Consider the following 72,089-nt stretch of genomic DNA (forward strand, 5'->3'; position numbering starts at 1 on the left):
TGTAGTAACTATAAAACTGAGAAGCACCATGTGGCATTCCCACTGCCATAACTGAGTAACATTATATCAAAGCAATAGTAATGAAAAATTTGGTATGTTTCCAAATTAAAGTACAGAATACAAAATACAAAAATGTGTACGTCTTAACTGATATTAGTTAATAAGCATATGAATAGAATAATAACTTTAAAATTAGTGAATCAGAATAATATTTGTTAACAAATTAAGAAGGTTTCCAGTTCACTCATTTTGGTGTAGTAACTATAAAACTGAGAAGCACCATGTGGCAATCCCACTGCCATAACTGAGTAACATTATATAATAATGAAAAACTTGGTTTGGTTTCCAAAGTAAAATACAAAAATGTGTACGTCTTAACTGATATCATTTAATAAGCATATGAATAGAATAATATTGCATTAATTTGAATAGCGGCTTAATTTCCACGACACGCATCACTCAATTATACGAAGTTGGTGTAGATTTTGTATAGCGGCTTAATTCAGAGAGTATTCAATTCTGAACTAGGTCCCGGGATTTTTCTGCACTTGCAGTTTTCTTCGTTAACAAAATCTTGCTGTGTGGTTTACTTTTGTTTTCCGCAATTATATTTGTTTATATAATTTAAAGTAAATTGTACTTTACGTTAACTCCGATATACTTGATAGTGATCCTATAGAGTTTGGTCTGAACCTATTATCAAGTATCACACTTTGGTAGTCGTATTGTCTCAATCTCGTGTCCATAGACAATCACACAAAGTGTGAATACCGAAGGTGTTGTATTGTCTCGAATTTATCCATAGACGATCACACTCGGTAAGAGGACTTATAGGTTGGAACAAAAAGATTGTGGTGTATTTGGGTACCCTCGTCTTTTTAGGTTCAACCGAGCATTCACTCTAATAATTTTCCCTTTTGTCAATTTTAGTGACAAAACATAAAAATACATGTGGAAGTTTATAGATATGACTTTCAGCACAATCTCCATAATGTTTTCTTGATTTCTCGAATCTTCAATGTTCTTCCACGGTTCTGCATGTGTTGAATGAGTGCCCGCAATTGAAAGAGATAGAAAAAACTCTTCCTGTATAGTTTGCGAGGATGATACAAAATTCTTGCCTAGTTATTATCGCGATGAGTAGTATCTTTATTCACTTTTATACAAAAAAATATCTTTGCAAAACAAAAAGTGATACTACTTCAAATTGTGATATGAACTCCCCTTTGATCATTACTTCTCTCTTTTATGCTAGATTTTTCAAAGAACGAATGATTGAATTTACTCCCCCTTAGACATTACTTTGAAAGGCCATATATAATCAGTAGTAGACTACTAATATTTCTCCATGTTTTTGTTACAAAGTTGACAAAGGGGATGAGAATAGGGTTTAACATGAATTACGTTAATAAGAGGATAAATAATACTAAAGAAAAAACGATACCAGCAACGATGATTTCAACTAGCAACTTTTTCAAGAAACCTAGTGTTTATGGGTGAAAACTATTTCTGCTGGTTTTGGTAATTTGGGGTGTGTGGACGAGAAATGAATCTAAACCCTAAACAAATGCACTTCACGGGAGTGCTTTTGATTCGAGAGATCAATCTGTACAATTCTGGCCTAAACCAAGAAATGGTCGTTCCAGACTTGCTTCGGTCACAAAGTGAAGGAGATGGGGTTGATCTTAGGGAGGGAAGCGAGGAAGCTGTTGAGATCGTGAAGGTGTTGGTTGTTTTTGACTTGTATCAGAATACCGAACTGGCTTGCAATAATGTAAGCAAAGCTCTGTGTGTTTGAATACGTTGTATCAACACTTGGTTTCTGTCTTGTCTGATTTTTGGAAATAGGTAGGAGAACCTATTTATACAAGTCATTGAGCCTAACCCTCATCTCTCGTGGGAAGTGGAGTAGTGGAGTCGTGTTAGTGTCACACGATCAGTCTTTGCCCACTTCTCCCATCATTATTGACCGTCCATGTCTTCCTGACACGTTCTTGTGATGGCGTGTTGCACGCTGTAAACCGCCAGACCAATACCCCAGTATGTATCCCCCAGTTTGTGACATGCTTGATGTCTCGAATGTGTGGATCGTGGGACCCATAGAAGGTAGCATACGGTGCTAGGTTAAATACCTAAGTTATTTGGGAAACCGATATTTATGAAATATCGTGTGTATTCTATGCATGTAATGCATCTAATATATTCAATATGCATGAAGCATCGCTGTTTTTAAAGCTTATCGGAGTAAGCCGCAGATTGAGCGTCTCAAAATAGCTGCACGCATAGCTACCTTTAAGTGATCGTTTGGAGGCTGCGTAGGAAAGCCTTCCCTTGGCCGATCACATGATGTGGTAGAGTGATGGATGGTGATCACCACGACACCTTATTGGCCAACTAACTCCTAGCCTGGGCTGCCTAACCAAGCTGGTAGAGTTGGACGAAAGAGATGATATATGACGCTCATCTGCGACCGTTGATGAAGTTTTAGGGTTTTGAAGAGGTGCACAAGCATCACTCTTCAGCTTGGTTGAATCCAAGCATGGGAGACGTTTTTGGCAGGACCGATCGGGCATGCGTGTAGACGGCTTGCCGGTGTACACGTTTGTACCTCACTGTCCCATGAAGATGTGATCTAAGCCACTCAATTTGTCCGGCAAAGTTGAGTGGTTGAGATCGGTTTGCGGCAGAAATCTGTTGCCGCAAAGGAGTTGGAAGCCGCGCGACATTCCTACTTTGGGAGCGCGTTTCGAGATGTTCAACCATGATTGGCCTTGGTCGATCGGTCATGCATGTAGATGGGCCCACGGTGATCATGTTGACATTCTCTGGACCTTTTAAGTCTACATCTACACCCTCCATCCATGCTTGCGAAGATGGACGCTCGTGATCAATTAGCGACACATGTAACAAGCCGCAAACCCTAATTAGGGTTTTGGATCGGTCATGTGTACACGACTTCAACCTAACGGTTTGGAAAGCTATGCTCCTCCTTTGAGGAGGCCGACCATGTGGTACCCACATTGAGCCGGTGGTGAGCATGTGTGTACTTGTCCCACGGTCATAGGCTTGATCTAATCCATCCAAACATGCCGGTGAAGTTGGATGGTTGTGATCAATTTAAGACACTAGTGGACTTTCCTGTGACCCTTAAAGTATAACGTCGGTCGAACTTCGAGCAAGCGTTTACTCCTCCCTGTCTAGGTCGTGAGAAGGTCGGTCAAGTAAGTAAAAAGGGGGGCCGCCGTTGTGCAGGACAACGCTTGTCCAACCGGTCATGGGACGATCTATGCCGTCCAACCATGCAGGCGAAGTTGGACGGCCGCGATCTGTTTTGAGACCGACATTGACAGTCTTGTGCATACAAGCTTTTCCAAGCTGCTCCACACCAGCCCAACCATCCTACTTTAGGCTGGCGTTCGGTGGTTGTTTGGGAGGCGTGGTATGTATTCGACCGACCAGGGCAAAACGGGCCCGCTGGTGGTCATTAAGGTGGTAGCCTGTTCCTGTTGAGGATCGTCTAGGATGGTTAAATCATGCGGCGAACTTGCGTGGTCGTGATTGTTTCTGAGACTGACATGGACAGCCCAGATGCTCAATCGGACTAGTGTAACACACCGAAAGATGTAGCCTGTATGGGTATTTCGTGCATGCCTCATTATCGATACTTGGAGATTCGTGTCACTCTGCTGAGAGCGACATTCAGTCGTCATGCCGCACCAATAATGAGGGTTCTGCGGGGACAACACAAGAAATACAAGGCTAATCGCGCATCAATTAATAATGCTATAAATTCACAGGGTATATGGGGTTGTTGCTACATGCTCCAACCTGGATGAATTTTGTGTATTTAATTCACAGAATACTGGGATTGTTGCCACATGCTCCATTCTAGGTGAATTAGTGAAGTGAAGAAGTATTCATCACTTATCAGTGGCTTTATCCTTTGCAGGATGTCAACGCATAAATTTGGTTTTACAATTTTATCCCTGAACTAAAATCCACCATCAACACCACCATCAACACCTAGATACTTTCACCATGGAGAGATTAAATGTATTTTTCTTTCTTAGATTCCACAATCCCACTCCCCACAAAGATATATCAATTAAGCACAAGTTCAATTAAGGACTCTCCCCAATTTGGTGTCATTCTCAATAGAACAACATTAGGCTCACCTTTTTAAGGTAAGGATTTTCTGAGTTTTAGCAAAATTCACAAGGATTTTTGAACTAAAAATTGTTCAAAAATTTCAACTCGAAGTCGATTTAATTAAATTAAAAAGAGTTAAGAAAATATCTTTAATTATCATGAGATTGACCACAAAAGAAAAATGGTATAATTTTACAGTCTCATGAAAAGCAAAACACAAAAAATTAATCATGAAGATTAAGTATTGCAATTATCATCACAAAATAGAACTTTAAATAAATTCTAAAGATGATAATAAAATGGTAGCTAATGCAAAAATAAAAACATATTACTATTTCAAAGAAGCATAAAATCACTCTTAATCAACAATATGAATGAATTCTTACTAGGAGTTAAATTAAAAAACCGTTGATGAAGTCATCCATATCATCCCCACTTTCATTACTAGAAACGGGTAACAAAACATAAGGTTTATGGAACTTTCCCTTATTTATGCTTTCAAGAAGAATCCCGTGCTGCTTGATAATTTCTTTTCGAACCTTAAGAGTTCTAAGCGAAATCGTCTTAGAGAACTGACCTAATTCTCGGTTGCCTGATATTCAATAATAATGTAAGGAATTCTTTGATTTTCAGGAGTTAATTCAGTCTTCTTCATATTCATTTTTTTGGTCAAAATAAGGGTTTCTCTCCTTTAAGTTTTGAGAATGCATCAAATCCATTTCTGTGGTTTCAATAATCATTGGAAAAATGTTCTCAGATGCATGCTCGAAAGTTGAACACCCTTTAGCTTGGTCTATGAAATCCTTTCTTGAAGGTAGACGTATGAAACATCTTCATGGAGCTTTAGATATAAAAAGTTATTAGATAATTTTGAACCGTTTCAAGGAACAACAAAACTATTTCCAAAAAAAATGAGTAAAAAAAGAAAACCTTGGTTGATTGATATTCATAATAATAATGTAAGGAATTCTTTGATTTTTGGGAGTTAATTCGGTCTTCTTCATTATTTTTAGTATTTTTTATTTTGCTAGAATAAGAGTTTTTATCCTTTAAGTTTTGAGAATGAAAACACTGGGGGTACCAAAATACACCACCAACGTTTTCTCAGGCAATCTGCATGGACAAACTTAAATACAATTTCGAGAGTTCAACTTAATGAATCTGCAAGGAATAACATTCAGAGTTATATCTCTTTCTCTCGCAATCAGAAAGTTTACAGAGATAAGTCTGTGGACCTGATTTGCGTGTGAGAGTACTTGGATGATTCCGTAGATCAATTTCTCAGTATCAATCAAGTCGTATCCAACAAATTAGGATGGATGTATCTACTTTGATTGATTAATGTACAACCTGTGATATTTCAATTATAAAGATAAACAATATAATGCGGAAAAAGAAATAATACAGACACCAGAAGTTTGGTTAACGAGGAAATCGCAGATGCAAAAAACTCTGGGACCTAGTCCAGATTGAACACCAAATTGTATTAAGCCGCTACAAACATTATCCTACTACCAATTAACTTCGGTCTGGAATGTAGCTGAGACCGAATTAAACCTTCACAACAATTCAGCCACAGTTGCGCTCTTTACGTCTCTTGAATCCCAGTAGGACTCCGCGCACATGATTCCCTTAGCTGACGTCCTTTACAACATAAGAGTTGCTTCAACTCAATTGAAGACTTTAAACCAATCTGCTCCCACAAATAAGCTTATATCTGTGATTTCCTTTTTTTATCGTAGATCAAGGTGAGGTTGGAAATCGATAGCAATAAACAAAGTCTAGCTAACCTCAAAATTCGGACCTATGCTACCCAAAGTGCAGCCTTGATTATATTCACCTCACAAGTATTAAACTTGTGGAATCAACAAAGTCTGAGACGAAAAGAACTTTGATGATTTCTATATATCTTGATTGATGGAGCAAGCTCAACAATCGATCAAGATCAGGATACTCGAGATATCAAGATAAACAATAGATGGACCTGGTTTCACGAATCCCTATGAAGTCTTTGTAGTCGCTAAACTCTAGAAGGTTTTCTGGAGAGGATGACTCTAGTTTACAACTAGGACACACAAAAAGTAGTGTCGGGATTCAAAGATCCTAGTTGCTCGAGGTTCTCCTTTATAGACATTCAAAGCATATGTTGTTGTAGGTTTAAGAGCTAAGATATCTTTGGAACCAAGCAATCAGTAACCACCGTTAGATGAATCTTTGAATCTGATTAACATAAAAATATATACATCGTGGTTAGGATGAACCGTAACTGAACCGTGTACAAAGACCACGCTCATGAATGATTAGTCGAAACTAGCCAACTGAACTATAAGCTTGAGCATTTTCATATAACACTTAAGACTTAACCTTGAGTCACAATCATGTGATCAGATATGTCTATAGTGTCTTTAAATATTTTTCAAATTCTAATTATCTCGGAGAAATAATTTTATGTGCATATGAATTTAATCGACATGGTAAGTAGGCGTACAAGGTACATATACTTAACCTGTTCGTGAACAGTTATGTCATGGTACGTGTATCGGTATGTAAACCTTAATACATAACCGAGTGTTTGTGGGTGAAAACTGTTTCTACTGGTTTTGGTAAATTTGGGTGTGTGTGAATGAGAAACGAATCTAAACCCTAAACAAATGCACTGCACGAGAGTGCTTTTTGATTCGAGAGATCAATCTATATAATTCTGGCCTAAACCAAGAAATGGTCATTCCAGACTTGCTTCGGTCACAAAGTGAAGGAGACGGGTTGATCTTAGGGAGGGAAGCGAAGAAGGTGTTGGCTGTTTATGATTTGTATCAGAATGATGAACTGTTTTGCACAATGAAAGCTATCAGTTCTGGGTGTTTTATGAATACTGATGACAACACTTGGTTTTTTCTATGTCTTGTGTTGGAAATAGGTGAAGGACCTATTTATACAAGTCATTGAGCGCAAACCTCATCTCGTAGGAAGTGGAGTGATAGAGTAGTGGGGTCGTGCAAGTGATTGTCACACGATCACGTCGTTGCCCACTTTTCCCATCATCGTTAACCATCCATGCATCCTGACACGTTCTTGTGATGGCGCGTTGCACGCTGCACGCAGTAAACCGCCAGACCAATACCCCAGTAAGTATCTCCCAGTTTGTGACATGCTTGATGTCTCGAATGAGTGGATCGTGGGTCCCGCAGGAAGTAGCATACGGTGCTAGATTAAATAACTGAGTTATTTAGAAATCGATATTCATGAAATATCGTGTATACTTTATGCATGTAATGCATCGAATACAATCAATATGTACGAAGCATCGCTGTTTTAAAGCTTAACGGAGTAAGTCGCGGATTAAGCGTCTTAAAATAGTTACATGCCCAACCATCTTCGAGTGATCGTTTGGAGGCCGTGTAGGCGGGCCATCCCTTGACCGATCACTCCTTGTGGTAGAGTGACGGACGATGATCACCAAGGTGCCTCATTGGCTGTTTAACTCTTAGCCTAGGCTGTCCGACCAAGCTGGCAAAGTTGGACGGACGAGATGATCTGCGGCACATGTTTGCGATCGTTGATGGATTTTAGGGTTTTAAAGAGGTGCGCAAGCATCACTCTTTAGCTTGACCGAAATCAAGCATGGACAAAGCTTCTGGTGGGACCGATCGGGCATGCGTGTAGACAGCTTGCCGGTGTACAAGTCCATGCCACTCTGCCTCGCGTAGGTGCGATCTAGGCCACTCAAGCCGACTGGCAAAGATGAGTGGTCGTGATCGATTTGCGATAGAAATCCTTTGCCGCAAAGGATTTGGGAATTGAGTGACATGCCTCCTTTGGGCGTGCGTTTCGAGGCGCTCGGCCATGGTTGGTCTAGGCCGATCGATCACACGTATAGGTGGGCCCACGGTGATTACGTTGATACTCTTGGTACCTCTTAAGTCTGCATCTATAACCTCCGTTTAGGCTGGAAAAGATGGATGGACGCGATCGAACTGTGATGAGTGCCAAATATTGTATATATTTATCCCTTTTTGTTGGCTTTTAACTCATCTTTTGATCATTAATTCTACATTTTATCCCATATTCTGTATTTTCATTGTTTTCAAGAATAAATATTTTTCTTACTTAATTTTGCATTTTTAGGTAATAAATAAAGTTCGGATGAGTCGCGGGGCAAAAAGAGCAGAAAAGTAGTGAAAAGCCGGGAGAAATTACGCAAGGAAGCCGCAAAGAATGGTGCGCACAACCTCATTTTCTACACACAAAAGCGCCTCCGTTCTCAGCCATCAGATCAGTTCTCAGAAGCATCCGACGGTCGCTCCTTCATAGATCATCAAAATCTGAAGTCTCTGCCGAGCACCACAGCGCTGAAATTCCAAGCCTTCAGATTAGACGGTAGTTGAATCCAACGGTCGCTCCCTTGCTGTTCATCAACGTTTGATATCTCCGCCTTACACTACACCACCTAACCCCATCTAGAGCCGTTAACTTCGTTGTATCAAAAAATCTGACGGTCGCTACAAGCTTCACTTCATCTCACCGTCCGATTGATCTTTCATCTCCCTATCCCACGGCTCAGCGTCGCAGATCATCAAACTCGATACACCCGATTAACACCCTAGCAACCGAACCTATACCAGCTAACCAAACACCCCTTCTACCCCAAACTCAGTCGAGCCACTCTCCCCCATTCCTCTCTGCAACTTCACCACCGTCTTCAACAGAACCGTACCACCACCTCTCCCTGCCACCTTCTGCCACCACCATACCATCACCATCACCACCCCATTCACTCGACAGCAACAAAGCCCGAAATCACTATCCCCCTAACCTAGTTGTTTTACCATCTCTCACCTTTCGAAACCTAGGTGAGGGCAGATAAAACACCTCGAGTTAGGGAATCAGTAGAGTTGTTGGAGCAGGAGGAAGAACAAGTACAGAGGAGTTATGGGTCGACAACAATTTCAGAGAATTAGGTGAGATTTCTCCAATTTCTAAAAGCCCTAATTTCTCAAATTTGGGGATTTTTATTGTAAACCCTAATTGTCTGTGGGTATATATATGGGTGTGAGTATGATGTAAAAACTATGTTTGGAGTAGCCAACATCCAGGACTTTCATGTCCTGTTAATTTTCAATTTCAGCTAAAATTTCATGTTCATGTTACTTGTGTCCTGTTATGATGTATCCTGTTAATGTGTTAGATGTTTGTGTGTGTTCATTGTTAATTTCAGTTGGTTATGTTCATAATGTTTGTGCAATGTCCTTTTAATTTCCTGTTAATGTTCTGTTTAGTTTCACTGCTTCTGTTATGTTGTCTCCTGTTGATGTTTGTTAATGTTCCTGTCATGTTTGTTTTGCTGTCACAATTGATGGAATGCTAGGCTAGGTATATGTGAAGCTTTGAACTAATTGTGCAATGGAAGAAATCAGTGCTCATAGCAAGCTGATTTTCTTGCCATTCTTGTTGTATGCTTAGGTTGCAGTGTTGATTGTGCATTGGGAGAAACTAGTGCTTATAGCAAGCTAGTTCTCTTCCCATTCTTTTAGTATACCTCCTGAATGCCTTAGCCTAGCCTTGCTTCATTTCAGTTTCATTATCATCCCTGCCCTTGGCCTCAGGCCTTGGTTCATCTTGTTTTGTTTTGTTTTGTTTTTGTTCACTGCTTTATTGCTGTTTAGTTTTTAATCTGTTTAGTTTTTGCCTCACTGCCTTGTCTGTTGCTTCTCTGTTTCCTTCTTCTTTGCCACTGTGTTGCTTTCCTTTCCATTGCTGCAACTCTGTTGCTTCTCTTATTCCACTGCCTTGTGCTGTTGTGCACTTGCCTCTGCCCTGCAGTACTGCTGCTGCTGGTGCCTGCTGCTGTGTTGCCTCTGCCAAGCTGTTGCTACTGCTTGCATCTGCTCTGCTGTGCACTCAAGCCCATAGCTCAATCCCATTGAGCCCAAAAGCCCAAAACAAAGTTTAAGACCTAAAGCCCATAGTCCACATTTCTGAGCCCAAGCTCAGTTCAGCCCAACAGTTCCAAAGGGTATTCAAAGCCCATTGATATTCAAGACCCCTTTGGTATTCAAAGCCCATTAGCAAATTTAGAACCCAAAATAGCTAGAAACTCCAAAACACACCCAGTCTCTGTGGATCGACCCGTACTTGCACATTTGCCACTTTCGACACCGTGCACTTGCGGTTATAATTTGTAGGACCTTTTAGAAGCCTACCAAACTGCGACAGTTATGCAGCGCCGCAAACCCTAATTAGGGTTTTAAAACGGTGACGCACGCGTGACTTTGGCCAATCGGTTTGGCAAGATATGTTTATCCTTTGGAGAGGTCGATTGTGTGGGGTCCACGTTGGGCGGACGGTGAACGTATGTGCACCTCCCTGATGGTCCTAGGCGCGATCTAAGCCATCCAAACATGCTAGCGAAGTTGGATGGTTGTGATTGATTTAACACGCTATTGGGATTTTCGCGACCCTTTAAGCATCATGTCAGCAACACTTCTAGCGAGTGTTCATTGCTCTAGGTCTAGGTCGAGAGAAAACCGATCAGGTGGATGAGGAGTGGGCCCGCTAATGTGTGCATTAGCGCTTCACTGATCAATTGTGGGATGATCTAATCCGTCCAACCAGGCTGGTGAAGTTGGACGTTCATGATGATTTTAAGACTGCTTTGAGCGGTCTTGCTCATTTGAGCCTTCCCCAAAGTAACGCGGCCATCCCTCTTTGGGGTCGGCATTTGACATGCGTTAGGGGTATAACGTGGTGTTCGACCGGCTAGGGCATAGGCGGACCCGCCGGTGAACATCACAGTGATTGCCTGCTCCTATTAGGGTTCGTCTAGGCTAGTTAAATTATGCGGCCAACTTGCGTGGCCGTGATCGTTTCTGAGACTGACATGGACAATCCAGATTTCCCTTAGGGAATTAAACATGCTCGATCGGGCTAATATAAGCGCACCGACACAGGGTTCTCTTTGGTTAGAGAACGATATGGCCTGCGGGTATTTCGTGCATACCTCACTATTGACACTTGGAGATTCGTGTTACTCTGCTGAGAGTAAACACTTAGTCGTCATGTCGCACCAATAATGAGATTCCTGCTGAGAACAGCACAGGAAATACAAGGCAACTCATGCATTAATTAATAATGCTAAAACTCACAAAATATTTGGGATTGTTTCTACATGCACCATTCTGGGTGAATTTTGTGTATTTATCGAATTGTTTCGAATAAATAAAGCGAAGAAGTATTCATTACTCATCAAACGGCTTCACCCTTTGCAGGATGCCAACAAATTAAAAATTGGTTTTACAAGTTTAGCCATGAACTAAAATCCACCATCAACACCGAGTTACGAAGTTCACAAAACTTTTCCGGTATGCGTACTGGTATGAATACCAATAAAACATGACTAAGTTATGGAGTTCACAAAAATTTTAAGGTATGCGTACCGGTATGAATACCAAACCGGTTCCGGGACCAACACTTCTTTTCTAGTATGCATACGGGTATGCGTACTGATCCGGGTTCACGAGTCCACTGACTTTTTAAGGTATGCATACTGGTATGCGTACCAAAATGTTGATGCCGACATATAGCTGCTATGATACGTGTACATAGTACATGTATTACGGCTTCAGACCTTAACAGTTTTCCTAGTTTATAAGACTGGTATGTGTATTGTCTTATATCTGAATTTACAATAGTTATATATTTCTCTCTAAATCAATTAGAAACATTCCCAAATAACATCAATGTCACATATTATTGTTCTAGGCTATTTTCAAATGATAGTCTTGAATCACGATTTAGATTACGAACAATAAATTGTCCTTAACCGAAATTCAGTAAGTATGAAAAAATGTTCATTAATCTTAATCATATATTTCGAGGATTTCCTTAACTTGGTAATTAGTCCTCGACTTGATATGCTTACGATAGTCTAATTAGTTATGCGACAATGTCTCATAGATAGAAAGATGAATATAACTTGAGATATAGGTGGTTCAGTCTTCACTTACCTTTTGTTGAAGAATTTCTTCAAAATCTTCGGTTGATCTTCGCCTTCAAACGGTAGAACGCAATGATGACTGCCGTGATGTCCGTTTCTCAACTACATCTTCTATCCTAATCCGAGACTTAACTAATTATAGACTAAAAATGAAGATATAGTTTTGACAACTAAATTTAACAACAAACTTGAGATAACAGCACTTGTGAGTTCGACCGAGCAATGCTCTAACAAAGAATGCATCAAATCCTTTTGATTTCCGTGGTTTCATTAATCATTGGAACAATGTTCTCAGATGCGTGCTTAAAAGTTTAGCTTGGTCCATGAAATCCTTTTAAAGGTGGATATCTGAAACATCTTCATGGAGCTTTTGATAAAAATAGTTCTTAGATAAAGGCCATTTCAGGGAACAAGAGAACTATTTCAAAAAAAAAGGGCATACAAAAAAAACCTTTTATTTGGATGCAATAAAAGGCAACAGAAACTGTTTTTTTTTTCTTTTCATAAATACCTTTCTAGAACCAATATTGCCTTAATATCAACAAAAATATAAGAGATGAAAAGAATAATGAATAGTGCACATGTTATGCCTTGATGAGTGATGTATCTCAAAATATTTATAAGAGAAATCCACATTGGATATCAATTCATTGTTCAGAAGCTTAAGTTTAAATATCAACTTCATTATAAGACAAATTATCTTAGTGCATGCCTCAATTTCGCCACCTTCACCACTTTGGCCTCTTTATAATATAATTAGCCGAACAGTTAAATTTACCATTGATATGCCTGGGTACTTTGAAGGGAAATTAGTAAGTTTCGTCATGCCATTAGTTTCGGATGTCCATGTATTACCTGTCAAAACAAATACAGTATTCATTTTTAGAATGGAGAAATATTATCCAGAAGGAGGACGTGGTTGGTAAAAAGCTGAAAATGGGATAACTACCTATGGGAACTCGTAATATACCCTCGATCTTTGGGTTGAATCACTCGCTTTACCTATAATTCTCTATATAATAACAGAGTTTTTTCGAGCGCTCTCAGTCTTTAAAGTGGTTGATTCTGGCCCCACCAAATTTTTTTTGGTAATGTTATGATATGTTTCCTCAAATTATATTTTTTTCCTAAAATAACTAAAACTAATAAAATCCAAAAATATTTCAAAAAATCGTCATTTTATTTCACTTAAAAAATTAAATAAAAATCACATCACGTCACTAAGATAAGTATTTATGATCATGATTTCATCAAAAAATTAAATAAATCACAAATAATAAGAAGAAAAATGTTCAATGTCCAATTACACTTTTTAATAATTAAAGTTATAAAATTAATCCTAATTACAATTCCAAACTATTGATAAATAAACTAACGCTAATTGCTACAATGAAATCTATCGATCAATATTTGTAAAGTCGTGAATCTTTACCTATAGATCAAAATGTGCCTCCTCTCCTATAAAAAATCGATTGTTAATCCTGCCCAATAGTCTAAATACAAAATTATTAATAAAAAATTGTAGAAGTATTAGATCCCGATTTAAGCAAAACATGTACCAGAGAACAAAAAACGTCGATGAAAAAGTGTAATATAAAAAGATGAATATGAGTTTCAATATTATTTTTCTTAATATTAGAATTGTTAATTTTGTCAAAGAAAATAAAGAAATAAAAACAGTTTCTATGTCTAGACATTCAAAAGATTTTTGATATCTTTTTGGAGTAAATAACTTAACAAATATATTTAGATATCCATAAATTCTAGTTTTTCCATTTTTATGGGTAAATTCGGCAAAATATTATTGTGTGGATTGATAAGGATACTTTAAGGTAAATTGACAAAATAATAATAAATAAAATAAGTCAACCCGTGATTTTGATAGCTTGAGCTTGCCAAAAATGATGCAATAGGTAAATACCGTTAGCCAAAATATAAATATCTCAGATATCTCTAGGTATTGGGTAATAGTATTTTCAAAACAAAATCTTTTTATTTATGGGAAAAGTCTCTTTATATAAATCATTCGAGCATAAACCAAGCCCCATCTTGGACGCCGTTTATCTCTTCTAATGGCGGGTTCATTTTTTTTTTCGATTTGTTATTTTTCGTTTGATCTGCGCTCTGTTGTTATTTTGCAGGTATTTTCAACATCTTTAACTCTGTGAACATTATTTAGTGAGATTTTTTAAATTTTCTATCTGATTTTCGCAACGAAGAAATTGGTAAATTTACATATCTTAATCTTGGTATATATATCTCTCTACTAATACATTTTCGCACGAAGAAATCGGTAAAATTTCCATTTCTTTAAAATGTTGGTATATTTTTCTATATTTTATCTCAAAATAAACGATTGCAGAAAGAGTAAGACTGCCATTCGTCAGTAGAATCGCAGAGGTATAGGAATTAATTTATTTGATAGATAAGATGGATGACAACTTTAACTTCATTGAGAAAAGCATTTGGCGCTCTCACATACCCTGTTATTGTTGGGTTTTTTTTTTTTTGAAGCATGAAAAAATATTAAAGCAACTAAATAGAAATTACACGGGGATATTTGATGCCCCTATAGTTGTCATCCATAGGGGATAACGAATTCAAGATTAGTTCTCAGACTTCATTCTTCTATTTTTAGTTTCCATTCTTTTTCTCAATCTTCCATATAGAAATCTAAATTTTCTGATTTTATTTTTTCTTTTGGATAAACTTAAAGATGTTATTTTACATTTGTCAAAGCAACAAACCACGTCGAATGCATACCAAAAGGAAGGACTAAAAAATCTTAGAAGTATGTGTTTGTATTTAGATTTATCAATTAAAGTTATTTTCATGAGAGGTTTTTTGATTCTTCTTAAATTGAATTTTGGATTTTTTTATGGGGTCCAGATGTCCAATAGTTTCTACTTTTGTTGTTTGGTGGTGTTGGAAGTGTTAGATGGACAAGCTTTCCTTATTGTTGGGTGGAAGTGGTAATTGAAGTTCAAAGTTGTGATTCATAGTCTAAGTATTGCATATAATAGGTTTTTAAATGGATTCATGTGTCTATGCAACTGTAACAGATGGACAAGCTTTCCTTCTTTTTCTAAGAGCAATTCAGATGGTTAGTCTCTCTTTTACTCTTTATATTGATTCATAGATAAATTTTTGTTCTACAAATTTTAATAACGAATATCAGCATTAAAAATATTTCTATGTGTAGTTAGTCCTAATGCCGTCAGCTATTTTTTTCCATTAACATGTGCAGATAAACTGTTCAGAGTACATTCAATCACTACCTCCTTCTAGCCAACTTTTCTCAATGAACGAGAGAATTTTTGTTTGATCTTGCACGAAATTTTTGCGCAGATATCTAAATCATCTAAGATCCTTTATAATGCTATCATGAACCTCAACAGATTCTGGTTCAGAAGTAGTACTTCTTTCCTTCTCGGCAATTGCATCTGCGAGAGGCCTATTAGCATTAGATGACAACATCTCATGTCCACCCAACAAGGGAAGACGTTGCTGCTCACCATGTCCAGAAAGTGTTGGACCCGATAGGGTTCTTAAATATTTTGATTTATATCAAATTTTGACCTTGTGGGGGATGTGGTTATTAGTTTTGATTATGGAAATCACCAGACTTTCTCAAATTCACCTACAAACCACAAAGCTGCCACCTCCTTAATCTGGTTGTGGTTTTACGCATTGGACATCTGATGTTCGGAGATTCGCTTTGGTATAATAAGATTATAAATCAAAACCAATCAAGCAAGTATGAACAAAGTTTTGAAGAAAAAAAACTTTAAACTTCACTCTACCGTGCATAGAAATAAAAGGAGAATAAATTTCATACCTTGGTCTCTGGTTTATTACTATCTTTTTCTTTTAATGATTCACTTTTATACTATAGGGAGACAAAAAGGTTATCACATTATAAGTGTGTTTAAGATCGATTGATTATTTTTTGTTTAAGGTCGACCCAAAGAGGAATATGTAAGTCCTTTGACGAAGATTCATTGTATTACTATGAAATTTTATGTGATGGACAGTTAATAATAAGAGCAAGTCTTATGGTGGAATCCAAACTATTCCAAGTGTGGAAAAACCATGGAATGTCAAGTCTAGTGGCTTCCAAGTCGGGGTCTTCCACAGAAAATCCAAGCAAGGTTCCACGATTTCGTGGAAGGGTTCGTGGAATCCATCTGAACGCCAATAAGAATAGCGCTAAACGCTAATAAGAATAGCGCTAAAAAAACGCCATTAAGAATTACGTTTTTTTTTATTCCGTAGATTTAAAATGAGTTGTTGAAATCTAACGGCTGAGAAAAAAGCTCCATTCTTAATAGCGTTTTTTTAGCTCCATTCTTAATTGCGTTTTTTTAGCTTCATTAAGAATAGCGTTTCTACTATTCCACCATTACACTTGCGCTTCCATCCACAGTTCCAAGTGCTGAGGTGGCGTGGAAGATGGAAGATGGATGGATTCCACCATAAGACTTGCTCTAAGTGCTAAAAACTTATTAGGCATAAAATTATACAAATGTTGACCGTATGTGCACAATAATCACTTATACTGTTAAAATGAAGATTCATATGTTTTTAATATCGATGCATTAGAACAATTGCTTATTGTTGAGTCCATGTTTTTATGTATTATTGTTTTGCACCCATATTTGGATATTGGTGAGTAACTTTGACTGAGTTCATGTGTCTAAAATTTTGTCATCTCTGCAGGATATGGATGTCATATAGTGGAGCTTGGAAATGGGGTTATACAATGGTTCAAGTTTGCAATGTACACGATGCTTGGGAAACCAAAGACATTGTCTGATGTGACTCTTTTATCTCCACGATACTTCCTAAGAAATGGATTCATGTCGTCAGTAAAGAGAATAAGGTCAAAGAGAAAGAAAAAGTCCCATGACAGGGTTGCAACCTGCAATATCTGCTTTATGCCTTCCGACACCATGTAGTAAATTAAATTGACGTTTTATTAAGTTTTCAGCTGCCATAAGAAACATGTTGCACCTATGCACTCAAACTTGATGATGTTGATGAATCTGTGTAGTTGAACCAACGACACTTAGAAATAACCTTCACATGGTCATACATTTGGAGAGCTATCAACATTCGAGTATGGGTATAATTATACAAAATTAAGATTGCCAGGACAAGTATTCGAGTGAACAGAGTTTTGTTCATTGATACTGTTTACATTGGAGTACTCTTGGTAGATATTGTTTACATTGGAGTACTCTTGGTAGAAATATAGATAAAGTTTAAAAAACGAAAGTCAGTTGATCTGCATGTTTAAAGGTGAAAGATGAAACCCCTATGCCCTAACCAGTATTCTTTTCGTATTGTTTATCTTTTAATATTGTTTTACTTTAGTTATTTTCCATTACAAACAAAATCCCTTTTTGTGTTACTCAAGTGATCTATAACGAATAACAAATCTCATTCCATGTGACATCGACCGTGACGAGCTATACTTTCGCAAGAATGTGCAAAGGTATAAGGAGTTAAAAAGTTGTCACACGATTATGGGAATAAAAACTATTTTATCAGACTGCGATTGAAGGAGAATTGTTTGTTGACTCCAAAAGATGATAACTATAAAGTATATTGACGTTGAGACATCTTAATCCACAAGATCAACAATTAATAAAAAATCAAGTTATTAAACGCTCAAAAACAGTTAGACTAACGTTAGGAGATTTGACGCCAACATGCTATCATCGAGATTCACAGCCTAAGTCCATGGCCGAGACGAATATCTCAACAACGGTGATACGAGATCTAGGTGAGACAACCAAGATCTCGATGAGACGACCGAGTTCTCACCGATGAGGGATAGGGAGTCGAATGCTCGTATTAAAACTCTATGATAAAAATAAATCAAAACTAGCCCTAAAAGTTTCGTTTGTACATATATATACATATTGTGCGAAACTATGAATCATATTTCGAGGGACGAAATTAAAATTAGTCCAAAATCCCCAATATCTTCATTAATTGCTTGATTAGGTGGTATGAAATTTGGAAATACATACTCTAAAATTTCACCAAAAATCTCACCGAGATAAAATTATTAAGATATATCGGTCCCTGCCGAAAATAGGCAGAGATGTGAGATTTACTGCATCACCCAACGCCAAGAGGGCTCATTTTGTAGCTACTACTAGGGGTGAGCATTCGGGATCGAACTGACCCATTTTTTTTTTTTACAGGTGGGTGTCCAGTCCGTACACTAATGGATTGGATGCGGGTGCGGAGTTAAAAATTCATTGGACATCCACATCCACCAAATTAATAGTAATTCTTTTTTTCGTACGAATATCTTCTTCATTAATATTGATATTAGTTGGTTAGTTGAAGTACTAGTATATAAATTTCTGACATTATTATATCATAATTAGATAAAATTAGAAATGTTATTATTAAATGAAATTGATGAGTTTCTTTACTAGTATTTGACGGGGAGTTAAGTTTCTTTACTAGTATTTGATGGTAAAGGAAACGTTGGTAAAAGTTGTGTGTATGTGAGCGAATATTAGAAATCATGACAATGGACCAACAAAAATGTGATCTTAAGTCAAAGAAGTAAGAACTCCCAATTTTACATATTTTATTATATTCCTCGGATAAGAACAACTCTTAGACCTAAATGGTCAGACTTAAACATTGATTGGATAATTTTTATTGATGCGAACTTTAAGAAATAAAACTCTTCCATGTGTTATGCCTTTATCCTTTACTCGGTGGATCAAGAGACTTTCATGCATATTTCAGCCGGGTCAGAGTGGACATCCTCGGCGTGTCATGCAGAAACAAAAAGTTTGTTAAAGGCATCTACTTGGTTAAGCGAAAACATCTTGTCAAGTGTCTCCATAGCAACAGATTGCAAAGCTCTGACATATTCAATCAACAAGGTAAGCACTGAAACTCCCTGGAATGCGGAAACCACCATGCAGGAAGCCACCACGATACTGGAAAAATTACCCCAAACTCAGAACAAATACATAAGCAAAAAACATAACACTGCAACGGACTACATAGCTAAAGAAGTAAGGATAAAGAATCTTCAGCATATGTCATCTCATATACAATAACAAGTTCTAAAATCAAGTATCTTTTCCAATATTTTTGATATATAAAAGAAATTTCATACTTATTGTACTACATTTTTTAGTCAATAAAATTTAACCTTTTCATAAAAAAAATATATTTTGTGGAATAATTACATCAATCAAGTATATCGTAATAAAAATACACACAAAAAAAATACAAATACAAAAACAAAATATTAAATACATGTATTCTTTTGAGGAAATCGATGATGTTAGAGGGATGGTGTGAAACTTCTGATTCCACCATATGACTTTTAGTTCTTCAATGAGAACAATTTTTTCTTCTTCTTGAGAGGTGTTCCATAAAGGATTAATTTGCACATAAATCGAAATTGCAATTACATCTAGTAGTCATGGATCTTCATGTGTATACAGATGCTTGAAACGATTGTATCAATCGACAGAGATGCCTTGAAGGCTATGTAAATTGGGATTATGTTTTATTCTAAATAATAATTATTACTATCTTTACAAATCCTAAATTCTTCCCATATCTTTAGATAAATTTAATGAAGACCGGGGCATAAACTAAACTGAATTAAAGATTAGATGCAAAGAAAGCTTGCTCTCTAGTTTCTGAAGAAAATTGGAAAAGAAGAAAAAACGGTTATGGGAGCAAAGTTGGAAGAGCCACCAAATCTATGAGACGTCGTTCATAAATAATTTCGAGTAGACACATGACTTGACTTGGTGCATGGTATACGCACATAAATTAAAAAAAATTAAAAATTAAAAAAATTAAAAATAAAGGATGTCTGTATCAATGAAAGAATCTTTGCAACTGCATTTTCTGTCGGTACAAAGGATGTGCTTTTGGCCCTGAAGAGTTTTCCCAAAGGTACCTCGTGTGGGAGGGATGACCTTAGGGCTCAACATTTACTGGATGCTATGAGTGGAGCTGGAGCTGACGTTGCTGATGAATTGCTTTTTTCCATGACAAGCGTCGTTAACCTGTGGCTGCAGGGAAATGTCCTCCCATTCTAAGTGATTTTGTGGCCAGTTCCCCCTTAACCCCACTGCTCAAACCAGGTTGAGGGTTAAGACCTATCGCGGTGGGAAATATATGGAGGAGACTCTGCTCCAAGCTGTCTGCTACATCAGTGTGCAAAGAAATGACATCCTATCTAGGCACTTACCAATTTGGTGTTGGCATACCCTGTGGTGGTGAGGGCATATTGCATTATGCCAATGATTGTTGGAGCTGAAGGGTGATGACACTTCACGGTTTATGCTGCTGACAGACTTTTCAAATGCATTCAATCTAGTTGACAGGTCCACCATCATAAGAGAGGTACGAGCTCACTGCCCAAGTATTTCTAATTGGGTTGAGTTTTTCCATGCAAAACCAGCTAGGTTTTATTATCAATATTCAATTCTCTCCTCGGCTCAAGGTGTTCAACAGGGTGACCCCCTTGGTCCCCTCTTATTTGCATTAACTCTTCATCCCCTTGTAGAGAAGATTGCTGCCCATTTCACCTTAGACCTCCATGATTGGTACTTGGACGATGGTACCATTGCAGGGGATACAATGGAAGTGTCTAAGGCACTGAAAATTATACAAGAGGTAGGTCCTAGCTATGGTATGCATTTGAATGTCTCGAATGTGGAAATCTTTTGGCCATCATATGATCCGAGAAGGGATATTGAGCTTATTTTTCCTCCCAATATTGGTAAGCCATTGAGTGGAGTTAAACTCCTTAGTGGGCCGGTCAGTTTAGATTCAGAGTTTTGCAGCAACATGGCGTTGAAAAGGGTAGATACAACTATTCAGCTTATGAGCAAGATACAAGAATTACAAGACCCTCAATGTGAATTACTGCTCTTGCGTAATTGCACATGCGTCTCTAGGTTGTATTTCACCCTTAGAACAACATGTCCCAAAGTTATTCATCCTGTTGTTGATCGTTTTGACAAGCATCTTATGCAGTATTTACGTCGTTTAGCAGTTGGTGATGGTGCCGATTTTGGCTTGGTTCAACAAAGGCTTGCCACTCTCCTTATTAAATACGGTGGACTTGGTGTGCTTACAATGACTGATTTAGGGACATATTGGTACTTAACCTCTCATGCTCAAACTCAACATCTGCAGAGCACGATCCTGAATTTGCCAGCTGTTTCAAATTCTTGCCTTAGCTATCAACACGCTTTATAGGTTTTTACTCAAACTTGTGGTCTCTCTTCTAGTTTCAATATAAATGATACTGCCCCCATTTTACGAAGTCTCTAGCAGTTATTCATTTTGGTGTTGTCAAAGAAAAGATACTCACTCGTTATTCTCTTTCAGCACATGAAGCAACCCTGTGACACTGCAATAAAACTGAACACTCTATGGATTTTCTTAAGGCCATTCCCATCCCTGGGCTTAATCAGGCAGTTGGACCTAGGCAGTTCAGCTCTGTCTTACAATATCGTTTGGGTATACCTTTCTTCGAGGAAAATAGTTTGTGTTCTTGTTGTAACAAATGCATGGATGTTTTTGGTGACCATGTTATTCACTGTGCTCGTGAGGTTGGGCATAAATTTCGACATGATTTCGTCGAAGACGTCTTGTCTGATATGTGCTACAAACTGGGGTTGCAACTAGGAAGGAAATTTCTTTGGGTTTCCTTTCAAACAATGAGAATGAGCTCATACCTGCTAATATTATGGTTTATAATTGGGAAAATGTCAAAGATGTTTGTATGGATGTTGCTGGTGTCTCACCTTTCACAAGTGCTAGGAAGCGTAACATTGCTCCGTGCGATGTTATCGCATCAACTATCATTCGTAAAAATAAAAATACTTGGATAAATGCTCTTTACATGGTTATGGGTTTGGTGTCTTGACCTTTTTTTTTCTTTACCTTAGGCGAGATTGGAGTAGATATTATATCTTTCCCGAAGAGACTGAGGAATTACATGGCTAGGCATGACGTCAATTTTAAGTTAGGCAACTCCCTTTTTCATAGACTAGTAATTGTCATTCAAAAAAATATTGGCGTTCAGCTTGTTGCTAGACTGCCCACCATTCTTTGTAACCCTGATCTCATTTCATAATTTCAATAAAAACTTTAGTGACATCTTTTAATAAGAAAATAAAAAAAATAAAAGAGAAAATAATAATAAAAGAAAAAAAAATCATTTTGGACCATACACATTTAATCTGTCAGGTATTTGATCGAATGCGAATGTAAAAATTGAAATTCTTCGTCCATTGGATTGGATGCGGATCTGGCGAAAACCGGACATGCTCACCCCTGTATTGTGACCCCTACTTTCTACGGCCTGAAGTAGAGGCCCAACAGCCATAGCCCATGAGTATATAAACTCTCACTATCGATTTGCCATCACAATACACAAAAATCGTATACCAGAAACTAAAGAGAGCGAGAGAGATAAAATCAAGCACCGCCGGTAGCAAAATTTCTTTGTGAAATCAACTTCAACTCTTCAAGGTTTATTATTATTACTACTATCCCTACCTTAATTATTGTCTTATAGGTTTAAATCGTCTTGAAGATTTTTTTTTAGGTTTTTTCTGATTTACTGTATTTTTTTTAGGGTTTTAATGATTTAGTGTAGGTTCTTATTGATGTATGCTTTGTTCTTATTGCTTCTCTTATGCTTATCGTTATTGAGTTACTAGATACCATTGGGATTTGGATTAAGAACACTGCATAAATTATCTGTAATCAATAATACAATTAGGGTTTGGATTGGTTTTTTAATCTTTGTTATGCTTGATACAGCTATGGCAGAAGAAGACCACGCTATGGTTGATTTGAAGGAGAAGGACGATGTCGCAGAGCTTGCGCCATTCGATCCCTCAAAGAAGAAGAAGAAGAAGAAGCCTGTTGCCTTATCTACAGACCTTGCAGATGATTCTTTAGATAAGTTGACAGAGAAAACCGATAATCTGTCTGGTATGTTATTCATTTGGCAAACTTAAATTATTTTATTTCTTTTTTACTTGTTTATTATCCATTTCCTTATCTGCTACAATGCTTTTGTTGAATTATTGTTTCCATTTTGCAGTTGCTGAAGGTGTTGAAAATGCCTTCGCGGGTCTTAAAAAGAAGAAGAAGAAGCCAGTAAGTGTGATGAATTTCCCCATCATGTCAATTATTGCAAATTCATTATCCTAAAATCAGGGATTCTTCCTGGTTATCCTTAATTTTAACTCTTTTGGTTGCTTGTTCCATGCTTTACACTGTTTCTTTTGTTAATACAGGTTGAGTCAGAATTTCTGAACGAGGATAATGGTGATGCAATAGAAGATTTAGATGGTAATAAGTTTTGGAAAGTCTTTGTCGTGTGTCTGTTGATGCATTTAACATTTTTGTGATGCCCTTTATCCTGATCATTAATACGGGAACTAAGAGTTATGTTTTGATCTTTCTCAGATCAAGTGAAAGAGGATGAGGAAGGAGAAGGAATTGTTCTGCAAACACGGTATCCCTGGGAAGGAACTGATAGGGATTATGAATATGAAGAGGTACCTTTTCCTGTTTAGTTATCCCCTCTTGTTACAGAAAGGTTCTTGTAAGTAATTGTTATCTTACAGACCTTAATTACAAATGCTTTGCAGCTCCTTGGTCGTGTGTTTAACATTCTCCGTGAGAATAATCCAGAGCTTGCAGGAGACAGGCGTAGGACTGTTATGAGGCCACCACAGGTTCTACGTGAAGGCACCAAAAAGACTGTGTTCGTGAACTTCATGGATCTCTGCAAGACGTATGAATATATTTTTAAAGTCTTGTATTCTACTTGGAATCTTGGATTATCAAATTTTTCAGTAGGCTTCATTTTTATCTGTCTTATTTGCTTGAAATTCAGTTGGTGCAGGATGCCTTCTGTTTGTTTTTTGCTTGAAAATTCAGTTGGTTATAGTTATTTTTATCAAATCTTGAATTGAAATAAATTGAAATAAATTTATACTGAGATTTCCGTGATTGCAATTTCCAGGATGCATAGGCAGCCAGAGCATGTGATGAATTTCTTACTTGCTGAGATGGGAACAAGCGGATCGTTGGATGGACAACAGAGGCTTGTTGTTAAAGGAAGGTTTGCTCCCAAGAATTTTGAGGGCATTTTACGAAGATATGTCAGTAAGTTCCTTTTCTCTTCTTATTTAGCCATCTAATATGCTAACTCGACTTGTTTGCTTTAGTCTTCTTCTTATTTTTATCTAGACTTCATCTGTTTTTGTTTGTAATGGGTACAATCTATGGTTTAGGAGTTTATGCATCATTGATGCATGAGTTATCGTATCACTGCTATCCTTTTCACCTCTCTTCTCATCTCTGGTTATAGTTATTTTCTCTCATACCTTGACTTTTTCTCTATTTTCTTGTGTCCGAACTGTTATCCAGGTGACACTTGTAGATGCACTGGTTGTTATGCTACAGATGCTACTCTTTTGCACTTGTCCCCTCTAAAAATTCTTTCTTGTGTTGTTACAGATGAATATGTTATATGCAATGGTTGCAAAAGTCCAGATACCATCTTATCAAAAGAGAACAGGCTGTTTTTTCTCCGATGCGAGCAGGTAGAATGAGCTACAGTAATTTGTATTCTGATTTGATGCATCTAGACTTATTTTTTGGCATAGATGGTGTGTACTGGGGTTGTTTTTTGACTAAACCCTAGAAATTGCATAGGTTGCTTTAATTTTTTCGCGGCTTCTTTTGTTGGAGTTGTTTGTATCTGTTGTTTAGGGGTGTTGCCTCTATTATTTCAACACGTTTTTCTTCCGAAGAGGCCTTTGATCCTGCAAACTTTTGTGTACATTGGCTGATTTATTTTCCCCATGATAATGCTTCTCCTTTTTTTCTGAGGCCTCTGTCAAGGAATTTATGCTTGTGGTAGGAGCTAGTGAAAATGGCTTTTGGTTTATAATGCTTTTTTTTTTTTGCATGTGTGCAGTGTGGTTCTGGCCGTTCTGTTGCTCCTATCAAAGCTGGTTTCGTGGCTCGTGTTGGTCGTCGAAAGGCTGGGACATAATCAGGATAAGTTTCATACATCGTTTGTGGCAGTTCAGGAAAAGCCAGTTCGCTCCTTAATTTCGCTTCAGTCTTTTCTTTACCAAGAGAGTTGGTAAGAGGTTGCCGAGTCTAGTTCTAGTTGGTACGAGAGGGGATTTACTTTAAACATTATTTTTCCTATGTATACCAGGAGTATGACTGCTAGAAATCGCATTTTATGGGAATTCTCTTTATTAGTTTTGACAAAACATAAACCATTGTGTTTTGTGTTAAATGGAGTTTTGATGTCATTACTTTCTATGTGACCCTTTCCATTGTTATGTTGGTCTTTGCCAACGGGTGGTCGTTGGTCGTTTATTTTTCTTCGTGCCAATGCATTCAACAGCCCAAGCATGTTGGTAGGCAATACATGATACCAAATTCATTACTACTGTTATAGGAGCTGCCTGGCTAACAAAATCTGACCCATGATCCATTTTTATTTTTATTTTTGAAACAGACTCCCCTAGTACTTCAGTCAGCTAACAGCACCTAACCGACAGACGCTGATACTCGTACACCTGATCAATTAAACGGTTAACCCAAAATCTACAGCGAGACCTAAGATAGACAAACTTTTCGTCTGAAGTGCATATATAACAATTAAAGTCAGAACTATACTACTGCTAGAAAGCCCACGATTGTTCGAGAGGAAGATTGAAATACCTGTTTCGAGAGGAAGATTGAAATACCTGAGAAACACTGAAGCTAATATTATTCTTGAAAGAAGTATTTTCAGTAGTGTTTAAGAGAGGATTATTACAGATATTTAAAGACAATCATTAGTTGTAATAATAAAAGTCAAGTCAATGTTGACTAGTTGACTTGACACACAGACTAATGACACACTTACAATACTGATACTCTAATACACCTCCCTCAAGCTGATACTATCTGAACAGAGTATCAGATTGACAAAATGAAAAATGCAAAACGTAGAAAAGAAAAGCAAAACACTAAGTAATATCTGTAATCTGGACTGAAGAAGGAACTGAAAAAGATATGGCAGAAGACCCCAGCAACTTGCACAAGAGTGTGGAAAAAGCTGGATAACATAAACCCTTTGTGAAGATATCTGCTAGTTGATCTGCTGAAGAGATATGCTGAAGCTGCAAGAATCCTTCCTCAACCAATTCTCTAACAGTATGATACTGAATTTCTATGTGCTTTGTCCTGGCATGAAAAACGGGATTAGATGCCAAGGCCAGAGCACTTGTATTATCACATAACAACAACACAGACTTAACTGCAACCTGTAAATCATTCAGTAAATATGTAAACCATTTCAATTCAGCAGAAGCAACAGAGAGACACATGTACTCGACTTCTGCAGAGGACTTGGAAACTGTAGGCTCCTTTTTAGATGACCAAGAAACCAAATTAGAACCTAGAAAAATAGCAAAACCAGAAGTGGATCTTCTGGTATCTGGACAACCTGCCCAATCTGAATCAGTATATGCCTTTAATGTAGTAACATCACTTTTCCTTAAAGTAAGTCCCAGACCAATTGTCCCTTTTAAGTATCTTAAGATTTTGTTAACAAGCTGTAAATGTAAATCAGATGGAGAATGCATAAATTGAGAAACATAATTCACTGCAAAACGTATATCTGGCCTAGTCACTGTTAAATATTATAAAGCACCCACCAAAGTCTTGTAATGACTAGGATTATCCAACTTGATACCATCATTGATAGAAAGTCTACTTGCCTTAACAACTGGAGTGTCACAAGGCTTACAGTCCAACAAATTTGCTTTTTCCAGCAGTTCTAAAGTATATTTCTTTTGAATTAATACTATAGAATCATTGTTCCTAATAGCTTCAATCCCAAGAAAAAATGCCAAATCCCCTAACTCTTTCATTGCAAATTCTTGCTTCAAAGAAGTAATAAGATCAGTAATAAGCATGGAAGAGCTACCAGTTAGCAGTATGTCATCAACATATAAAAGTAGAATAAGAATATCACTACCAGTTGACTTGACAAACATTGAATTGTCTGAAACAGATTTCTTAAAACCACATTGGACAAGAAAAGAACTGAACCTATAAAACCAGGCCTTGGGAGCCTGTTTAAACCCATACAAACTCTTTTTAAGTTTACACACATAATGAGAAGGATAATCTGGATGAAGAAACCCTTGTGGCTGTGACATATATACATCTTCATCTAAAAAACCATACAAGAATACATTACTAACATCCAATTGCTTGACTGGCCAATTATGAGTAAGTGCTAAGAAAAGAACAACTCCAACTGTAGGTGACTTAACAACTGGACTGAAAGTTTCATTAAAGTCAATACCATCTTGCTGATCATAACCTTTAGCTACTAGTCTAGACTTAAGCCTATCAATAGTACCATCTGATTTTCTCTTGACTCCGTAGACCCATCTAGAACCTAAAATGTTCATATGAGACTCAGGAGCAACATAACTCCAAGTATCATTATCCATTAATGCAGTATATTCATCCTTCATTGATACCTGCCAATCAGGATTTTTCATGGCCTCCTTAAAAGATTTTGGCTCAGTAAAAGTAGTCAATAAGGATGTATAATTTGAAGAAATGGGATGTTTAGTAGAAAGATAAGTAACATGATCTTTGAAAACTGTTGGCTTTGAAATACCTTTTTGAGATCTAGTTACAATGGTACTAGATGGAACAGGTTCACTAAAAGAGGAGGGATGAGAAACATTTTCAATGCAAGGAGTAGAAAGCAAAGAATTAGATGTAGGATGATAATAAAATTATGTTTCAGAAAAAGTAACATGTCTTGAAACATAAAGTCTTTTTGTGACTGGATTATAACAATTATAGCCTTTATGAAGAGGGCTATAACCAATAAAAATACATTTTGCTGATTTGGGAGACAACTTATCTACTCTTGAATGAGTAAGATTAGGATAGCAAATGGTGCCAAAAGTTCTTAAAAAACTAAAATCTGGAGAAATATCAAATAAAACTTCAAAAGGAGTTTTGAAATTTAAAACCTTAGTTGGAGTTCTATTAATAAGATAAGAAGCATGCATCATACCAAAATTCTTTTGGACAAGAAGAGTTAAAAAGTAGAGTGTTGCACATTTCTGTTATATGCCTATGCTTTCGTTCAGCCAAACCATTCTGCTGTGGTGTTTTTGGGCAAGAAATTCTAATTTTAATACCACTAGATTGTAACACAATTTGAAAATGTTCCTTAACAAGCTCAGCTGCACCATCAACTTGAAAAGCTAAAATTTTAGTACAAAACTGATTTTCAGTATGAGTTTCGAAATGTAGAAAACACTGAGAAGCATTAGACTTCGATTCCATTGGATAAATCCAATGAGACCTACTAAAATCATTAACAAATAAAATATAGTATCTATAACCTTTAAGAGATGGAATTGTAGGCCCCCATACATCACAATGCACTAAAGTCAAAGGTTTTTGCTCATGAGAAGTGGACAACTGAAAAGGGAGATTTTTACTTTTTGCAAGTTGACATGGATGACACAGAGTAGAAGGCAAAGCTGAATTTAAAACAATCTGTTTAGCAGAATGAAGTTTTTGAAGAATTAGATTAGATGGATGACCTAACCTAGCATGCCACACATGAGAAGGAGCAGATAAAGTGGCAGAGAAAGAAAAATGAGTATTATGATCATGAGGAATGGGATACAAGTTATTGACTACTTTTCCACAAGTAAGGAGAACATCTGAATATATGTCTCTAATTTCATACCCATCTGGATAAAACTTGAAATAACAACTGGCAACAAATTATGTCTCATGTCAGGGACTAACAAGACCTTATTTAGTCTAAAACTGGTTGCAGATGTATTAACAAGAGAATTACCAACTGAAGTGATAGCAAGAGACTTACCATTGCCAACTTGGACTTGATCCTTGCCTTTGTAAGAAGAAGAATGAAGTAAAGTTTCATCCCCAGTCATGTGTGCAGTAGCACCAGAATCAGAAATCCAATGAGTTGCAACTGAAGTAGAAGGAGCTTCATAATCATGATGTGTTGGAGTATTGGCTTCATTAAAAGTTGTAAAATCATGTTGAGTTGAAGTATGCTGAGACTCATTAGCAGGATGAGTAAAAGTTGGAGGATGGTAGTGAAAATAACTCCTGCTAGCATAATGTCATTTCTTTCTACAAATTTGACAATCTACTGATGAAAAATCTCTTCTACTTCCATTACTATTACTTTGTCCAGATGTACTGCCTTGACCTTGAGTATTGTTATTTCTTGAAGTAAAACCAGTATTAGGCTTGAAATTTCCATACCCATTATTCCTTGGCTTGTTTCTACCATTACCAGAGAAATTATTGTCACTATTCCCATTTTTACCATAAAGAGTAGTAGGATGTTGAGTATCAAAAAGAGTACTGGAATCCTGATGTTGTTCAAGAAGCCATTGCTCATGATTCAATAGTCTTGGTTTTAACTCTGCAAAGGTGAATGGAGTTTCCCTGTTCTGAGCAGCTACCACAAATGTATCAAATTCTCTCCCTAATCCATGAAGCACATACATCACTAAATCAGAATCACTCATCTTTTCTCCAATTGCAGCTAAAGAGTCAGCTATTGTTTTAATATTTTGCAAATAAAACCAAGATTGTGAGATTGCCTTTCTTAATATTATGCAATTGATTTTTAAGCATACTCTTTCTGCTATGAACTGACTCCAAAAAGTAGTTGCAAGATACTGCCAAATTTCCCTAATAGAGGATAAACCCAAAACATCACCAGATATAGAATCTGTAAAAGTAGCTTTCATACAGCTAGTCACAAAACAATCGATTTTCCTCCAAAGAATCCATTGAGGATTAAGAGTTAGAATTCCATCAACGTCTTATCAGGTTCAACAACATCACCAGTAACATAACCATATAAATCAGTAGAGACAAGAATGGATTCCATTTGATCTCGCTACAAAAGAAAATTATTGGGACCTAATTTTGCAGAAACAAAATTCGAGATATTAGTGAAAGGGAAGGTAAAATTACGCGAAGTAGCAGCGGAGGTTGAAGTAGTAGCCATATCTTTGCGTCTTCTATAAACAATTGTAGATGACATTAACCAGATCTACAGAATCTTGAAAAATCTTAAATAAATTCTTGACGTATTTTGACCTAGAAACGATTTGTTGTAGAAAATATGAAGAACTCGAATCAAAAAGGTATTGAAAAGGGTGTTGAGATTCGTATGTTGATGTAAAAATTATTGAAGAAAGATTTTTAGCAGAAAAAGTTTTGTCTCAGGATCGTCTGATACCATGAGAAACACTAAAACTAATATTATTCTTGAAAGGAGTATTTTCAGTAGTGTTTAAGAGAGGGTTATTACAGATATTTAAAGACAATCATTAGTTGTAATAATACAAGTCAAGTCAATGATGACCAGTTGACTTGACACACAGACTGATGACACACTTACAATACTGATACTCTAATAATACCTTTCCATCTTTAAAGCCCTAAAGCTCTTAACTAGAAGGAGGAATCCACCCGAATCAGAAAAGAAGAAGAGGGAGGAATCTAAAACAGGCGTTATTAAAGACAAGTGTAAAGTCAAAGAACAAATTTGTGAGTTAAACACACTGGACATGTTCTTATCTTGTTTACTTTGATATTGACTTTCCTAATTTTTCCAATACTTGGTACAGCCATGGTGGATGCATGTATGGAGCTTCTTGGTCGTTTTTTCTATCTTTTGCAGGAGAATTATCCACAAGTTGCAGCTGGAGATAAAACAACAATGAAACCAGTGCAGTTACTTCAAGCAGGCGAAAGAACCGTCCTTGTGAATTTTGTGGAGTACAAAATGTATATATTGTTCCTTAAAGTGATATAATTCGGCAATTCTGGCTAGTTAGTTGATAATAGTTTCCCTTCCTTGATTGGTTATACTCCTTAGTCCTCATATTGATCATTAGATTTCAATATAGACTAATCACTGAAGGTAGGACGACCTTAATCCACTATTAGTATCTATATAGACACAATTTTTTTTTCTGTGGTTGCATCTCTGTGATTGATAGCATTGGTCATGTCACACGATCAAACAAAGATATACTTATGTTTTCCACATGTGCAATATACAGGATGCATAGAGAAGCAGAGCACGTTATGGAATTTTTGTTTGCCGAAATGGGAATAAGTGGGTCTTTAGATGGACAGAGAAGGCTGGTTATTGAAGGAAAGTTTGCTGCCAAAGTTTTTTTTTTTTTGCTAGAAAAAATGAATTATATTAACTGAGAAAGTTACATAGTAGAGTTTAGGAATTCAGGGATGTACCCCATCCATTCCCCAAAGGTTCTAGACCTTCTACAGAACTTTGCAGCTTTGTCTGCCAACATAGTATTGTTTCTTTTTAGAAATTCAAATCTAACTAGACTAAAACAAGAAATGATTGATTTACAGTCATCTATGACTGTTTTATTTTCCCAGTGCAATTGGCTATTACTAGAATTAAAAGAGTCTATAACTACTTTAGCATTACTGACAAAGCATACTTTATCTAGGCCTTCGTCTTTTGCCCAATTCACTGCTTCAAACAAGGCCAGAATTTCAGCTTCTTCAGCATTCCTCACATTCCCGGCTTTGAGCTTGCATCCGATAAGGGAAAATTGGGAATATGTCCCACTTTCACTAATTCGTTTGGGGATCTATCCCATAACGGAAAAAATTAAGAAATCTATCCTAGAGAGAGAAAAAAACTGTTAAGTGGCTAACATCCCACATGTGTGGGCTTACACATGCGACAGATTCACTTTTTTACCCTCAACCTTTAGAAGAGCGACACGTCACTTTGCATAACACGTGTTTGGGATCCGACGGTCGATCGCGAGTAGTAACTTTGGTTTTCTTCTTTGTACAGAAGAGAAATCGAGAGCAACAATAGGTTTTGAGAGTAAACAATTTTAGCAGAGAGAAATCGAGAACCAAGAGAAACAAAAAGGTAGATGGTGTGAAATAGTGATAGATCTAGTTCGTTGATGTGTTGTTAGAGAAGATTATGTGTTATTGAAGGAAGAACAACTCCAATATCAGATTCGTTGCTTTCAAAGTTGCGAAATCTTCTCAAATCATGTAAGTTCTTCAAACGCAGCTGTGATTTTCGTTGTATCTCACATCTAGTAGTCAATTTTTCCTTTAATTGCAACTTTTGAATAAAGGGTTTAGCCACTTAACAATTTTTTGAGGGTAAAAAAGTGAATATGTCGCATGTGTAAGCCCACACATGTGGGATGTTAGCCACTTAACAGTTTTTTTCTCTCTCTAAGATAGATTCCTTAATTTTTTCCGTTATGGGATAGATCCCCAAACGAATTAGTGAAAATGGGACATATTCCCCTGCAAGGTCAGTCAAGACCAAACCAATACCAGATAGGTTAGTATCTTTATCATAGGCAGCATCACTGAAAACTACATGACAGTCAATAGGCAAAGAGCTAGTAACTTGATCAATTGTTATATCCACAAAAGGAACTGATCTAGTATTAACATGAGTATCAGAGTTGTGCAGATATATTTCAGTATCATTAACAAGCTTAAGAGAGAGTCTAGCAGTTAAATGATGATTAAGATTTTTCCCCTGAAAAACATGGTAACATCTATCTTTCCAAATGCTCCAAGCAATAGAAAAGACAGCACCTGCATTCTTATTTATTGCAACATCTGTAAGCCATTTAGTGAACTCGTATTTCAGATTAATATTCAAAGAACTATCTTGTTCAATAGCATCTGCCAAAGTTATTGAAGAGATTCTTGAAAAATACATAAGTAAGTTACTTCTACTAAACATGTTTTAAGTCGGCTAAACTTAAATTTCTGCTGTCTACATTTTTTGCTACTAAAAAGCTGGACAAAGGTGGGAGCATGCAGCTGTATAGTAGATGCATAATTTTGTATTCCATATCCATGGCACTTTATGATTTGTTCTTCTTTCCTCTTACAGATGAATATGTCAAATGCAATGATTGCAATACTCATGAAACTGATCTATTGAAGGAGATCTCTGTCAAATGCAAGCTAGTAAAGTACCTACATTATTTTACTTTAGATAGAAACTTACCCCAACAAATATATTATGGATTATGGACTTGAGATTTGAGGTGCGCATTGTGTTTATATATTTTCCAAGTCTTCTATCAGACATGCCATTATGTCAAGATCATTATATGAAAGTAATATACAGCTAGATGGATGTTATTTGTTGATGTGCAGTTACAGAAGATTGAGTTTACTTCCACCGACGTGGAGGATTTAATAGTTTTTTCGTTTATTCGGTTTTGCAGTGTGGCTCAGAGGCCAGAGCGATCAGTTGCTCCTGTCAGAGGCTGATATTGTTTCTCGTGTTCTCGTCTATGTGCATGCTGAGTACATATTTGGTTCAGCTCCTCAATAATATTGAAGTACCATTGTGTTTATTTTCATTAAGATAATGCGGATCGAAAACAGTCATAGATACCCTTGGAGGTAGGGAACATAATAAGGGTGATTACATATTGTTGAGATTGGTGAAGAGAAACCAAGCGATAGAAGCTGAAACAGCAAAGGTAGTCAATATATTGTTCATGTATATTCCTCTGGATGCACTACTGCTTTTCAATGTACTTCCTGTAAAACCTGCACAACATATTCAAATAGGAATTCAGACTTCAAACTAGATGATTTTTTCCAGGTCGTTAGATATATCAATACAGTTCTGAAGAGAGAGTCTTAGAATTTACCTGTGGAGCAACCTGATGAGATGGTGTTATTAAGGTTGCGGACAGTTGCGCCGTTCCTGAATATGTAGTCTTTCTTCACAAGTGAGATGCATTTCAGCACATCCCTGCTAAAGTCTGCACACCCTTTTGTACAGTATGCAGTTGTATCATTTTCGGCCACCCACAAGTTCCCCGATTCCGTGAGAGTGAAGTTGCCTGGACAGCTACTAGATGTCTATATTCCAAAATTTTAAAACAAATTCAGAAAGAACAGAAGAAATCTATCAATCACACAATAAATTGCAATAACATCGTATGGAATCTCGAAAGTATTTACGTTCTGTAGGCACTCGTAAGCACTCAACCATTGCTGATACGGGCTCAAATTCACATTTCCTATTGGATCATCTGTCACTTGCTTTATCCCATCATCTGAAAAATACACAAAAATAAATAAATCATAAGACATAAATTTTCTATGATGGGTTCTGAAATTTATACTTGAACAAAGGAAAAGGTGTTAAACCTTGAGCGCTGGTGCAGTAAAACATAAGAAGAATCACCACAAATGAGCAGAAAACAGACTCATAACTTCCTCTTTTCCCCATTGTCCTATAGAAAGTAAAATAAAATGTGGAGGTTCTTTGTTAATCACTGTAATGGGGATTTCTGATACAAGTAATGCAATAAATAACTCAGAGAGATGCCAAAATCAAAATTCAGAACCAATCGTAAAATATATTATTTACTGAGAAAACCAAAGGGCATCTATCAACATATTCTTTTGTGTAAAGCTGTGTCGATATGAACAAATATGGAGTTTTGATGGCAACTGCAATACGCCAATACCGATGCAATTTTGGAAGCTGTACGAAAAAGACATTTTTGCACTTTTCTAGTTATAGTTACTGTCGACGCAACACCTGAATAAGTTAAAAGCCAGATGCAGCACCTCAAGTCTAGGAAGTCTTTGTGTTTTGTCAAGTTCCAGACTCGTTATGCAGTGATGATGCTATTGATTATGCAACTTTCATCAGTTTGATTATCAAATAGTCTTTGTTTATACCGACTTTGAAAATAATTTCCGCAGGTACCAAGACGAATTCTTGTTTGTCAAATTCTAAGCTGTCAACTTTCAACTTTAAGAAATGTAGCAATATATATACATGTTTTCATCCAATACAAAATTGTACACACCAGTTTCTTCTAAAACAATAAATACTCAAGTTAACCCACCTGAGAAGAAAAAGATTCCGGCCATGGCCGACGGAACAAAAGCCATGTTTTCAGCCTTAGACAATGCAAAGACGCAGCTTTATCACTTCAAAGCGATCGTAATTGCGGGGATGGGGTTTTTCACTGATGCATATGATCTCTTTTGCATCACAGCAGTGACTAAACTTCTTGGCCGCCTTTACTATTATGACCCGACTTCGGAAAAGCCTGGAGCACTTCCTTATATGGTGAATGGTGCCGTCACAGGAGTTGCTCTGTGCGGAACACTATGTGGTCAGCTTTTCTTTGGATGGCTTGGAGATAAATTAGGAAGAAAGAAAGTTTATGGGATTACTCTTGTAACCATGGTTGGTTGTGCAATAGCTTCAGGGCTCTCCATGGGTTCTTCGGCTAAGAGTGTCATGGTTTCTCTCTGTTTCTTCCGGTTCTGGCTAGGCTTTGGCATTGGAGGGGATTATCCTCTCTCGGCTGTCATAATGTCAGAGTATGCGAATCAGAAAACTAGAGGAGCTTTCATAGCCGCAGTTTTTGCCATGCAAGGAGTTGGAATCTTGGTTGCCGGTCTTGTTGCAATGATCGTGTCTGCAGTGTTCTTGCGTGCATTCCCAGCCCAAGATTATGCAACGAACCGAGTTTTATCAACTCAACCCGAGGGAGACTTTGTTTGGAGAATTGTGCTCATGTTCGGAGCTGTACCAGCTATGATGACGTACTATTGGCGAATGAAGATGCCTGAAACTGCAAGGTTCACTGCCTTGGTCGCTGGAGATCACAAGAAAGCCGCATCAGACATGGCAAGAGTACTAGACCAAAACATACAGGATGATGAAGAGCCTTACAAAGCTGCATCAAAACTCGAGTCTGCGTATGGATTATTTTCTAGTGAATTCATGAGAAGGCATGGACTTCATTTGGTTGGAACTTCTACTACTTGGTTCTTGCTGGACATTGCCTTCTATAGCTTGAATCTGACACAGAAGGATGTTTTCCCAGCCATCGGTTTGTTGAAGAAGGGATCAACCATGAATGCCATTGAAGAGGTCTTTAAGATATCCCGAGCGATGTTTCTAGTTGCGCTCTTTGCTACTGTCCCTGGATACTGGTTCACAGTTTTTTTCATTGATAAGATTGGACGTTACTTGATCCAACTGGGAGGATTCCTTATGATGTCCATTTTCATGGCAATAGTAGGTATTCGATACTCGTACCTGAGAGGAGAAAAGGACAAGTGCCCCAAAGATTCAACAAGTGACTACTGTGGTGGAAACAAGATAGCATTTGCCATTCTCTTCGGATTGACATTCTTCTTTGCGAACTTCGGACCCAACAGTACTACCTTCATTGTCCCGGCAGAGCTTTTTCCAGCAAGATTTAGATCAACCTGTCACGGAATCTCAGCAGCGGCAGGAAAAGCTGGTGCGATAATTGGTGCATTTATTGTGCAAGGTTATACTTTAGATGGTAACTCAAAAAAGATCAGAAAAGCAATCATAGGGTTGGCAGTTGTCAATCTGCTAGGATTTTTCTGCTCTTTCATGGTGCCAGAAACAAACGGACGATCACTCGAGGAAATTTCAGGAGAAGATAAGGATTTTGGTGGAGGTGGTGCTGCAATAACTGATGAGAAGGTAAAAGACTCCAGTACAGACACTTACCATGCTGGTAATTCAGTATAGTTCTTATGGAACTGATTCAAATGCTTCGGCTTTCTGCCAACTTTCTGAATGTCTTTTGACGAACAAATAAGACACCAGTTGAGTCCATTCCATATGTTATTAGTAGTGAAATACGTCGTACAGTGTGGTTGTTTATGATTGAGGTTTAATTTGTTGTTTCTACTGAAAATGTAACTGCTTAAGGTTCATAATGCAAAATAATATTGTGATTTGATGCACGAGAGAAAGAAAAAAAGCACGTAACGAAAGAACACCTTTACAGATGCAAGAAGCACAAAGCAATGACCTCAAGGAATACTAGCATATTTCATCAATGCTAAAGGTACAAGTACATTTCAGGAAGAAGGAAAACCTCTTGTCATGTTGTATATTAGTATCCGTTTTATCTACATTTATATAAGGGTGAATGGATTCTTAATGCTCAATAGAAGGAAAATAAAAGGGACATTCCTCAAGGCAAGTCTATTTATCACGCAGGAACTTTTTGAGTTTAAAGTTGTGACAGAAGATGATGTGCTTGTGCGAAATGCCATGAAATTTCCAAGCAATTTGCTGCTTTCTCAAGCTTCTATTGCTACTTGCTCAAGCTTAGTTTTGAAAGGACAGAAGCAGCCTGGTCACCTCCCAACAAGAAGTAAGGATGCCTTAAAGCTGCAGAAGCTGATAACCTCCCTCTTCTAAGGAAACCTCTTTCTGAGATAAGCTTAGTAGCCAGGTCCCATCCCCTACCAGAGTCAAGATCGAGAAGCCGAAAATCAGGCCTTAACCTAGTAACTTCCCTCCATTTCTTCAAGTCATATCCAGCGGCTTTTATTTCTGTATTGAAATTCTTTAATCCAGCTGAGGATCTTAAACTAGGGATAGCCATTTGCAAGAGTGTAATTCCAGCAGAGTACATGTCGAACAGATCTGGACTGTTCAGCTGCACCAACCATGAAAAAACCAGCTTAAGTACAATGGATGCTAAGCCGAAAACTGAAAATGTGTGCAATTTCGCAGAAACACCGAAACACATATACTTTTCATTTTCAGATTTTTGTTTGTGAATTGCAAATTCTGAAAATGACCAAACGAAAGCCGTCTTTGCTAAGCCTAGACAGAGTTTCACAACAAATTCGACAAGCATAATGAGTGGTGCACACTCCAGGAAGGTTGAGAAGCTATACCTGCCAAACAATAGGAGAAAGTAAAGCTGCTATTGGCTCCGGAGGAGGCTTTGGTGTTTCCTCAGGAAGCACATACAACTCAGGAGGACAAAAATCTGGATCAAGCAAGGTACGGTCAGGCACATAGTTCTTGCCAATCCTGAGGTCTGTGGCAGCACCGAAATCAATGAGCTTGATCTGCCCCTTTCTTGTCACAACCAAGTTAGCTGGTTTAACGTCTCGATGAACTATTCCTGTGTCGTGTATCTTCTTCAAAGACGTTATAATCTGACGCAATATTTGCTTAATAATCAAAGCATTCCGTTCATTTGATTCTAGTCCGTTTAAGACACGCCCAAACATAACCGATTCCAAGTTCAAAGGGAAGCTACGGTCTTTCATGTAATCCGCTAGATTTTGATCTCCCTGTAAAATGTTTCTCTAAGTAAGTTCAACTCTCCAAATACACACATAATGCTGGGACACCAATTAAATTCTAAGAAAACATTGTAGCCGAATTAGATAAACAAGAGAGCCTAATACAGTGATAGACACTATACCTCAAATTTCCACACAAGCCATTTGCCACCCTTAATGAATTGTGAGTTTGTTTTATCGGCTACGAAACTTCCGAGGAACTCAGCACATGTTTCAGGAGCTGCTCTTGACAACCTATAGTTAAACCACTCCTCATACTCACCACATTCCTCTGCCCCTTGAGTACCAACTTTTACCTGTTTCGAATCCATACATACAATCCTCTATTATAATTTTCATCAGAACTCAAGAAGGACCAAAGCCAATAAAGAGCTTAATGAAAGTAAGAACACCAGGTGTTACCTTTTTCAAAATAACTTTTTCCTTGAACCTTCCGTCCAGCTCCAATGCTCTTCCTCTTTTCTGCACACGATCTTCGACGCTTACATTTTTCGGTACAATTACACCTGAGTAAACAATCCCAAAAGAGCCTTCACCTAATCGCTCCCCAACAATAAAATCAGTTCTTTTGTAGTTTCTCCTCCCTAATAGACTGTCAAAACCAATTTGTAGAGGAGCTAGAATATAAGCATCAATAGCACCAATAAGAACACCAGGTCTAGCAGTTAAATACAACCATATCAGTCCACCAAAAATCAGAATGACCCATTTCTCCACCTCTGGTAATCCATCAAAAACACCCTCAAATTTCAGAAACCCAGACTTCAAAAATGGAAATTGAGTCAATGATTTATCAATTTGAAGAGTAGTATCTCTCAGTAAATCTTCTGAAACCTCTCCCAGAAATGCACTGCAGATAATGGTTTTTCTTGCAGAAAGATTTGTGAAGGAAATGTGATTCCTCAGTGTGGGTTTTGATGGACAGAGCCATGAGAGTCTTGGGTTTTGCTTCTGGTAAGTTGTAGTTGGAGAAAGCAGAGAAGAAGCCATACTGTGTTAAACAGGAAACTGTGTATGTTGATGGATTGTTTTATCAAAGATGGAATTTTTCAAATTGTCAGCAGAGGTTGCACTTTTGCCACGTGGCAATCCTAGGTTTATCCATGAAGTGGCTATGTCATGTGTGGAGAAAATTGATGGACCGTGTTCTTCAGCTCAACTCTGGATTAAACTTACACTGTTATATACAATCCACCTTATCTCTAAGGCCTATCCAACTTGATTACTTCCATGAACAAAATGCAAGTGAAAAAAAGCTGAGAAACGATTTCATTGATGATTTAAAGTTTACACAGACATGCAGGAAGTGAGGGATAAGAAAAAGTGATTCCCATGACCGGCCTTGCAACATGATCTCAATCTAGATAGATATCAAACAACAACTGTTTACGGATTCAAAATAAGTACATAGGAAGCTACATGTATCATCCTCCAGCAAAGGTTGGGATGAGAATAATGGGGTGTATCCTAGTTGAAAGAGCCCTTCTTTTGGGAAAAATGAGTTGCGGTAGGTTTCACATAAGTGAAGTCTTTGAAGTACATCTCATTTGGTTTTGGGCTCGCAGCTGGAGAATCCAACAGAGGAATCTTTGTCCAGCACTCATCAAAATTGGCGATGCAGTGTTGACTGGCAACTTCAGGGAGGAAACTAGGTTGAATTTCTCGGGCCTCCAATTTCCTCCAGTTGACTGACTTGAACCACTTGTGACGCTTTATCTCCTCACTCCCTCCGGGACCACTTCCGAGGCGCTTGTTCGCCTCTTTCTGCAGTAACTGATTCGGGAAAAACAGAACCACACATGAATAGAATCAGATATTCGGCAAATAGGTTATAGATAGTAAAGAAACACAAAACATAACGCAACAAAGACTTACCCCTTTCAACAAGGAATGTGCTTCACTGGTCAAAAATCCAGGCAGCTTCATCTTATCCTTTATTATCTTCTGTTGAATCTTGTCCCGGCCACCACCACAGAAAGGCGCCTGCAAGGTTGTAAACAGCGAAATTCAGATATAAGAGAGACGGATCATACCCCAATATTTTAAAGTAGCTCAATAAAAATTCCATCTAAAGGGGAACCACAGTCAAAGGTGAAACATAACATATGCGTAACACCTAAATCCTGATTAAAGCACCTTCAGTGCCAAGATGCGCTACTAAATCAACCCAAGTATCACGTGGAATAACATGGACTAATGCACTAGATACTGAAAGCTTACAAGACCACATAAAAGTATACATAAGAACAATCACCTTCCCAGTTAGCATTTCAAACAACAAAATTCCGACGCTCCACCAGTCTGCAGCCTTGTCGTGACCTTTACCGAGAACAATTTCTGGGGCCATGTATTCTAGAGTTCCACACATGGAGTTTGATCTTGTATTCTCTTCAAATTGTTTAGCCAGACCGAAATCAGTTAACATAACCTAGTATCCAAGGACAATTGAAACCTCAGTGAGGAGCGATAATACAAGTCTTAGGTATAGACTAAAAGGATGAGAGAGATACGCATGCGTTTACGTGTGTGTGTGTGAGAGAGAGAGAGCTTACATGACCATCTGCATCAAGAAGAATGTTTTCTGGTTTGAGATCCCTATGCATTATTCCATTGGCATGAAGGTGAGAAACAGCCAAAACAATCTCAGCAGCATATATACGAGCCAACTCCTCTCTGTAAAATTCAGTAGTTAATTATTTAAACCCTTGGGCATCATCATAAACACCTAAAAGCGAACCAATCAAAAATATATACCTGAAGAGACCATGGCGGTATAGTTGAAAAAACAGATGTCCTCCATTCACAAAATCAAGAACAAGATACAGTCTATACTTAGTCTGCATGACAAATGAAACAAACCTTAATCACCAAAAATGTAGGGAATGCTCAATAAAATTTCATGTTCTTTCATAGTCTCCAGGGTCTTCTAAAATTGTTTAGGCGAGAAAATTCCCCAAAAAAGTAACATCTACCTTGAAGACCTATAGGAAACTTCAAAGACTGATATCGCACAATAACACACCAAAAAGGGAATGATTATCAAAGCCAGTACCTGAAAAGAGTATCTGAGTTGCACAATGAAAGGGTGATCAACTTTTGTTAGAATATCCCTCTCAGCTTTCATGTATTCCCCGTGATTCTTCTCCATGATTTTATCCTTACGCATAACCTTCATTGCATATATTTCAGATGTACCTTTCTTTCGCACTTGAAATACTTTTGCAAATGCACCTTGCCCAACTACCTTCATGAGCTCAAAATCCTCAAGTCCGACACCCTTGACATCACTGGGGTCGCAGTCAGCACTTTCAATTGGTTCCTCTAAAACATCTTCCTTAACAGAAGTTTCGTCAAATTCTCCCAATGGTTCCCCACTAAGACACTCATCAAAATCCAGTGACTCCTCCACGTCATGTAATGTTAGCTTGTTAAGCTTCAGCGAGTGACTAACACATGATGATGGCCCCACAAATGAACGTGATCGGCAATAAATAACCTCTGGATCATCGTAAACTAACTCAGTCCCATCCATTGGGAATACTGAATTCTCAGAAACTATTTCGATTGAGTCTTGAGTTGGTGCAGCGCCAAATACGTCATCAAAATCAAACTCATCATACTCAGAGTGGACAACATCAGGAGGGCCAAAAGGAACAAGCAATTGATCCAGGAAGGGCTTTGATGAGCGAGTCTTTGTAGGAATGGGGATTTGGGAGGTAACCATCTCTCTCCAGATAAATGAAACCAACAACTATAGCCGTGGGATCAAAAATCAGGTAATTCTACAAATGGTTTTATCCAAAGGACTCCAAGATGCGAAGAAATGAAGGACTTCTGTCAACAGCCTTGAATAAATGGAAGTTCACAAATGTAATTCGTGCACCGAGAAATTGAGAGAGTAGGCAGACCAAAACCCAGCAGAGGAAGTCGTTCTTGTTTCCCGATTCACAGGAAACAGCGGATGCCACAATATTTCTTGAATTCATGAAGATGCAGTTGTCAAAGCTGGAGAAATAAACAGTACAAGTAAGAACACAAAAATAACTTGAAAATAAATATAATCCGAATATAAAAACTTTAAGAAGACCAAAAGAACCGAATATAACATCACACAGTATTGCATAAAGTTTACAAAAAGATGTTAATAATTTACATCTTTTCGATATTTCAATCTAAAATATGAACTGTGGCGAAAACCCCTTTCGGGAAATAATATCATCACTATCACATAAGCAATTAGAATTGGAAAAAAGCGTTAAACTTTTAGACAATTACGCAAAAAGAAGAAAATACTATCTAAGGGTATGTGATTTAAGCTTTCTACCTACTTCAATATAATCACATGTCAAATTTGAATGCCTAGTACAAAACCCTTTGCTTAAATTCATGATTCAAACAAAAAGGACCAACCTTTATACAAATCTATCAACAACCCTAAAACAAAAAAAGCTCTCAATCAAAAACGGCAAAATAAAATTCAATACAAACCTATCAAGCTAACCAGAGAAGAGAAGGATTTCAGGTATACATATGATTGAGAAGATAAAATATTAAATTAAATTTGATAAATTGCACTTACGTTTGAAGGTTGGAGAAGGAAGCACACAAGCAAAGGGGGATGAATGGAGGTTTTCTCAGATCTCTTTCAACACGATTCCCTTTTTACGATTTAGCTCCGCCACATACACAAGGTTTAGAATAAATTTCGGTAACCACTACTTGCTACGTGGCACATATGTATCCGTAGATTAGATTTATTTTTGATGGATATGGAGGGATCTATTTTGGGTATTCCGAATCCCAATGGGAAGATGCCAATTGGTAACAAAGGATTCTGCTAACCTCATTGGGTATATGCTAATCAGATGGGGACCATGCTTTCGTTGGCTGATGGACACAGGAGTCAAAGTTTTGACCAAGGTCCAGCAAACACCCGACTATAGGCAGGGAGAACCACGGCGGATTAATTATGAACGATTTTTTTGGGACCATGGTTGTTTTTTTTTGGACCATGGTTTTATTTTGGTTAAAGAAATTAGAAGTAAATTTAGGTCATCTCTTATCTAGATATTTATATTAATACCTAAATTATTTTCCTGATTAATTTTGGGTGATGATTAGTTAGTGTTAATAATAGTTAGTATAATGATTAGTGAGATGATTAAGTTAAAGATAATTAGTGAGATTAAAAAATCAGATGGTTTTTTTCTTTAAAGAAGTAGAATTATTGAGAGAATAAAGTTAGAGAAGATGAAGAAGGAAAACATGAAAAACGATGGATCTTACTAACCACGACCTGAGGAAGGGTATTTGGGTACCCAGGTATGCTTCAAACTTAGATAATGTTGGTTGAATTGCTCCAAACTTTCAAAAAAAATGAAATTTTTTATGTAGATTTGGGCCAGTTCGGTTACCATATGTCAAGAACATGTAACCGAACACACCTGAAAAAGTAGTTCGATTACGTTTTCCAAACACGCAGGTTACCGAACTCGCTCGTTAATGGAGGTTTTGGTCGTACAGTGTAATGTTCGGTTACCTAGGATAAAATGGTAGGTAACCGAACTTTGAACTTAACAATTTATTTGGGTACATCTTGTGTGTTCGGTTAGTTCGCAAACTTCAACGCAACCAAGTTTCCAATCGAACTGCAGGTTAAAAGTAACATAGTGTTAGAAGTTCGGTTGGTTCGCAAACTTCAACATATTTTGCGAATCAACCGAACTGGGCTTATATATATGCATATATGCAATTAGGAAAACGTTCGGTTACTACGAAATTTATTTCTTGGCGAATTAGGTAGAGTTCGGTTACGAAGTTTCAAAGGTAGAGTTCGGTTACGAAGAAAACTTAACATTTTTGCGAACGAACCGAACTTTTGGACTTCTCATTATTTTCGTAAACTAAAGTTCGGTGATATCCTTATTTTGCGAAGGAACCGAACTTATGGACTTGTGTTGTTCTAATACAAGGAGTTCGATTAAAAGTATTTTTTGCGAATCAACCGAACTCTGAGTTCGGTTAAGAAAAAATTAATTCTTGATAACCGAACTTTTCTATGAAGAAAAAAACCCTCCATTAAACCTCTCTGCAACTTCCATTTTCAACTCATTTTAATGATTACTTCTCATTTATCCAACCAAAAACGAATGACAAGTAATGGGTTTGTGAGAATATCTTTGTTAATGTTTTAAATTAATCTATATATATACATAGTGGTGGTGGTGGTTGGTGGTGGTGGTAATCGGAGGTGGTGGTGGTAATCGGTGGTTGGTGGTGGTGATAATCAGAGGTGGTGGTGGTGGTAATCGGCGATGGTGGGAGGAGGTGGTTATATATATATATATATAGATGGTTATTGGGTTGGTTTTAAATTAAATTAGGTTAAGGGTAGGTTAGTCATTTCAATGCTTTAGGACACCCCTTATAACTATAGGGAAGGTGGCCTAATAAAACCATGGTCCCCTCAAAAAAACCATGATCCCTAAAAAATCGTTCTTAATTATGTGTCCATATGTTGATGGATAAGCCATTGCCCATACTTACAAACAATTTGAAGTCCATGTGAAGACTTTGCCAAATCCAGCTTGAATTAGGAAAGAAGGTGGGGATCAAGTTGTAGTACTTGGAGTATTTGTGTTGAAGCACTTCTACCCACAGCTGGTCTGAAGAATGAAGTAGTTCCCAAGCCAATTTCACCAAAAAAAATTGAGTTATAATGATGAAGTTGTTTGATACTCAAGCCTCCTAATCTCTTTGGCAGATGCATCTTTTGCCATGAAAGCAATTGTAGAGATTTATGTGAATCATTTTTATTCCACTAGTATTGTCTTTGCACCAGTTCTTTTTTGTCAATGATAGTTTTAGGTAATTTCAAAACCTGCATTTGGTACATTCCCATTGTACTAAGTATAAAATTGAGCTGGGTGGTTTTCCTGCTTAATTAATGAGCTTACCATGCCAACCTTGCACCTTATTAGACATATTATCCACGATAGATTGACAATTTTTTTGTCTTGACTTATGAAGCAGGAGAGGAATATCTAAGTACTTTTCTCCCAAGCCCATTTGTTTCATTTGCAATATATTTGTAATGTCAGTCCGAGTAGAAGGAGCAATATTCTTGCTGAAAAAAATTGTAGAATTTTGTGGATTGATTACTTTCCCAGATGCAGTAGAAAATTGAGCAAGTAGAGTTCGAAGATACCTTAGCTGAAATGTGTTGGCATGAAGAAATAGTATTAAATCATCCGTAAAAAATAAGTGATTAGTGATTGGTCCATATTTTGTTGATCGTACATCTTGTATTTTACCTTGAGCTACTGAATTAGCTAATAATCTGGAAAAAGCTTCCATCACAAAAAGGAACAAATACGGAGACAGGGGATCACCTCGTCGAATGCCTCGAGAAGGTTTGAACGATGTTGTTGGTTGTCCATTAACTAACAGAGATATATTAGTTGTTGAAATGCATTGATGAACCAAATAAACCCATTGAGAATCCAAGCCAAGCTGATGAAGAATGGCAGTCAGAAAATCCCACTCCAATCTATCGAACGCCTTAGACATATCCAACGTGAGGCCAATGAAAGACTGCTTCCTTGTTTTTCACTTCATTGAGTGGATTAGTTCATGGGAAATGATTATATTGTTTTGAATATGTCTCTCAGAGACATAAGCAGCCTGAGTTGGAGAAATGATTTTTGCAAGAAGAGGTTTAAGTCTAATTGCCATCAACTTAGAAATAATTTTATAACTTACATTGCAAAGGTTGATTGGTCGATAGTCTAATGGAGTATCTGGATGCAAGACTTTGGGGATGAGAACTTGATATGTGTGGTTTAAATTCTTCAAAAGAAATTTGTTTTGAAAAAAATGTTGCACCATTTGAACAACATTTGGACCAACTATTTCCCAACAAGTGTGGTAAAAACCTGCTTGAAATCCATCGTTACCTAGAGCAACCCACAAATTAATCATGAAAACAATACCTTTAATTTCTTGAGAGTCAGGAAATCGAAGTAACGCTTGATTGTCTTCATTTATTATACAAGTTCGAAAGGAGCTCACCATATCAGCAGAGACATTGGGATTAGAAGAAGTTGTAATATGACTAAAATGTTGAATAATAAGTTGTATGGTTTCTCCTTTTATTGGGATTAGTCTAATTAGCTATATTTTCTCTGTCATTATGCCAGATCCCCAATTCATCTCGAAGTGCAGTTATATGGTTTCTCCATTTATTGTAATTAGCAAGAGAGTGAAAATAAGTTGTATTTCTATCACTGTCATTGATATGGTGTGTACAAGCTTGTTGTTGGTAGTATTCCTGTTGAACATGCAGCCAATGTTGCATTTGTTGTTGAAGGGTGAAACCGTGGGAGTCTAAAGCTGGCACATTGGATTGAGCACAAAGTTGAAGTTGATGATGAATATTATTGACATGAGAGTCAATGTTACCAAACGTGGTATTTTTCCAATGTTGCAGCTGAGATTTAGTGTGCTTCAATCTGCAAGACAGTTGATAGGAAGGTGATCCAAGAAAATCATGCATCCAAGAATTCGTAATAGTTTCTTTACAAGAGGGATTAGAAAACTAGCATTTGTAGACTTCAAAGGTTGAACCTGTATGAGACTCTTGTGGATCATACAATAACAATATGGGGAAGTGATCATAAACAATGAGAGCTAAGTGATGTAACACCACGAGAGGGTAAGAAATAAGACATTTGAGTATTACCAACAGATCTGTCAAGTCGCTCTGATGTATGAGCGACACCCTGTCTTTGATTGGACCAAGTTGAACAGGAACCAACATATCCCAAATCCATTAGGCCCATTTAGTTAACCAGTGTCATTGGTGTAAAACATCTGATCGTCGAGAAGTAGTACAACCATGCGTTTCAGAGTCGTGCAAAGTGAAGTTAAGATATCCCAAAACAATCTAAGGGCAGTCATTTTCACGAGCCCGTGCTAAAAGAAATTCCCATTGAATTGTCTATCTCCATGATCATGAGCACCATACATAAAAGTGAGATGGGTATTCGGTAGATTAGAATAGGTATTAATAATAACATGAATTGTGTGTATATACTGATACGAAAGGGTAATGTCAATACAATTTTCCAAGAGAGAGCAATACCACCTGATAACCCTAATGAAAGAGCACACCAATTATTGGGGGTACTTGGTATGTCTGAGATAAGTTAACATTTTAGGAACTTGGGCTTTAGTTTCACATAGAAAGCATATGTTGAGGTCATAGCGCGATAGGCAATATCTCAAGTAGTCACGAGTAGGAGATTTGCCAATCCCTTGGTCATTCCACGACAACACTTTCATGCTGAGAATGACACAATACAACTTAGGATATACAAAAGGTAAGAGTAACAAAATGACTGAGAAGAAAAGAAAAAAAATGGAGACAGGACAATGGTTCAAAAAATGGCTAAGCAAGTGGTGTTGGAGCACTTTTAGTTGTCAAAACTATATCTTGATTTCTAGTCTACAATTAGTTAAGTCTCGGTCTAGGATAGTGGAGTTGAGAAATGAGTCATTCATCGTTTGCGTTCTACCGTTTGAAGGCGAAGATCAACCGAAGTTTTTGGAGAACTTCATCAACAAAAGGTAAGTGAAGACTAGACCACCTATTTCTCAAGTTAAATTCACTTTTATATCTTGGGACGATTGTCGCATAACTAATTAGACTAGCTTGCGTACAAGAATTACGATTCGAGAACTAATCACTTAGTTAACAAATTTCTCGAGATATAATGACTAAGCTTAATGAACATTTGTTCATACTTGATCAAATTCGATGGAGAACAATTTATTGTTCAGAACGAAATCATGATTCAAGTTCATCATTCAAAAATAACCTGGAACAGTGATAAGTGTGATTGGTAGTTATTCAGGAATGTTTCGAAATTGATTTAAAGAAATATAAAAATCCTATATTCGGAATACAAGACAATGTTATTAGTCTTACAAACTGAGAAAATTGTTATATTTCTGAAGCTGTATTACATGTATTCGTATACGTAACAGAGTAGCTATATATCGACTTTCATATTTGTGTGATATGCATATTCATATGTACATCATGGGAGAATCTGTTTGTTCTTGATCCGGATAGGTTTGTATATTCGTATACAAACAATTTTGGAACTGTGGTAAGGGAACCTGGTTTAACTAATCAAACCGGTATGTGAACCAAAACAATTCTATGTTGTAGAAAAAGTTTAGAACTCAAACTGGTATGCAAACTGAATGTTCAGTGAACTCCGGAACCGACAAAGGTCTACGAGGTTGCAAACTGGTACATGAACTAAAAAGTTCTGTAGACTCCGGAACTTTGAGTTGGGTCAAAGTTTGCAAACCGTTACATGAACTGAAAAGTTTTGTAAGATTCCGAAACTTGGTAATTGCATAAGTATGCAAACCGGTTTATGAACTGAAAAGTTCTGTTGACTCCAGAACTCGGTAGTTGCATATGAGTTTATGAGTTTGAAAACCGGTCTGCATACTGTGACTCAGTCGACTCACGGACGGTTCAAGTAATTGTACCTTGTAAATTTACAAACTATGTCGATCATGATTCTGTTGCGATTAAATTATTTCTTTGAAGTAATTTTAATTTGATCTTTTCTCTAATTGTTACACTAAACTCATTTGATCACATGATTGTGACTCAATGTTAATGTCTTAGTGAAGATGAAAATGAGTGTTAAGCTTTTAAGTTCAAATCGTCTAGTTTCAGCTAACCATGTTGAACATAGTATTTATACACGGTTCGGTTACGGTTTACCTAACCATAATGTATATCTTGTATATATGATCAAGATTCAAAGCATTCATCTACCGATGGATATTGTTTGCTTGGCTCCAAAGCTATCTTAGATTAAACCTAAAGCAACTGAGGCTTTGAAGTCTATATAAGGGGAATTCTTAGCAACTTGGATTTTTGAATCCCAACACTATTTTTGGTATGTCCTAGTTGTATTTAGAGTCTTCCTCTCAAGAAACCCCTTTAGGGTTTAGCGACTATAAAGAATTCACAGGGGTTCGTGAAGCCAGGTCAAGTTATCTTTTATCTTGATAACTTGAGTATCCTGATCTTGATTGTTTGTAGAGCTTGCTCCAATGATCAAGATAAATAGTAATCAACATAGTCTCTTCGTCTTTTACTTTGTTGATTCCGCAGGTATTATACTTGTGAGGTGAATAATAATCTAGCTGCACTTCGGGTTGCATAATTCCGGGTTTTGAGGATAGCCAGACTTTTGTCTAAGTTGCTATCGATTTCCATCACCTGGATCTATCGTTTGATCTGATCATCTGTTTGGATCATAAATCAGGAAATCAAATATAAGTTTAATCTGTGAGAGGCAGATTTGGTTTAAAGTCTTCAATTGAGGTTGAAGAAATTCTTAGTCGTGGGTGACATCGTCTAAGGGAATCAAGTGCGCAGAGTCTTGAGATAATCAAGAGGCGTAAGGAACGCGATTGTACCTTAATCGGTGGATTTCCTATTAGGGGTCAACTATATTCTAGACCTAAGTTAATTGGTAGTAGGCTAGTGTGTGTAGCGGTTTAATACAATGTGGTGTTCAATTTGGACTAGGTCCCAGGGATTTTCTGTATTTGCGGTTTCCTCGTTAACAAAACTTCTGGTGTCTGTGTTGTTTCTTTTTCCGCATGATATTGTTTATCTTTATAATTGAAATATCACAGGTTGTGTGTTTGATCAATCACAGTTCCTAGGTCCAACCTTGTTATATGGATAAGACTTGATTGATACTTGAATATTGGTCTTTGGTACCGTTCAAGTACTCTTTATGTTGATTAGGTTCATGAACTTGTTTCTGTAAACGTTCTAATCTCGAGAGAGAGAGAGAGATAACTCTAGGCACTTTCCTTGGTTGAGTTTTTACTCTCAGAGTTGTGTTGAGTTTGTCCATACAAATTGACTAGAAAAAAGTTGGTGGTGTATTTTGGTACCCCCTGCGTTTTCAGTTGGTATCAGAGCACGCAAACACGTTAAGACCTAACAAGTATGTGTTTGAAGCAGTCTGACTATATGGACAGGAGTGCAATCTCTATAAACGTACCGCCACCATTTGATGGCTCTAATTACTTATGGTGGAAAATTGTTATGCATTCCCTTATACAAGCCCGTGACTTTGATACGTGGAAGATTATAGTTATTGGTTATGACGCACCAACAGTTGTTGTAGACGGAGCTACTGTTGCAAAGCCATTAATAGAATATAGTGAATCCGGGATAAGTGTTGTAAAGCATAATTCTGACGGGTTAAACGCTATTATTCGCGCCATAAGCCCGGATCTTCAGCACTAGGTCTAAAAATGCTTGGAATATCTTAGAAACCGTATTTGAAGAAGATACCTCAAAGAAAGATGTTAGGCTTCAAAACCTAACTTCTGACTGGGAAAACCACTGTATGTCTGATGAGAATTCGTTTGAAGAGTTTAATCAAAAAGTTTCTAGTATTGATAATGCTTGTTTTGCATTAGGAAAGACTATCTCCCAAAAGGACATGATAATTCTCCAAACCTTACCAGCAAGATACGAGTCTAATTAGAAACATGCCATCATGGAAGGAAATAACCTTGATACACTTTCCAGAAACACTCCTGTTGTAAAGTTGAAGATCTTTGATCATGAACTGCAATTCAAAGCCGGAAAGGATATTGCGTTCAAGGCACTGAAAATCCCGGGACCTAGTCCAGAATAAACACACACTGAATATAAGATGTTACACCAATTTCCTACTACCTATTCGGACTAGATGTAATACCTTCTTCAGCACTTGTAGAACTCCTAGCAGAATACCGATTCTCTTTAGAAATTCTTCACACAAATCTTCTAGCACAACCCAAAGTTCTTTTTAGAAGATACACCAACACGATTGATACGATTTGATATTTTGTTTGCACAAAACACCAATTTGATTTCCCTTTAGATGTAAATCAAGATTTTGGAAATCTTGTGTTTATTTTGATAAGAACAATTACTAGGTAAAAGTAATATCAAAACAAACTTGTAGATTATGGATTATTATACTCTTCAATAAAGGAATAAAAACCTAATAACTCTACAACAAGAACAACTAGAATAAATCTAGAGATATCTTGTCTAAAACTTCTCAAGGATTTTTTTACGAGATGCCTCAAAAGAAGTTTTTCTTTCTAGTCTACGATTTCGACTAACAAGTGTTGGTATATGATCGGAAACAGAAATCTATCAAAACATAGGGTTTATAATCAACAACTCTTGAATGGTTTTATATCAAAAGAGAAAACCTTAAAATAGACAAGAGGTGAAAAACCTAGATTACAAGTTGTATGATCAATCACGAAGATTAAATCCAACTTGGCTTTGTGATCCCTAATAAAAGACTTTTATCTCACTCTTGTTCACGAAGAACAGAAGACGTGGAAAACAACCTGCAGAGCTTAAGCCAATTTTCCAAAGGGATGAAAAACGTGTAAACTCACGAAATCCTTATTTATAATGAACAATAGCTTGGAAGCTAAGCAAATCTATTTTCCTTTTACAAGACTCTCCTAAATAGGGGAGTCTTTCCTAAGTTAAAACTCTTGCCAAAATAATTAAATAAATAACTTATTTAGCAAAAATTATATTTATGTGAATAAATCACATTTTAACTTAGGCAAGAATCACAAACACTTTAATATGGTGATCAAAAGTGTTTGGACCAATAGCTAACTTGCCTAGATAAGGAAACATCACCAACTTGACCAAAAATGCCTTTTAGTCACGTAATTGGGCCCAAGTCCGTGAACTGTTACAAACAGCCCATGGATTGTTTCCTACTAACGAACTGTAACAATCACAAGAACACTTATAATTGTTACTTTAATAAATCACTCATGACTTCATCGTTATAACTCGGAATTGAGTGATTCTTGGCTCGTTGGATTCATAAGCTCATTCACTATAACATGAGATTCTTTAAAAGGATAAAGGTTATTGTCTCCAAGGTCATGAATCAAATAACCTCAAGTATATATACATAAATGTACATTTACCGTCATCAGAATTGTTCCATATAGTGAGCATATAACTTGATAGATTAGAAAGGTAGAATTGAACAAGAATCCAAATGAAATCAATCACATACCTTTGATGAAGTACTTGTTGACGTCTTCTTGTAATCTTCAATCTTCAATCTCCATCCTTTAATGCTAGCTTCTATTCAACTTCTTAGACCTAATCTAGTCCGAAACTATCTTTAGTATGCAAAATCAAGAATGCATTTTGGCAAGTAAAATTGACAACTAACTTGACATACCAACGCTAGTGGGTTCAACCGAGCAGTGCTCTAACAATCTCCCCCTTTGTCAATTTTAGTGACAAAACCATTTTACATATGTCTTGTACTTGATAAAAGTAAAAACGACAATCTTGATTTCCTTGGTTATTCAAATCTTCATGTGTTCATCCTATACTTGTTGAAGATCCATTATAGTATTATTACACAGCATCAAAGTTTCATTGTATCACAACTTTGACAATATACTACAGTGATATGTATCACTCCCCCTTAGTCAACACTCTATCTCACATGGAAATCACTCCCCCTTACACAATGATCCGAAAACCATATGTATATGTAGTAGAACTACATATTAATTCTCCCCCTTTTTGTCAATAAAATTGGCAAAGGTACAAGAATGGGATCCTAATGAAATTTCCGAGAAGAGATGTTTCATAGACTAAAAGAAAAAATACATACCAACTTAATTTTAGATGCAATCATGAAGCAGAAGCTAAATGCATTCATCAAGGAGTTTTAAGATACAAGATAACCCCTATAAATTCCACAGCCGCACACCCTGCAAGATATTACCATTAAGCACAAGTTCAAAATAACTCTCCCCCATTTGATGTCATTCCCGAAAGAACAACAAGAGCGACCTTACTCCAGAGAGAAAGATTTATAATGGATCTTAGAAATCCTACAAGGAGATATGATTTAAGAACCAATCATTGAAAGTCTCTCATGAGATCATGTTACTAAAATGTTTAGAACTATCTCATGGTAACAATACACAATATGTGATCATGAAGATCAAGTATTGTGATCATCTTTTCTAAGATATAAACTTGTATAAACAAGACGTGATATGCTTAGAAGGAAGAATAAACTTTTCCACAACGATTTACACCAAGAATGGTTACCATAAGAGAGTGAGAAAGTTTCTTTGACAATAAAAACCAACATCAATGGCTTTGATAATTGCTTCTAACCTGTTAAATTTAAGAATTTCAATCACAAATCAAGTTAGGTAATTAAGACTCATACATGTGGTATCTATCCATATGATCACTACAATATTAACCATATTCTTCTTCACCATAACTAGTTCAATTGACTTCATATGAACTAGTTAGAGAGTTGTTCAATTGCTATGAGATCTTATGTAACTACACAAGACACAATTGAAACAAAGATGATTCGATTCACTTGAATCGGCTCATGAACTTATAGCCAGGGTTTGCATACTGCATTCCTTAGTCTTTTTAAGTTTATGTTCAGAGCACATCTTTAGATCATAACCCACTCAAGTTCGCAAACAAGTTCGCGGACTTAGGGCACCGGCAGAGTTTCCAAACTCAGCAGAAAATATCGGAAAAGAGACTTCCGCCAGTTCGCGGACTTGTACTCACGCAAACGAATTTGGAATCCCAGCAGAAATTCTCGGCAGAGAACTTCCGACAGTTCGCGGACTGAGTTCGCAAACTGGGTTCGCGGACTTGGCAAAGCCAATTCCTCCGGTTTCTCTTGATCAACAAAGTTCGCAAACTTCGATTCAAGGAATAGGACCTATGTATATATGTGTTTCCACAACAATACTTATATCCATCATTGGTTATATGATCTAAACTCTCATTCCAACCATTGAAACATTCTCAGAGGACGTTATTCAGTCGTTATTCACAGACCTTTCTCGTCAGAGCAATTTCCAAAGTAATTGAAACTTTTCATGACTTTCGTCACTAGGTGAAGGTAAACTTGATCGAAGCGAAAGCTTACCAACACATATTTCGAGGAATATATAAGCGAGTTAAACTCAGCTCGAAGCAATAAATTGTTCCACATATTCAGAATTTTCCCAACTTAATATGTACGCCCCAATTCTTTTGCAATCCTCACCGCATTTATTAGGGCTTCTTGGCGAGGATGCACTCTCAACACAATCAGGTTGTGTTGAGGTGAGCAAAATCTTGCTCACTACAGGTATTTAAAACAAAATCATGCATGAACTCTAGGAATTTAAAAACTTCCTTGAAAATTTCAATAAATGTTCCATACCTTTTTAAAATTTTATCCCTTGTCAAACTCTTGTCTGGTAGATCCTTCTTAATAGTACTCGTTGCTTTATTAGTCTTCTTCAGTACCCATTTTTGAGCAGCTTTTGGAGCAACGTTCTTTTTCTCCCTAATATAATTGTGAAACTTCTTTGGGGTAATATTGAAAGAACTGATATCATGAGACTCAGTTTTTGTCCAGTTTGGAACATCAGATCTTGTCATCCTAAGAGAATCATATCTGGTTTTATCTCGTTTAAGAAATCTACAATTCCTTTGCAAGTGACCTGGTTTTTCACAATAAAAACAATGTTTAGTATAATGAAAAAAGTTATGTTTAGTATTGCCTGAATGTGTATGTGCTTTCTTTGGAGCTTGGAAGGATTTCTTCTTTTCGCCATCCGTAGTTGGTAGAGATACTTTACTTTTGTCAACCGTGGAAGGTTTTGGTTGAGAAGAATATTTAGCTTTGACAAATTTTACCTCTTTGCAAATACTAGGAGCATCTATTCCTTCATATACCAATCCTCATGTATCACGATGAATTCTACATGCTCCCAATATCGAGGTTAATTTATCTGAGCTGCTATTTCTAGACAAACTCTCTTTTAAGCTCAAGTTTTCTTCTTCCAAACTTTTGACCTTCTCAAGCGCAATAAATAGATCATTCTTGGATGATTCACATTGAACTTTGAGATCTTCTCATTCCGAATCAAATAACAAGTTCATCTCAATGTTTTCCAAGTTATCTAGCTTTGCTTGAAGAGTAATTTCCCGATCTCGACCTTCGGCAATTTCTTCTTTAAGCTTTTGTATTTCGTTGAGATAATCTCTTGCACCACTAGAATCAAGTTGGTCTTGCAAGTCTTTATTTCGACTACGAAGTCTGTCATATTTAACTTTCTCACTGAAAATGGTACTATCAGCTTCCGAAAGTTTCCGATGACATTCTTTAAGAAGATTATTAGCAACTGGATCAACATGGAACACTTCTTCGTCAGAATCAGAATCAGTATCCGAAAGAATTTTTCCAAAAGCTAATGCAACCTCGCCTATGAGCTCTTGAAGACTATAATATTCAGGTCCATCATCAAGAGTAGGCAAATCTGTGCATATGCCGAAAGTCTACGACTCCAACTAGGACATACCGAAGAAAAATGCCCGAAACCATGACAGTTATGGCATTGTACATTATCCTTAGGAGATGTTGTACTTTTAGAAAAACTCTTTTTCCTGTCTCTCAAGAATTTTCTAAATTGTCGTGGAGTAACATCTTTAGTATCTGGCGAACCAGATTTATCCTTAGAGGATTCAGAATTGTTTGTAGCTTTAAGAGAAATCACCTCTTTTCTTGCGTGTTCATTATCAAAGATCTTTAACTTTCCAACAAGAGTATTTTTGGAGAGTGTAGAAAGATCGTTTTCTTCTTCAATGTAATGTTTCTTAGACTCATATCTTGATGGTAGAGACCTGAGAATTTTGCACACAATATCTTTCTCTGGAATAGTTCTTCCTAATGCAAACAAGGCGTTAACTATTTGAGAAAGTCTTTGGTCAAACACATCAAAGGTTTCATCATCAGACATGTGAAGGTTTTCCCAGTCAGATGCTAGGTATTGAAGCCTCGCTTCTTTTTCTCCGGAATTCCCTTCAAATACAGTTTCTAAGATATCCCAAGCATCTTTAGACTTATTGCACGTAGTCACGTGGTGCTGAAGATCTGGGATAATTGGTATGGATAATAACATTCAAACCGTCGGAATTTTGCTTTGCAGCAAGTATCTCAGCAGGGATATATTCACCAATAGGTTTGGGAACATTTACATATCCTACTACCATAACGGGAGCATCATAACCATTAACAACATATACCCATGATTGAAAATCACGTGCTTGAAGAAAAGATCGCATAACAATTTTCCACCATAAGTAGTTCGTGTCATTGAAGACTGGCGGTACGTTTATAGAGATAACACCTCTGTCCATAGAATCATATTTCTACAAACACAGACTTATGAGGTCTTAGCGTGTTTGCCTGCTCTGATACCAATTGAAAAAGCGAGGGTCTAACAACGCCATCCAATATTTCATTTGGAAATCTGAATAGAAAAACTCCAATATACTTTCAAGAGAATCAACTAGACAGTTAGACTCAATCTATAAAAAGTATATCAAAGAGTTTTGTATCTCTATCTCTTGATTCAATCCGCAATCAACAAATAACGATTTGCGAGCCCGATTGAATATAAGAGGATTAACTTGAGCGGTACAAAAGACCAATGTTCAAGTGTCAATAAATTCACTCAACAACCCTAAGGACGGATACAAGAAATGATTGATCTTAACGCACAACCTGTGATATTTCTATTATATAAATAAAATATAATGCGGAAAAGAAATAACACAGACACCAGATTTTGTTAACGAGGAAACTGCAAATGCAGAAAAACCCCGGGACCTAGTCCAGAATAAACACACACTGAATATAAGTTGTTACACCAATGTCCTACTACCTATTCGGACTATATGTAATACCTTGTTCAGCACTTGTAGAACTCCTAGCAGAATACCGATTCTCTTTAGAAATTCTTCACACAAATCTTCTAACAGAACCCAAAGTTCTTTTTAGAAGATACGCCAACACGATTGATTTTGTTTGCACAAAACACCGATTTGATTTCCCTTTAGATGTAAATCAAGGTTTTGAAATCTTGTATTTATTTTGATAAGAATAATTACTAGGTAAAAGTAATATCAAAACAAACTTGTAGATTAGGGATTATTATACTCTTCAATAAAGGAAGAGAAACCTAATAACTCTACAACAAGAAAAACTAGAATAAATATAGAGATATCTTGTCTAAAACTTCTCAAGGATTTTTTTACTAGATGCCTCAAAAGAAGTTTTTCTTTCTAGTCTCCGATTTCTACTAACAAGTGTTGGTATACGATCGGAAACAGAAATCTATCAAAACCTAGGGTTTATAATCAACAACTCTTGAATGGTTTTATATCAGAAAAGAAAACCTTAGAATAGACAAGAGGTGAAAACTTATATTACAAGTTGTATGATCAATCACGAAGATTAAATCTAACTTGGCTTTGTGATCCCTAATAAAAGACTTTTATCTCACTCTTGTTCACGAAGAACAAAAGACGTGGAAAACAACCTACAGAGCTTACGCCAATTTTCCAAAGGGATGAAAAACGTGTAAACTCGCGAACTCCTTATTTATAATGAACAATAGCTTGGAAGCTAAGCAAAGCTATTTTACTTTTACAAGACTCTCCTAAATATGGAGTCTTTCCTAAGTTAAAACTCTTGCCAAAATAATTAAATAAATAACTTATTTAGCAAAAATTATATTTATGTGAATAAATCACATTTTAACTTAGGCAGGAATCACAAACACTTTAATATGGTAATCAAAAGTGTTTGGACCAATAGCTAACTTGCCTAGATAAGGAAACATCACCACTTGACCAAAAATGCCTTTTAGTCATGTAATTGGCCCAAGTCCTTGAACTGTTACAAACAACCCATGGATTGTTTCCTACTAACGAACTATAACAATCACAACAACACTTATAATTGTTACTTTAATAAATCACTCATAACTTCATCGTTATAACTTGGAATTGAGTGATTCTTCGCTCGTTGGATTCATAAGATCATTCACTATAACATGAGATCCTTTAAAAGGATAAAGGTTATTGTCTCCAAGGTTATGAATCAAATAAACTCAAGTATATATACATAAATGTACATTTACCGTCATCGGAATTGTTCCATATGGTGAGCATATAACTTGATAGATTAAAAAGGTAGAATTGAACAAGAATCCAAATGAAATCAATCACATACCTTTGATAAAGTACTTGTTGATGTCTTCTTGTAGTCTTCAATCTTCATCCTTTAATGATAGCTTCTATTCAACTTCTTAGACCTAATCTAGTCCGAAACTATCTTTAGTATGCTAAATCTAGAATGCATTTTGGAAACTAAAATCGACAACTAACTTGACATACCAACGCTAGTGGGTTCAACCGAGCAGTGCTCTAATAGTATTGACTAAAGGGGAGTGATACATATCACCATAGTATTGTTGTTAAAGTCGTGATGCAATTGGACTTTGATGTTACACAATGATACTATGACACTGTATAATAATGATCGAGAATCTCGATTTCTCTCATTGTTATAGCTACGGATCTTCAACAACGGTGGTGCTAAATTTACAACCTTTGGTATCATTGGAGTACTTGGAAGGACGAAGATTTCAAGGAACGTTAAAGATTAGACTATGGAATAGGAGCCACTAAAGTTTATCTTTTTTGTATTTCATATGTATTAATAGTTTTGTCACTAAAATTGACAAAGGGGGAGATTGTCAGAGCATATATCGGTCGACCTCGCATGCGTTGCTATATCAAGCATGTTTGTCAATGTTAGTGATCAAAACTATGAGTCTTGATTCCTAGTCTATTATAGCTAAGTCTCGGACTAGGATAGAAAAGTGTAGTTGAGATCAAGGACTTCATGGCGATTCATCATACAACGACGAAGGTCTACTCAAGGAACCGTGGAACTTCATCAACAAAAAGGTATGTGGAGACTTGAACTTATCTATCACTCAAAAGTCTATCTATTCTATATCCTACTTCTTATGAGACAAAAAGTCGTATGCTATATAGACTGGATCATACACATTTGACATTTCGAGCTGAGTATTCACTACTTATCTTTTTCTCGAAATCGTTTGTTGGTAAAGTGTTTCGCTTTGATCAAGTTTATCTTCACCTAGTGACGAAAGTCACGAAAAGTTTCAATTACTTTGAGAATTGCTCTGACGTGAAACGGTCTGTGAATAACGGCTATATAACATCCTCTAATAATGTCTCAATGATTGGAATGAGAGTTTAGATTACATAACCATGTATTCCTTAATCCGAGGTTTTCGAACTTTGTTGATTGAGAGAAACCGGAGGAATTGGCTTTGCCAAGTCCGCGAACTCAGTCCGCAAACTGACGGAAGTTCTCTTGCCGAGAATTTCTGCTGGGATTTTCCAAAAACTCGTTTGCCTGTTTAGTTCGAGAACTCAGTCCGCGAACCTAGTCTGCGAACTGGTGGAAGTCTCTTTGCCGAGATTTTCTGCTGAGTTTGGAAAACTCTGTCGGTTGCCTTAAGTCCGCGAACTTGTTTGTGAGCTTAAGTGGTTATGATCTAAAGATGTGCTCTGAACATGAAACTTAAATTACTAAGGAATGCTTTATGCAAACCGTGGCTATAAAGTTCGTGAGCTGATTCATCGAATAGAATCATCTTTGTTTCAATTGTGTCTTGTGTAGTTATATAAGATCTCATAGCAATTGAAAAACTCTCTAACTAGTTTATTTGAGTCAATTGAACTAGTTATGGTGAATAAGAACTAGGTTAATATGAATTGCTCATATGGTTAACCTTTTGGGTTACTATGTTGAACCAACATACACGTACATGTTTGGGCATGGTTTTCACAAACCCAGTAAACGTCTACCCAAGTGTGTGAGACAAGCTAAGTTTTCGATCTAACGGTTGAGAAATATTAGCTTGAATCTAAATCAGGTTTTCATCTAACGGTGAATCTGGATTGCTTTGTAACTAAGGCAAACCCCTGATTTGAAGGCTATATAAAGGAGACATCTAGCATTGTGCAAAACTAATCCCCACACGTCTGTGTGATACTAGTGCGCTCGCTAGAGTCGATTCTCCTTTAACCTTTGGTTTTCTTCTCTAAAACCAGGTTAACGACTTAAAGACTTCATTGGGATTGTGAAGCCAGACCAATACTACTTTTATCATAGTTGTGTGATCTGATCTTGCATCTTCTATCGTACGAGTACAATCTATTGATTGGATTGAGATCGTGAGAGTTCTCCGATAGGCAAGATAAAGAAGTCACAAACATCTTCGTCTCACTGTTTGTGATTCCTCGACAAACCGCTTGTGTAGTCAAGAAGGATTGTTGAGAGGTGATTGATTAATCTAGGATGTTCTTCGGGAATATAAGACCGGATTATCAATTGGTTCATGTTCACCTTGATTTTATATCTTAAGACAGAACAAAACCTAGGGTTTTTCTGTGGGAGACAGTTTATCCTTTGATAGACTTTTCTGTGTGAGACAAATTTGTTTATTATCAAGTCTGCGATTTTGGGTTACAACAACTCTTAGTTGTGGGTGAGATCAGCTAAGGGAATGAAGTGCGCAGTATCCTGCTGGGATCAGAGGCGTAGGAGTACAACTGTACCTTGAATTAGTGGGAGACTGATTGGGGTTCAACTATAGTCAAGTCCGAAGTTAGCTTGGAGTAGGCTAGTGTCTGTAGCGGCTTAATACAGTGTGTATTCAATCTGGACTAGGTCCCGGGGTTTTTCTGCATTTGCGGCTTCCTCGTTAACAAAATTTCTGGTGTCTGTGTTATTTCATTTTCCGCATTATATTGTTTATCTTTATAATTGAAATAATACAGGTTGTGCGTTAAAGATCGTCAATTGGAAATCCGACCTTTGGTTGTTCATTGATATTGATTGATATTGATTGATCCTTGGACATTGGTCTTTGGTACCGTCCAAGTTATCTCTCTTTGATAAAGACTCGCAGATTTCCATTTGCTTGAGTAAAGATCAAATCGAGAGATTGAGATATAAACTCTTTGATATGTCTTTTATTGATTGAGTCTAACTGTCTAGTTGATTCTCATAAAAAGTATATTGGAGTTTGTCCATACAGATTGCTAAGCGAAATATTGGGTGGTGTTGTTAGACCCCCTCTTTTTCATTATGGTCTCGCAAAAGCTATCATCAACGGTTACAGATTGTTCCTAAGGCATGGTTATGCGTACAAACCTACCTTTAACTGCTTGGGTAATATGCAATATTACACGCATCTTCACTTATTCATTTTAGACCCACAATTGGTCAACCATTCTTTGCGTACCAGTTGGTAACTGGATATAAGCCTGACATTTTTTTTTTGTTCTTACGTATTTTTGGTTGCACTAGTATGTGCCCTTACGACTCCACATCGTACTATGATGGTTCATTAAAATGATTAAGTGACTGTATTGGACAAGAATTTCCAATAATTATCTGCATTTTTTTAAAACCTTTGGCAGGAGATCTCTTACCGCTAGATTTGAGGGTTGTAATTTTAATAAGACGGTCTTCTCGTCGTTAGGGGGAGATAAGAAAAAGTATTTTCTAAGGGAACGACAGGAATTTCCGTGTTGTGCTCCCACTGTGTCTCATATTGACTACAGTACTCCACAAATGTAAATGTGAAGTGACAAAGAATAATCGATTTTCAGAATGTGCACTGATATCGTTAAAGTGATGAGATCACTCATACCAACTGCAAACCTACCTGCAAGGTTACGAATCCCCAATAAGGGAGACTAAGGTGTTGCAATTACACTTAGTGGAAGTGTGGTTGAGGTCGTGGCTCCATAAAGGAAAATGGAGATACCACCAGGTTCGATCAATGCTCACCTAGAAAGTAAGTATATGAGTAAGGCACAACCTATAATTTGTATCATTAATGAAATATTCTCATTTGATTGTCTCTCACTATGTCCATGAATCAAAACTGGAGGACGTTCCGAAGTTTAATGATTCAAGAGAACAATGAAATCCTAAAGGATTATGAGAACACACATGAGTCAACGGAAAGATCATGCGAGCATATTAATGATTATTTTTATATATAGTTGCTCAAGAAAATATAGCACGATGAGATCGAACCATGCTTCTTATTGTTTAATTCAATAAATAGCATATTGGCCTACACAATCCAGGTAGAACTTAGTTCTTTGGCAAATATACGGGTATTTGGTGTGGTAGTGCTAACCAACCAAGTTTAAAGCCTATTGGACATATATAATTAATTTGTCACAAAGCATAATGAGAAAAAAGTAGTATTAAAGTACAAAGACTCGCCTTGTGGCGCGAGGTTTCTCACAAAGCCCTGGAATTGTTCTCTTGTAATGAACGTTATAGAGTTCTGTTACTTAGTTAGCTTGGTAATTTAAAAGGACTTGAAATGTAGCATTTGTATGTGGTTTATACATATATTTGAAAGAATCAAGAGATAGAAGATATTTACAAAAGTACTTGATATACTTTTGTTACCCAAATCAAGTAACTCTAAACCACAGAGTGCGTTTACAATTAGATAAAACGTTCACTTATAGATTGAAGCAATCAGGCGGAAGTGGTATACGTCTAAGTGGCTATTTGATTTGGAGGGGATAGACAAATAAGTTATTTTTTCTTGTGTATTCACAAGAAAGTTCCTAATTTGGAATTGTAGCTTTATGTCGACGGTACAAACATGATGGGTACTCTTGATGTAATAAGAGACCTTAAAAGATATTTAAAATCCGAATTTGAGATGAAAAATCTGGGGAAAGCTCGACCGAATACTAAGCTTGTGGTATATTATTCCACCAGTTTGTATATGTTCATTGTCAGGCAATTTAACAAGGACACGCATCCTGCTAGCACTCCCATGATTAGTCGAGTTTCAAATGTACATAAATGACCAATTCGTCTAAAGGAAGATAACGAAGTTGTGTCGGGAGATGAACTTTCCTTATCTAAGTATAATAGACGCATTATTGTACTTAACATAATGTACTCGGACAAATGTTACATCTTCAGTGAACTTGTTAGATACATATAGATCGGCGCCAACACAACGTCATTGGAATGGTATAGTAAATGTAATCATGTACTTAAAAGTAACCATTAACATAAATTTGTTTTATCCCTGCAAATACATAAAAAGGAATGCTAATGAAAGTATTATCCCAAAGTTGTTGATTATGAAGGAACAATAATCTCTTCTCCAACGAAAGTAATCAGGGGGAGATATGGTAGACTATTTTCTAAGTCATTACCAATATTCAGTTTCAAAAAAACACATGACTAAAGAAACTGTCTGGAACAACTCTGAAAGTCATCAGGGGGAGATGCGACATCAGGGGGAGGATCCAAGGATATGATGTCGACATATTTTCCTTCGAAATTGAAGTTGTGTTGTATTCTTTTTCCCTTCGATCGAGAATAGTTTTTCCCAAAGGATTTTGTTACTCGACAAGGTTTTTACCCAGACAACACTAAAAGCATCAAGTATATTGAACGTTGAAGACATCAAGATCGCGTTGATTACTGAAAATATCTAAATCAAAGAAATGAAACGCGATAGTCTGTTAAGCAACGTAACTTCCAGAATCAACAACAAGGTCTTATAAACATTCAAGTCACCAAAGTAAAGTGTGATAAACTTCTTCTGACTGCATCAGACTAATGAAAATTGTCTGACATCAGGAGGATCATCTAATAGTGTGTTGAACTATTTTCCTTCACCGAGGTTGCTTTTTCCTATAAGGTTTTGTTACTCGGCAAGGTTTTTAATGAGACAACAACAAACACCGGGAATGCAATTTCCCAGCTAAGGCTATTGTCTTTCTCACGAGGAATTTCTGCCTTAGGAGTTGTGAAGCAACTAGTTGGTGGGCCCGGAGATGTGTGTAAAATATGAAGAGCAATCAAAACGCGGGCCTACAGTAATACCGCAAGTGCACGGTCGTCAGTTGTAGCTCGTGCAAGTACGGGTCGATCCACAGAGACTGGGAGTGTTTTGGAGTTTTCTAGCTATTTTGGGCTCCTAAATTGTTGTTGGTTAACTATGAAGCCTTTTGGGCTTTGGGTACCTTTGGATTATAGGCTTGTTTGACAATGAAGTGAACTGAGCTTGGGCTCAGTTGGTCTTGAAGTGCACTAGCCTTGGCCTTTGAAGTGCACTGGGCTTTGAGTGTCAATGGGCTTCTAGATTAACCCAAGACTGAACTGGGCTTTGTAATGAATCTGGACCTTAGCTTGAGCTAGGCTTCTGAGCTATGAACTAGGCTTTAGCCAAGAAAGAGAACAAATGGGCTTTTAAGTGACAGAACTTGAAACTGAAGTAACAAAAGTATTTTGAGAAGGTGACAGAACAATGAAACTAAACAAAGAACAAAAGCAAAACAAAATGGAACAAAGTGAAAGTGAGAAGGTGACAGTGAAAGTGATAAAATGTGAAACAATGAACAAGTAAACTAAAACAGCAAAGAAACTACTAGGTGATGACAGTGACTGGAAAAGTGACAGTGACACAAAGAATGACAAAGAGATAAACCAAGGCCTAAGCCAAGGGCAGTGGAGATGAGAAATTAAGTTAATAGTGAAGTAGAATCAGTGAGACAAAATGGTAATAGGGCAGTGGCACTGAGGTTTTTGATTTCACCTCAAACTTATGCTAATCAATCTTCAATGTGACTCAAATTTCTGCCTCTTGTTCTTCCTATGGGATATCCTAATTACAGCTAAAATACTTACCAAAGTACTAATTGTCTGATTAAAGTACAACTAGTCTAAGGGCTTAGCAACAACTGTGCATGATATGCAGCACCATTAGTCACAAGGCTAGCCTAACTAAGTACTTAAATTATGATTATCCTGCACAATTTCAGACCACAAAACTCTTCTCTACATATCAGTTAACTAGCATTCACATGAAGCTTCATCTTTTTCCTCAGCAAGGTGACAAACTAAAACATGGTAAAACTGAAATTAAAAGAAAACAACAACAATAACCTCACAGTAACAGTTAACAATGGATAAAACAAGAGCAAAATATGAACAACACAAAGATTGGAGAGACTGGCTAATCCAGCTCTCCCAAAATCAGACCAAATGACACTGGCTATTCCAGCATCTAGATTAACATGAACAGGAGCTTGATAAAATGTAACAATCACACACTCACACACTCAAATTAAATACATGTTGGAGTTCAGAACATCTAAATGAACAATGCATTTGAATTGAGAATCATGGAATTGAAAAGATTGAACCCTCAAAGCTACAGTTCATAACAAAACTAAACTATTCTACTGATGATCTGGTTAATCCAGGCATGATTCCAACACTCACCCAATATCCCCTTTTATACCCAATTACATAATTAGGGTTTACACCCTTTCACCCAAAAATTCCCCAAAACAGTAGACATTAGGGTTCTACCTAATGTGACAGAAAATCACAGTTAGGTTCAATTACCTACCCTATATCCCACTTTATCTTCTCCATGCTCTATCTCAACCTAATTAGGATTTATGTAAAAAAACCCAAATTGACAGAACTAGGGTTTGGTAATTCTTACCCAAATTGATGCGATTACACGCTACTGACTTCGACCCATTCTTCTCCTTAGTCTCCTGCTCTCCATGCCTCTGATTATCTCAATCCATCATCCTATTTCACCTATTTCACACCTAGGATTTCTGTGGCGTGAGAGGAGGTGAAATTGTTGTTGAGAGGGGTGTAGAGTGTGCTAATGATGAAGGGTTAGGTTTGTGGTGTTTAGGTGGCTATGGAGTAGGTGGTGGCGATGGCAGTGGCAGGGTAGGTGGTGGTGGTTCTGCAACAGGGATGGGTGAAGAAGAAAGAAAGAAAAGAAGAAGTGGTCGATTTGGAGGTATGGGTATTAGGTTTTTAGAGTGTTGAGCGGCTTCATCAAATTTTGATGTTCTGTGACTCTGAGCTGCGGGATGGGAAGATGGTTGGTAGATCTAACGGTGAGATGAGAGATGAATCTCTGCAACCGTTGGATTTTGAAACACAACGAAGTCAACGGTGTTAGATGATGTAGGTACTGTAGTGTAGATCGGGAGTATCTAATTTGATGCACAGGCATAGAAGTGATCGTTGGATTCAACTACAATCTAATCTGAAGGCTTGGAATTTAAGCGCTGTGGTGTTTGTCAGAGACTTCAGATTTTGATGATCTACGAAGGAGCGACCGTAGGATTTCGATGTAGTCCCATCTAACGGCTGAGAATGGAGGCGGTTATGGATATAGAAAATGGGTTTGGGTAAGGGTTTGGGCCTTGGGTATGCCAAGCCCATATCTTCTTTAAGAACAATTCTTCCTTCTTGAGCCCATTCCTAGCTCTCTTGGACTGTGCGCACCATTCTTCGCGGCTTCCTTGCGTAATTTCTTCCGGCTTTCTACTACTTTTCTGCTCTTTTCCGCTCCGCAATTCATCCAAACTTCATTTATTACCTAAAAATACAAAATTAATTAAGAAAAATATTTATTCTTGAAAACAAAGAAAATACAGAATATGGGATAAAATGTAGAATTAATGCACAAAAGATGAGTTAATTGCCAACAAAAAGATATAGAAATATGCACTTTTTAGCACTCATCACTAGTCAACTTCAACGGAGCAAAGTGATCATCTGCAACAGATCACCTTTACTTGCATCTATCACGTTGTACTATTTTCCCTCCGTCAAGGTTTGTCCCACTGGGTTTTCCTTGTCAAGGTTTTAATGAGGCAACATATTCGAGTCTAACTATGTTCTACGTTTGCGTAATATTGTACTCTTTTTCTTTAGTTCAGGTTTTGTCCCTTTGGATTTCCCTGATGAAGTTTTAACGAGGAAATTAACTTAGACTTGTCGGTCTTTGAAGATCATATTGCATGTGATGAACTTCATGTAAAGTACGAGATAACATGTGAAGTACTACATGTGTATAGTTGTACCAAGGTTTGTTCCCACTGGGTTGTTCCTTGTCAAATTTTTAATGAGGCAATTGATTCCGGCGCAAGTCATCAAGGAGAGGACGACATTTGAAGACCATATTCGAAGCACTATATGTGAAGCACTGGATATGAAGTTTCATTGGACCGCACAAGGGGGAGTGTTGTAGGGCCTATGGCCCATAGATGTGCGGCCCATCTATATAGTTAGGGTTTACTTTTCCATGTATATAAAGGATACTATAGCTATGTAATAATATTGATGCTAATCAATAGAAACCCTCTGCCTCTTTGCCTTCCCTACATTTCCACTACAAAAGAAACTTTATATAACATCAATTGAAACATAAAAATCCACAAATTATCTTTAACAACATTTTCAACTAAACATGTTATTTCAAATTACATTTCAAGCAATACAATAAAACAATTCAATCACTTCTTAGCTTTCGCTGCGCCATTCTGATAAATCTGCAAGGATGTCAATTGGGGGTGAGATGACAGCTCAATAGAATGCACTCCATTCTCTAAAGATGCGCAAACATAATCATTTTATCAAGAAATAACATACAACAAGAAATATAGTGCAACTTCAACGAATATATATTCAACCTATTACCCCACAAGTATTATTTTCACTAAATCATCTAATTCATTTGTTCAACCGTGAATTCAAAATACCACTATTGTTTCAAACAAATAATTTTAATTGAGATTTCAAATAATACTTCACAATAATATATCAATAAATCATCCAATTTATATACTCAATCATGAGATCACAATTTAATATTTTCACAACAAGCCATGAGTTTACAATATCAAAATAGTTGTCAACAAATCATTCATCAATGATTCAACCATTTATTCACACATTATCATAGTCACAGACAAATCATGAGTCCACAATACCGTTGTTATTGTCAACTAATCATCCGTATAAGTTCACACTTGAGTTCAACCATTCATTGAATTAGATTTTCCACATGAGTTCATAACACCAATTATGTCTTCCAACAAATCATATAATCTAGATTTCAACACATGATTCATACATTAATATTGTCATCACAACAATAAATATGAGTTCACGGTACGAAAACCTTGGTTCGTACACCCACCTATCGTTTATCGGCACGGACATCCTTCATCGATGGTCATGAAAAAAAGATCCTATAGGGATCATACCCATTTGCTCTCTGGGATCATTACCCGTTTCATTCACAGTACGAAAACCTTGGTTCGTACACCACCTATCGTTTATCGGCACGGACAGCCGACATCAATGGTCGGGAAACACAGGTTCCCATGGGGATCATTACCCATTTAACTATCGGGGATCAGTACCCGCCGTTAGCATGAAACCTTATTTAATATAACGGTAAAACATGAACTCATTTCAATTTTGAAATCATTTTTACAAAAAATACAAGCAACCATGTCTTAACAACATGAATTTCTTTCAAGCATTTATACAAACAAGTTAATTGCAAGCATTTTACATCATACACGTCAAGGTGAATAATTCATCCGATCTTCCTAAAATTACAGGAAAACCTACATAACTCAATGAACAACCACTTATCCATATTTCACATAAAACTAACGGTTCAAACAAAACTTATTGAATTTACAATGACATTCTAAAAACTTGGCAGATTACATGTCATTACCAAACAATTCACGATAAATTCATATTAACCTTGAATTGAGAAAACCCAAAGCAAAATGAAATATATCACAAATATCTACGACTTTTGTCAAGACAATAAATCATTATAAAATCGTTAAGATTTCCTAAACACACCAAAACCACAACAAAGAGAAACTGGCCAGAAATTCAGAAATCTTTATCGAAACTAAAAGAAATATTCAACAGTGAATTTACGGTGGATTGTTCTCAAATTTTAACCAGGAAAACCTAATCATGTTGTATATCACAAGAACCAACCTGATAATGAATCGGATGCATAAAATTATGTAGATAAATTTCAGAAGCCTAACTATACAAAATCATACAAGGAAACACACAAGGACAAACACCAAAAGAGAAAGGGATTAACCATTCTACCTCAATTCATTGATCCTCCATTGATTTTCCTAATTAAAATTTCTCCTCAAGAATCCAAGCTCCAATTCATCTTCTCCCTCTCCATAGCTTAGTTTTCTAATCTCTAAAATTCTTTTTCCAAATGTTTATTATAAAACCTATATTAATATTACCAATTAATACACATTTCATTATTATTATTATTTTATTTTAAATTATAAATGTCTCTTTATTTTTCTCCTATTTAGGTGATTATATTCACACCTTAATATTCTACCTCAAGCCCCCCAATTAGGCAAAGAAATAATAAACAATAATCTAAGCTAAGTCATTAAAATCCGACCCGAAAAGGTAACTAGAAACACATGGTATTACAGAACCTATGATTAAATCAATCGAAATACACAACCAAACTAATCACAAAAAGTAATCAATTTAATTGGTCATACTCACATAAGGAATTCTATGGAGCAATGACTAAGTTAATCATGAAAATAATCAACTCAGTCAAAAACGCTCAAACATAAGAAAACTTATGGAGTCATAACTAAATAACCAAACAAGATGATTAATTTAGTTCAATATGCTCGACATAAAGTACCTTACGGAACAACAACAAAGCTAATCATAAAATAATCAACTTGGTTGTTAAGTGCTCAACATAAGACACAATACGGAACCTCACAGTAATATATAAAATATGGATCAGGGAAGATCAATTATTGCGGAATACACAAGGATTCATTCTATTTTCCATCATTATTTGCATAACGACATACAATATACATAATCCTTGCAAACAAAAGATTTTAACTTATCTTTCATCAATAATTGACAATATAGGCTTAACTTTTGTGTTTGTCAAAAGTCCGTTCATTCTTTTATCAATACATGCATATCGACATTGAAAGACTTTACTTTTGACAAGATATGGGACAATAATAGTTCATGGACGCAAACACACATATCCCATAACAATATTGCAATATATAAAACCATAAAAACTAATACTGCAAAAATCATCTTCCAGAACAATTTAGAATTTAAACCAATAAATTTAAAACATGAAGATGAAAACGTTGGACATAGCTATGTGTAATCACAATAATGGTTATTCCAAACTCTAATTATTCTTCTAAACAAAACAAGAAAAATAGAAGATTTACTAGGCAATAAGAGAAAATCAGAGTTCGTTGAGAACCTCATATCTTTCAATGAATCCATCAAAGAAGGTATCACTGATTTCCTTTATTCTCTTGACCGTGGACACACCACGTTCGCGAGTTAGAACACTAACTTTGCGATCAACAACTCGAGCAAGATGTCTAGATTTGACGTAGTCCATGATGAGTTTCTTTTGATTCCGTATCAGAATATTTTGATTATCAAGGATCCTGGATTGACCATCCAGGATTTGGTTTATTTGCAGTTGAAGATTTGCAAACTCTACCTTTGAATCGTTCTGAAAACGAATCAAATCCTTGAAAGAATCATCAATCCAGGAGTTGTGATCCTTTCTTTCAAGCATCTTCTTTAGGACCATCTCTTGAATTGACTCACGTTCTTGAATGTTTTCCTCCATATCAAGATGCACAATCTCTTGAGATTTTGCAGAGTTCTCCATATAATTTTTTGTTAGGGATGGAAGGACACAATATAGAGAATATATATGTGTATGTAAACAGGAGAATGAAACTCTTGTTTTTGGAAACCCTAGGAACTCTCAGAGGAGGATGCGGACGTTCGCGGACCGTTAGCACACAAAAAAAACTCGCACATAAAACTCAAATTGAAATAATATATAACATACTTGAGTATTTCTCAATAAATTTCCTTACACCTCTCAAGTCAGAAGCAAAGAAAAGAGTACCTGGAGTCACGTGGTAGAGTGGAAATTAATCTCACTATGATCATCGATAAAGGAGGTGTATGTATCATCTGACAAATTGATCTTCGTGTTCTTCTCCTTTCTTCGGTTGACATTCATCCCAGAAGAGTAAGACATGGCGTGTTTAACATATCCGTCAGAAGGCTTTCTCTAAGGATTAAATCTAGGACCTCTTGCAATTGGATCAAGAGGATCAGAATAGATAGGAATCCATTTTCTAGACTTAGATTTGCCAGAAACAGTCTTATAAGTACAGGAAATGCTTTCAGTAGCACAAGAATTTATACCACTAGACTGCATTTGAACCATGTGATGACTTTTAGAAAGAAAATCATGTTTATAAGGATTCTGGTATTATGTGGGCATGCGATTCACCGCATTAGTCGATTGACTATTTACTCTATTGACAGTGGAAAGAAGCAAATTATGAAGTTTAGAAACTTGTTTCCTTCTGGCAAAACAATGGATAACATAGTGATTCTTTTTCCCACAGAATGTTTAGATTCGTGGAGTAGAAGCGGCGATTGGCACTTGTTTTGACTTCATAGCCACATGGGAAGATTGTAAGTTATGTAAACTTTTCTTTACACAATCCTCTTCCGGAGAACATTTCGTTCTGTACTGTAACTCATGAGAATTAGTATGTACAGAAGAATTTCTCCTTAAGACAGAGTTTTCCTTTTCCAAGGATCTGCACTGTTCATGG

At 36.8% G+C, this 72,089-nt stretch overlaps 4 protein-coding genes across 4 annotated transcripts; 2 read left to right on the top strand and 2 right to left on the bottom strand.

Annotated features, from left to right (window-relative positions):
• The first annotated feature begins 22,561 nt into the window (after window positions 1-22,561).
• Window positions 22,562-25,526, top strand: LOC113314038 (eukaryotic translation initiation factor 2 subunit beta-like). Its single transcript, XM_026562812.1, has 9 exons — window positions 22,562-22,690; window positions 22,985-23,158; window positions 23,271-23,326; window positions 23,467-23,521; window positions 23,639-23,730; window positions 23,824-23,969; window positions 24,201-24,343; window positions 24,698-24,783; window positions 25,161-25,526. The coding sequence occupies exons 2-9, from the start codon at window positions 22,987-22,989 to the stop codon at window positions 25,236-25,238; spliced, it is 828 nt and encodes a 275-aa protein (XP_026418597.1). The 5' UTR covers window positions 22,562-22,690; window positions 22,985-22,986; the 3' UTR covers window positions 25,239-25,526.
• A 9,693-nt stretch (window positions 25,527-35,219) lies between these two features.
• LOC113312384 (probable inorganic phosphate transporter 1-3) lies at window positions 35,220-36,872 on the top strand. The gene has a single exon (XM_026561134.1). The coding sequence runs from the start codon at window positions 35,220-35,222 to the stop codon at window positions 36,870-36,872; it is 1,653 nt and encodes a 550-aa protein (XP_026416919.1).
• A 282-nt stretch (window positions 36,873-37,154) lies between these two features.
• LOC113313478 (serine/threonine-protein kinase STN8, chloroplastic-like) lies at window positions 37,155-39,463 on the bottom strand. Its single transcript, XM_026562261.1, has 4 exons — window positions 38,858-39,463; window positions 38,578-38,751; window positions 38,039-38,443; window positions 37,155-37,794 (listed from the first exon to the last, which is right to left on the bottom strand). The coding sequence occupies exons 1-4, from the start codon at window positions 39,443-39,445 to the stop codon at window positions 37,447-37,449; spliced, it is 1,515 nt and encodes a 504-aa protein (XP_026418046.1). The 5' UTR covers window positions 39,446-39,463; the 3' UTR covers window positions 37,155-37,446.
• Window positions 39,464-39,701: 238 nt separating this feature from the next.
• Window positions 39,702-43,170, bottom strand: LOC113310437 (serine/threonine-protein kinase AtPK2/AtPK19-like). The gene is made up of 7 exons (XM_026559126.1): window positions 43,035-43,170; window positions 41,508-42,460; window positions 41,210-41,292; window positions 41,008-41,128; window positions 40,710-40,883; window positions 40,331-40,438; window positions 39,702-40,228 (listed from the first exon to the last, which is right to left on the bottom strand). Exons 2-7 carry the CDS (start codon window positions 42,177-42,179, stop codon window positions 39,923-39,925), a joined length of 1,464 nt encoding a protein of 487 aa, XP_026414911.1. The 5' UTR covers window positions 42,180-42,460; window positions 43,035-43,170; the 3' UTR covers window positions 39,702-39,922.
• Between the last annotated feature and the right edge of the window lie 28,919 nt (window positions 43,171-72,089).

This window comes from Papaver somniferum, chromosome 9, assembly GCF_003573695.1.
Source record: "Papaver somniferum cultivar HN1 chromosome 9, ASM357369v1, whole genome shotgun sequence".
Taxonomy (NCBI): Eukaryota; Viridiplantae; Streptophyta; class Magnoliopsida; order Ranunculales; family Papaveraceae; genus Papaver; species Papaver somniferum.

What these genes read in the sequence shown, in the direction of transcription:
- LOC113314038 (XM_026562812.1), top strand. Translation starts at nt 22,987, where the DNA reads ATGGCAGAAGAAGACCACGCTATGGTTGATTTGAAGGAGAAGGACGAT. An exon ending in TGCAATAGAAGATTTAGATG is followed by an intron (nt 23,522 to 23,638) that starts GTAATAAGTTTT and finishes GATCTTTCTCAG; the next exon opens with ATCAAGTGAAAGAGGATGAG. An exon ending in TTTTTCTCCGATGCGAGCAG is followed by an intron (nt 24,784 to 25,160) that starts GTAGAATGAGCT and finishes GCATGTGTGCAG; the next exon opens with TGTGGTTCTGGCCGTTCTGT.
- LOC113313478 (XM_026562261.1), bottom strand. Translation starts at nt 39,445, where the DNA reads ATGGCTTCTTCTCTGCTTTCTCCAACTACAACTTACCAGAAGCAAAAC. An exon ending in AAAAAGTTATTTTGAAAAAG is followed by an intron (nt 38,752 to 38,857) that starts GTAACACCTGGT and finishes GATTCGAAACAG; the next exon opens with GTAAAAGTTGGTACTCAAGG. An exon ending in TTTCTCCTATTGTTTGGCAG is followed by an intron (nt 37,795 to 38,038) that starts GTATAGCTTCTC and finishes TGGTTGGTGCAG; the next exon opens with CTGAACAGTCCAGATCTGTT.
- LOC113312384 (XM_026561134.1), top strand. Translation starts at nt 35,220, where the DNA reads ATGGCCGACGGAACAAAAGCCATGTTTTCAGCCTTAGACAATGCAAAG.
- LOC113310437 (XM_026559126.1), bottom strand. Translation starts at nt 42,179, where the DNA reads ATGGTTACCTCCCAAATCCCCATTCCTACAAAGACTCGCTCATCAAAG. An exon ending in TACCGCCATGGTCTCTTCAG is followed by an intron (nt 41,129 to 41,209) that starts GTATATATTTTT and finishes TGAATTTTACAG; the next exon opens with AGAGGAGTTGGCTCGTATAT. An exon ending in CACATTCCTTGTTGAAAGGG is followed by an intron (nt 40,229 to 40,330) that starts GTAAGTCTTTGT and finishes TTCCCGAATCAG; the next exon opens with TTACTGCAGAAAGAGGCGAA.